Source organism: Xiphias gladius, chromosome 10 (assembly GCF_016859285.1).
Source record: "Xiphias gladius isolate SHS-SW01 ecotype Sanya breed wild chromosome 10, ASM1685928v1, whole genome shotgun sequence".
Taxonomy (NCBI): Eukaryota; Metazoa; Chordata; class Actinopteri; order Istiophoriformes; family Xiphiidae; genus Xiphias; species Xiphias gladius.
In genome coordinates, this window is record NC_053409.1 from 7,158,763 (window position 1) to 7,230,851 (window position 72,089).

General features: G+C 38.5%; 1 long non-coding RNA gene across 5 annotated transcripts; it reads left to right on the forward strand.

Annotated features, from left to right (window-relative positions):
- Positions 1-21,815: 21,815 nt before the first annotated feature.
- Positions 21,816-33,904, forward strand: LOC120795564. Of its 5 annotated transcripts, none has more exons than XR_005708251.1 (5): positions 21,816-21,856; positions 32,262-32,358; positions 32,494-32,581; positions 33,194-33,376; positions 33,742-33,904. It is a non-coding gene; the product is annotated as an uncharacterized LOC120795564 (long non-coding RNA). The 5 variants fall into 5 exon arrangements; XR_005708252.1 differs by having other exon boundaries at positions 33,218-33,376; XR_005708250.1 differs by having other exon boundaries at positions 32,494-32,572.
- Positions 33,905-72,089: the final 38,185 nt, after the last annotated feature.

The following is a 72,089-nucleotide window of genomic DNA, read 5'->3' on the forward strand; positions in this document are numbered from 1 at the left end:
AAGAAGGAAGAGTGAGTATGGAGAGTGTGAGTAAGAGAAAGAAAGAGGGAGAGACATGCAAGAGAAACCTAAACTGCAATTTAATCTGATGGGGAGTTTGTATAAAGTGGGACTGCCAGGACCCTGTTCGCTCTCTGTAACGTCTTCTTCCAGGGAACCCTGACCATAGAGATTGTCTGGAGGGAATATCGCCACTTCCTGTCCATATGGGACATCCATCCGTATTTCTTGAGCTGTTAGACAAACCCAGTCTAAATCAGTGAGAAGGAGTGAGAGAAGAGTCAGAAGGAGACCAGGACTCAAAGCTGGATGGCAATTTGAAAACTAAGATGTGTGGAATTAATGTTATGGGAAAGGTCAACTGCATTTTTAAAAATATACTTATTAAAAGTTACATGAGGAAGATTGATATCACTTTCGTATCCGTCAGCTAAATATTAAAGCTAAAGTCGTTTGTTAGCTTAGCTTAGCATAAAGACTGGAAATGGGGAAACAACTAGCCAGCTAGACAATGTTAGCAGACCTCAGGATTTCACCATTCAAAGCCAAAATCACTAATTGCCAATTGTCAATTGTTTCATTTTGGTTATTGTACTAATCCGTAAACAAATGAGATATAATTAATTATTATAATTAGTGAGCTTTAAAGGTTCTGGTAGGTGTTTGTTACCTGCAGAAAGAGCCAGGCTAGTTGTTTCCTCCTGATTCCAGTCTTTATGCTAAGCTGTGCTAATCAGCTGACTGTAGCTTCATATTTTACAACACAACCATTAGAGTGGTATCAATCTTCTTATCTAACTCTTGGCAGAAAGCAAATACACGTATTCCCAAAAATGTTGAACTATTTCTTTAACTGTGCTGGATATTGTAGAAAACCAAGCTAACAGACTAGCATCTTAAGACCAAAAGCAGTTTTGAATAGTTTCTAAAACAATACAACACAGTATATTCCTCTCAATCCTATTGTATATTAACAAAGTGTGCAAAGTTCTTTTTCTAAAACCATTGATGAGAGAAAAAGAGAAGAAGCAGGGTGAATAGGAGGAATTACATAAGGATGAAATAAAGACAAAGAGGAAGGGAGTTATGGAGACAGACATGGAGGTTGATAAGGGTCTAAAGGTCAGTGTAAAAGCCTGACCTTCAGTTTGACTGATGCTGTTGGCATTTATACTGAGTTAATACAGGTTCACACACACACACACACACACAAACACAAACACACACACACACACACACACACACACACACACACACACACACACACACACACACACACACACACACACACACACACACACACACACACACACACACTCACTGACAGACAGGACTGTAAGTGGAATATCTCTGTCAGTTATGCCTACTGCTGTACAGACTGGTACAGAGGAACAGAGAAAGTTCTCCATAATATGAGCTGCTGCTACCCCAGTTAACCCTGAGCTGAATATCTGACATTGCATACATCGTCTGTCTGTCTAACTTTGTATGTCTTTTTCAATTCTTTTCATACTCATCCACGCACAACGGTTCCTTTACATGTGTGAGGCTAACTGCTATCCACAGCCAACTAAGGAGGAATACATTTGCTTCCCAGATTGGGACATGCTGATGACAGACTTGGAAAGTATATGAGTGTTATTCAAGCTTTGTAACTACAAGAAAATGAATATGCATCGCTTATCAACTCTGTGTTCCTGCAGACTTTGTTTGACCTCCCCAAAATCAGCTGGAAGAAAAGGCAGAGCCTGGCTTCACCAAAGGCTCAGCTCCTTATATGTACAGAAAAAGTGATTTGTAAAATGCTATGTGAGAGATTACAATATCTGTGAACCACTAGCAATAAACATTAGCTTTTCCTGGACCCATTATGGTCTGAAATTACAATGGTAGCTGAGAGACAAAGTTACAAGTTCTGTTCGACAATTATCCCCAGGTAAAAATATCCAACAATAGAATGAATGTGACATCTCAAAGTAGTGTTTTGGTCAGCGTGCAGGGTAATTAGCCACAGCTTGAGTCTGTATCATCCAGCAGTAGCGTTAGTCGATGAAAACTGCACAATGAATATGTTTTTTGGATCATTTTAGTCTTGCAATTCTGAAACTTGCATACACAAACCCTTTTATCAAATTTGCTGCTTCTCTGGCATGAGCACATGTTAAATGGAAAACTATCCACAGCATTGCACATCTAAGCAAAGTGATGTGCAAACTGACCCGGATGCATTTCCCCACGCAGTTAGCCATCATGGCCATTTCACGTAGCGCCTTTTTGTGTGGTTACCTTCAGTTAGACCCAGAGAGGAATGTTCGAATAGATGCTTGTAAGTATCATGTTTATTTGGAAAGCTGTAGGAGGTGAGTGCCAAGTTAGCACGAGCCATAATAGCCACATTTATGGGAAATACTCCAGGCTGAAATAAACCAGACAGATCCTTTAACACATTCAGGTAAAATGTAAAACTAATGTGCCTTTGGTTCAGCCAATCATGTTCAGGTACCTGAGGGCCTTTCACAGCAAGGTGAAAAATGGTCTGATTTCACTGTAATGAAATTTACTAGAAATGATGCCACTTAGAGAATTCAAAAGAATGGCCGCTCTAATCAAATGTTTTGTTCTCACCGCTGTGGTATTAAGGGAAGTAATTGTATGATTCAATGGTAAATCAACAAAAAAATTGTTCCGTATTTGTCACTGTGACTAAATCATATCACATGGAGGCCCATGGTTTAATGTGCCTCTGATGGCTTGCGAAATGAAAACAATTAAGAATCCCTGTACTGTGCTATTCAGATTTGGGAGATCATTTGAGAGCATCATTATGAGAGTGTGAGGACTAGAAATGTACAGACCAGAGACACTGGAGTATTTGATCACTTGGGCATCCCTCCGACAAATGTATGCAAATACAACAAGACAATTAATGTTGCTAAAGACCAAATGTTGTAATGCCAAATGCCCCAACATGAAATTTTTGTTTTTCCCCTTAGAACTTTGCCTTTCAGCAACGAACAGTAGCTTTAGACTTTCTTCACATGGCTCTTTCACATGGCTCTTTCATTTCTCTGCATATAAATTGTCACCTTAAAAAAGGTAACATTGTTTGAACAGAATGTTATTTTACCTGAGTTAAAGTCAAATTCATATTCATCTTACATATTGTACAAACTGCATAAATGTGTCCCCTCATAAATAAAACCCTGTCTTTGTGTCTACACCTTGTACATCCACTCTCCTGCACAGACTGAACTTTCACTTTCATTTTCCCAGCAAGGCAAAGTTGCTCCCCCTGCCAAAACACATACCCACACATTAGATTTATATTTGCATATTTTGCTAAGGGCAGTAACCTTAAAACAAATAAACACATTTCAACAGCATCTAAACTACGTGCCTGCACCAGCCTCTGAAACTTTGGTGGTATTTATTATCTGGTGCCTTATAGCACAATGTGTCGAATTCAAGGAACCAGTCGGAAGAACAGATTCTTTCTTAAGTAGTATGTATGAGTGATTTAAGAGAATTCGTGGCATTCACCAATTTTCTTGTACTTAGAATTTTCTCTTAGGTATGAACGAAAAAGCAAGAGTGGTCCAGACCATTTGTAAGAGTCATGAGCAGATAGACTGCTTTTCTTCAGAGGGCTCTGGAAAACACACTGATAGGCCTCAAGAATATAGTGGTTTAATCTGAATGAAGTTGGAGTTTAAATATGATACAAACAAGTATTTAATTAAAAAATGTCTATATTTCTTCAAATTAAATTTTGGACTGGAAACTAACTCCGGGACAGACATTTTTAAACTATTTTATATTCAAAAAAGAACGTAAAGCATTAATAGCGGTGCAGATAATAGCCAAAAGAAATATGACGTATGAGGCAGGATTTTAAAATACATCACTGTTCAAATGAGACCCTGTTCCTACCTAGCATCTTTTTTACAGACGACTTGGATAAGTGCCCAATCCTTGCCTAAACTGAAATAATTTCAGTTTTGAGTGTCAGAGCTCTGAGTGCCAAAAGTGGAGTCATTGCTAAGGTCTGTCACCACTGTGTCCTTTGCATTGTTAAGCAGGAGACTGGTGGTCATGGCACAAATAGACAAACTTTGGAAGCGACTGTATAGTCCAGGCCCAGTGGTAAAGGTAGTGTTGTTTTCATCCTTCCACTGAAGTGCCCAGACAGATTTATCCCTCTTTTCTCTCCCAGATTAAGTATTTATATTCATAAGGCCATTGTTTTACTTACTAGTTTTTTTTTTCTTGCCATCCTTGTGTGCTGTAAAAGAGAGAAATGTGGTAATGTGCGTGACTTGTCTGCCTAACAAATATTTATTTTTTATTATACTTTTACAGCTTTACATTCAAATAGAACAATACATGTAAAGAAAAATTCTTGTCTTCTCTGCTCCCATCCCATCATGTAACTTCACTGCTATCAAAGGTAGAATGAAGAATGAAGAATGTACAATCATTCAAAATTACATCTTAGGAAGGGCCAAAGATCTAATGAAATGTGAGTCGGACAAGCAGAGTTCTCCTTAGCTTCTCCTATTCTGAGTATAAGCAAAGTTATGTGAGCGACACGGGGTGATAGTTCTGAACAGCAGCAGAAGCGCAGTCCTGTAGCAGAGCAGCCAAATGTCGAAAAGAGGCCGGAGCAAAAAAAGAATAGATTATTAGGAGGAATGCAGAATCAGCACGTCCTGTTCTTTCACTCTCCAACGCTCAATGAATAAAGGTATCAACCCAGAGAACCCCAGCCGCAGTAAGCAGGGATGACTGCAGATTCACTGAGCGGCACAGGAGACTAGGGCTGTCACTTTTAATTTGAATTTCGAAGTTTCATTTGAACTTTGGGAAAAAATTGAATATTCAAACTGTAACGACCTGTTTAAATTCAAAATTGACAGTCAATAATTGCAGCAGACCATCTTGAAGAGTTTGCCTTGTAATCCCGAAGAGAGCAGTTTTAAAATTCACAATCACCTCGACCTATTCCATGCCCTATTGACCTATCAGTAAACTACGGCAACGAACGTGGTGTAGCTCAGATATGTTGTTGAAGTTGTTTCTTTTAATACTGTAGCACGTTTACATTTGTTTTCATCTCCCTTTTGAACCCATCCCTTAACACCCTCCTCTTTTTCGGTTCGCAGAGACATTTACGTGAATCTTCAGAGAAGCATGATCTTTGATGGAGTTGGGGACACATCATGAAGACTACGGCTGTCACTTTTTCAAAAAATTCAAATTAACATACAATCCATTCAAATTAATCCAAGAGCATGATGCAACTTCAGGGTGTTGTGCTGATATACTAAAAATTTTGAATCGAACAGGTCATTGCAGTGAACGTTTAATTTTCCCCACGTTTTAAATAAAGTTTGGATTGCGAATAAAATGTTACAGCCCTTACGAGGACATCTCTTAAACTTCAAATAACTAATGTATCAACCTGGAATTAGTGTTGAATACTTCCATAGTCTTGTATATTTGTGTAGCCATTGTGTTAGATTTTCTTTCACTAAATTTTACACATTTGTACAAATTGGATGTTTAATCAGTGCATAATTACATGCAGCACATTGCTAAAATAAGAGACTGCACATAGAACACATATTATTCTTCCGGCTATGTGATGGCCGCAGTTATTTAAACAGCTGAGAGGCCTTCAGCCCATTAGTGCCCAGATATTTGAATGTTTTTTTTTTTTTTTTGCCTGGGTATATACTGGGTGCGGATCCCTAAATGTATTAAGTATTTAAAGTATTTCTAGTTTTCCAGTATTAGGTCTTGTGCATTTTACAAGCTATAAGAGTGCAGGGCACACTAACATGATATGCAGGTGTCAAGTTGTATTTTAACTCTAAATAATAAATGTACTCCATCATCCTCCCAAATTATGAGGCTGCAGGTGTATTTTCACTCTGAACACGGCCCAAATCATTATGTGTGTGGAATTGAAACACCTGAGGTCAATATACGTAATGCTGCTAGATTCCAGATAGGCCACAAGTTATTTGCAGGTCAATGAGTACTGAATCAGGAGTCAAGTTGCTATCAGATCTACACACTCTATGTTACCCTGAGATGTTGGAGAAACACTAGTATGGATATTTTCCAGAACTAATAAACATTATTCAACCAGCCTCTATTCTGTTGCCTTTGCTGTGTCTGTCTTTGAGAACCAAGCATCTCCCCACCACGATGTAATTAGCAAACATTAACTCCCAGCACAAACGTATTAGCATTAAACAGCAGACACATTCACTCTAATTAGCATTAAAATGCCATACATTACCCTTCTCCATCTGAGTGAGGGTTTACGTGCGTTTCTCTGGTTCTTTGGCTTTCTCTTCCCAACTGTAGCTTCATTCAATCTTACTCACCGTGTTCTCCTCTTCTGAACTGTCTTCTCCTCTGTAGGAGAATTGGTATTCTTCTCTAAGTTCCTCACCCGCTCCTACCTCTCCCTCTTTCTGTTTTGGTAGTCTGGTTCTTTTTTTAAAATCTGGTTTTAATTGCGATACCCGCCTCAAGATCACATTACCACAGCAAATCAAGAACATGACCCCTTCTTTCCTCCGTTCCCTCACCCAACCAGCAGTTTTTCTCCTTTTTTCAGCCTCTCCATCATGCTCTCATTAATAGTGTTATGACAGCTCTCCAGCAGTAATGAACTTTAGGGTACCCACAGTGTTGTGCAATTAATACTCTCATCACACCACTTGCTTCTTTCACTTTCCCACTCTCTCTCTCTGTCTATTTTCTTCTCACAACATAGCATAATCATTATTCTGATCACACCTCAGTCTATCTTTCCCTGCCACATGAAATCTCTAGGTTAAGAGGATGTACTCTGGCTGTTTGTGAAAGACACCCGTATGTACATGTGTAGTCGCATTCACTGCATACAATTCTACACTAAATGTGCAGTGAGGGATGCTTTGGCAACAAATGTTTGACAGGCATTAGCATGTACTTTCTTGGTACCACTGATGCCTTATAATTACCTTCAAAGAATAACTTAATACCAAAATGTCATTATTTATCATATTCAAGTCAGTCAAACTCTGTAGAAGAAAACCTTTTTGAGTTCCAAGGTCTTTTGTGTAAAATGGGAAAATTTCCCAATTTCCCCCACACATAGACCAAACAAGAAAATAATAGGCAGATTAGTTGTTAATGAAAATAAAGTTATGTGTAATGTGTTGCCTTATGCCAGTGGTATTATTACTCCATTTTCTATAAAATTGATTTCACTTAAAAATACAAACAAACATTTCCCTATATCTTTCTTCCTTTTCCTTTTCAGCTCATGCCAGAAATCTTCAGCTCCATTTATGCTGGAACAACAGCAGCTCTCAGATTTCCCACCAGATCTGACCCAGGTGTTCCATTTTGTTGTTTATAATCACAGTAATGTTTTAAATAAGTTTTTATATTCATGTTTAAATGCTTCACATGGGGGAAAAGGAAATGCAGTGCTTAACTTAAGCTCTTAAACTTGAAATGTTCTTAATTCAGTTGTCATTAATATTAAGTCAAATGCTTCTGTTTAACGCCGCACTTTTAACACCAGTTCAGCAAGTCCAAATGAAAGATATGCACAAGCAGGCACGTGAGCTCATACTGGTCTTGCTCATTTGGAAGAACAGTCACTGTTCTATCATTTTACTATTGTTATTACTGAATTAATCAAACACTCATGGTACATTTCCAATGCACACACATGAAAGAATTCAAGTGAATTTTATGTTGATTGATCTCAGTTGAGAAATTCACATTTACTTTTTGTTTTCATAGATGGTCCTTATGGCCTTGCTGAAGAATTTTCAGAGGCTCTTCTTCACTTTGACAGGTGCGCCTCATTTGGTGACCTATCAGGGGCCAATGTCTCCTCAGTCGGACTGTTTCTGTCTGCATTCTGGCTGACAGCTTAATCCTTACTGGTACCAGCTCCTCCTGAGTTGTCAGTTGGTATTCCCTCGAGGTCTACAGGAACAAACTGTAGATGTCATATATGTCAGACACTTCCTCCTAAATGTCTTAACCATTTAAAAGGGTTGCTGTTAAGGTTAAAATACTTTAAGCCACCATTTTAGGTTGTCCCAGTGATGGTTCACCTTGAAGAACTTTTGGGTGTAGCTGCCAGCACAGAGGAGGTTGTCAGCTGGTGGGCTCAGTATGTCAACAATGCTCCTCATTTGGAGAGAGAATATAACGAATCACATCAGACCACACCTTAAATCAAGTCTCAGGCTGGGTTTGGACATTTGTCTGGGGCAGAATGTCAGAAGCTGCGCAGTAAAATCTAGATACACCTGGTTACTTACCCGCAAGATTGACTAAACCTATGCTAGATCATCTACAGCTGAAACCCACTACTGCAAACAAGTCAAAAGATGCAAATTGAACCTACCTGTAAACCAGAGGCTGAATGATCATTCCAAGCGTAACTGATGGTTCACCAGCATGATGCTTTTTGGCTTCAGGTAAGAATGGATGACACCAATAATCGTCCAAGCCTGTCAGCAACTGCAGGGGCAGAAAAGGAAATGTAGATGATTACAGATATCAGTGACCAAGTTACAAGCTAACACAGATAAAAGAGTTCTGAATATTTTTATCTGCATGTGTTGTACCTTTGGCATTCTGTTTTGATTTATGATCTTTAAATACCTTGAAAAATCATGAACCTGTCCTTTAAATCTAACTAGAGACCAAATCTCAAGTGTAAAGCACTTTTGCACACCTGAGAGTAGGTTAATGATAGCATGGTTGAGGTTATTTGGTCAAATACAGTATGCATCCATATACCACAATCCTCCCACTGAGTTCCAATCTCTGCACCTTATATTAACTACTTTACCTACTTCTTTGATAAACACCTGACACATCTTCAAGACTCTTCAACTGATTTCCATGTTTATCACACTATTTCATTTTTGAAAGATCACGGCTTCCTTGAACCTGTGGTAACTGAATTACATTATGCAGATCAGTGCTGTAGCTCGTAATGTTGTGTCTCAAGAGCCTTTTGGTGTTAACACATTTTTTTTTCTTACGCTAGAAGCATGTAAACTGAGGAAAAGCTTTCCATACAGTGCTAAAACTAATAAATATCTTTTATTGGTATACATTTGTTATGAGTTATCACATATACACTGTCAATATTTACCCCAGCCGGAACTGTTGAAGCCACAGCCATGTTTTTTCAGGAAACTGCCCTCTCTGTGAACTGTTAAGTCTCTTATCACAGCTTGCCTTAAACTCTGAATCTACTCCTTAAGGTTTTCATTATAGCATCTTCCTATCTACTGAGCAGCTTCTGATATTGTGATTACCTGCTAAAAAGATTGCCAGGGCAAACTGGGTAACATGTCATGAACCAATTTCCTGCCAGTCCCATGCTATGAAGCATATCTCTTGGTCTTGGAAACAGGCTGTGACAAGATTTTGGACTATATCTGGTGCTCTAATAAAATGAAATGTGTGTCTATGGTGCTGAGCTGAGTATATTTTTTAACAAGTACAAGAGTGAGATCTCTCTTCTGTTCTGTGGCTGACTGAATTTGATTGCAAATCAGACTTGTGTGCTAAAGACATGGGGACAGGTTTGGAAACTTTTGAATTAGTGGGGCTAGACTGAGGTACTTATTAAATAGATTCAAAGAAGGGGGATATTTGTGAAATGAGTATAAATGTGCCTCGGACTCAAATTTGTGGTAGCATGAGACTTGAAAGCAAACCACTTCGCTCCTCTCACAAGTTCCTCTCCCTGCTCCATCACGCTCCGCGCAGCCCTTCAACTACATCGTCGTCGTGTATGTTGTCGCTGCTAATACAGGAATCAAGAGCTTGCTAGCCTGTGAATCAGCCATGGCGACGTCTTTCAGCGGCTAATCCTAGCTTGAAGCCTCGGTGCAAGAGGAGCAGTAGACCAGGAGCACATGCAGGTATTGACTGACAGCCGTGAGCTCCCACCCTGTTAGTTTGGTGACATTTAAAAGCCAAACAGGCAGGAGACGCTGAGAACATTTATCATGTCGAACTTTAGACCGCAGTATATGGCTGTTTACTGAAGGCAGTACCTACCAATGCAATGTACCTACCTACCTGATACATATCAAACTCGCTAAAGTACCTGTACCAAAAGTATCAGTAGAAAAGATTCATTTGGTCATTTTTGGCCAGCACTACTTTGATGATCTCTGTATTTATATGTAAAATTCTAGTGTTGAATATGGCCACTGGTCTTTTGGGTGACAAATTCAAATGCAAGTGTGACATTGTAATTCAGAGAAAAACTAGACCCATCCACCTCTGGCTCGCCTGCACACTGGCCACAGACTGAAATATTTAGTCTCCAATTAGTGTGTAATTTTATGTCCTGAGTGGTGCATAATTCAGAACTTCAAAGATGAGGAAATTCAAACAGTGATCACCTGCTGTTTCTCAAGGATTGTACAATGCAAGGTTGGTTTGGACATCAATTTAACTGTTGTCACAGTATAATATTCTAGTAGAACATGAAGTTAAATATCTAACTTGTACAAGGGATTTTGATCTTTCAATGTGGTTATACCATCAATGAATTTCTGTTTATTTTTTCCAAAAACACCTGACATTGATATGCTCGTACATGTTTCATGTAAATGTATCCACTATGTCTAATCGCATGGATTAGCTGAAACAACTCTCAAAATGGTCTTTGCTTACTGTAACTTCCCAATTTCTAAAACCCTGGGTTCTGTCTTCTTTACAGAGGTTTTTCATAAAATTTAGTGGGAGAAAAATAAATAGTTATGCTGAGACTCCGTCCTGACCTTTAGGCGGCACCCAGAGGTGAGAGATCTATCAGGGAACTCGACAGAGTTGAAAAAGCCTCTCGGGCTGGCACAAGGCTCATTTAGACATCATTCGTCTCCTGTCAACTGAGTCATTTTCCACCCTCACCCTACAATCCATGGTCTTCAAAATGAACAGCTCTTGTCACACGGGGGCTTGAACTTGTTACATTCATCTGTTGCTTAGAACTTAGGTCTCCCTGACCTTGCAATTTAGGCTTTTTAATACAAAGTTTCAGGATGTGGGGATCAGAACTGGGTAGATTCCTGCCTAGTGCTCAGGCTCTTGTATTTTTAATATTTTCCACCATTCTTGATTTGTGTATGGAATATTTTGACAACTCTGCAGTCACATGAAAGCACAATTATAATACATTTTAAATGGATTTAGCACCTAAGGGACACTGCTATCCCAACATCTGCAACTATGGTTCTGTACACAACACTGCACAATCACATAATTACCTGAGCCTGTATGATTATTGTCAGACTGCTAAAAATGAAGCTTTTCAAGCAGGAAAATGTTCTATATTGTCATCACATGGAGGTTCCACCTGTCAGTAACTGATTTTGCTGGGATTTGTTTGTGCCAAAGTCTTTAGCAAATTATGTTCTGATGTTCAATATGTAAATGTGTGATTCCGAATAGGGTAGTTTTAGCCTGTTATTTGGATTTGATTTGATTTTCTCCCCCTTTTTTGTGTTCATTAGGTGTGGAAACAACAAGAAAATAGCTGGTGCTGATTTTGTTTGCAATCACTTTCCATGCACCTTCGTTGTCTGCACATGTTGATGTGCTACTAACTTCTCCTTACTGTGTGATTTCTCCGATGTTTCCTCTGCCCCAATTTAGGTTTCATTTTGTTTGCACTTCAGCCACTTTCCCATTATTTAACCAGTTATATATTATATATTTATTATATTGTTGTTGTTCATAGTTACTGGAAATATTAAGGATTTCACACACAAAAAAAAGAATAACATATGACAAGGTGGAATTTCAGGAATCATTTTAAAAGGAAGAACAATATGGCAGGTGTAGGGTAAATGCTTGCCTCACTTTTATAGTCATTCTTTAAAGGTTCCCTGTCGAGTTTTTGGCCTTTTTGCTACTATGGACCTGTTATTCTATGACTGAGTCTCCATTTTGTTTATCTTTCCCACCTTTACGCCCAGGTTTCGTGGTACATGCGTGAAAATGGCATAATTTTTGTTTACATTGTGTAAGAGTATGAGCTAAATGGTGCTGCCGCATTTAAAACGTTGTTCCAGGTATCCACCAACCTAATGGTTAAGGCCCATTTGCACGTCACTGCAACGTCCACAGTTTATCTCTCCACCCTCTTTTCCTGTCTTTCTCTAGACTCTCAACTGTCAAATTAACTTTCCTCCAAAAAGAGATGGGGTCCACTTCTCCATCATTAAAGGACCTACAACCCTTGTCAGGCTGTGGACCCTGACTTTCAGGTAACATGCTGCGGAGTGTTTGTCTGGGAGGGATTATGCCAGGTAAAGGGGGGATTTAGCATAATGTGGGCCATGCCTGTTTTGGCTTCAACAGGATATGAGGTCATGTAAACATTGCTGTGGCAAACCAAACCACTGTGGGAGGAGGCGATAAGGGAATTAAGGGGGAATGAGCTGTCTAATCCCTTTAATTTGACTCTCTATGCCTCTCTCCTGCTTACTCTCTCTTTCACTCATTTTCCTTATTTTGCCTCCCCTGCTCTCCTTGTTTTCACAATTTTCACATTATCTCATCTCATTCTTCCTCTCTTTCATTGTCTGATGCTCTCTGTTTCCACATTTGACCTTAAAGGGGGCGGAAAAAAGTAAGTAAACAACACACAAAACTTTGACTTTCAAGAAGGTAAGGTCACTACTGAAATATGACTTATCAAACAAACATGATGGACAAAATCAGTACCAAATATTTAAAAATAGGAGAAAACCGCACATATATCAAATTATTTAAAGTCTGGAAGTGGTTACAGTTAAAGAGATACTCAGCCAATTTAACACATGAAGATCAGTTTAAAAAAAGTGAAACTGATCTTCACAAGTTCAAAAGTGAGTTTGCAAGCAAAAGTACACATAAACAATTCATGAATGCATTTTAGTGCATTTATCAGTCTATACACACATGCTAAACTGACCATTTTTTTTACTATGTACAATTCAATGGCTTCTGGATTAAAACCAAACTTCTTTCTATTTGTTTTACATAGAGGCAATATAAAACACATTCCTGATGGCATTAGCTCACAGCATTCTCAGAGGACATGTGTGGGATCATTGATAATCTTTATGCTGTTATGAGAATTTGGTTCTGTTTTGCCAGTTATTTTAGAAGTGAGATTAACAACACCTTGCAATCGATTCTTGACCTTTTGTAAAGCAAAATTAAAGAGAAAGTTGGAATCCTTTCAATAAAAGAGGAACAAAACGTTTTATACTCTGATCTACTCCCAAAGAGTTTAGTTTACGTAGGCAGCACGGATGCTGCTGAGCCTTTTTCACAATCACATCTGTCTTTTCACCAAATGTATATCTGTCATCAACCACAGTTATCAGGTGTTGGTAGGGCTGGACTATTTCAACACATATGTCACGAATGACGTGTTGAGATTATTAAGTCTTTGCTTTTAGGTACATTTAAATCTAAAACAGATCTGTTGCACCAGTCCACAAATTCTTGCAAATACATTGTCGCCAGCAAATTTTACAATAGGATGATTTTATATTTTCATCTACATACAAGATAAAAAATAAAGGAGAATGGACACAACCCTGCAGTGAGCCAGTGGAAGTACAACTTGGTTCGGATGGTCGACCATTTACAAATACTGTATGAGTTCTGTAAATGGAGTATCTGAATCAAGTTGTAGGAGGCACATTCTGTACTTACCCTTTGGAAACAGTTGTACATTATGTACCCTGTGACTCCAGAGGAGCCTTTTCAAGTTCTAAAGAACTAAAAGGTGACCGGACTAAAGTCTCCTGCATGAAAGTCTGACATGCTAAACACCCATCCAGCACAACGACTTCGACACACTTACTTTCAGCCTCGCTACACACAGTACACAGGACACACTGCTTTGCTGGCACTGAATGCTGGCATTGGATATAAAGGTGGTGCAGAATAATTCAGTATTTACATAATTCTGGGCTCCTATGGCTTCATATTGCTGCCACAATGACAAAAATAAAATTAGCTTTCTTTCCTGTTATAATGAGAAACTGATCCTTTTAATGTTAGACCAAGATATTTTTCTTGAAACCAATTTATATATTTTTTATAAGTACCTTTTCATAATAATCACTAATCTAATCTGACATACAATATGTATGCAGAACAGAACAGGTAAAAGCAGTCCACAGCCATAATATACATATAACCACATCTTGCCACATGTCTAGATAAGTCTTGTTATGTGATTGATCAGTCATCTGATATTGCCCCGGGCCAGTGTCTCTATGGATCATGTTACAACAACAAACCAACTACGTCTACTGTGCTATGCCCCCCCCCCCTTTTTCACTCTCTCTCTCTGTCTCTCTTTCTCTCTCAACCCAGCAAGTCGGGGCAGACGGCCGCCCACCATGAGCCGGCTTCTGTTCAAGGTTTCTACCTGTTAAAAGAGAGTTTTTCTTGCTGCTGTCGCCAAATGCTTGCTCATGGGGGAATGTTGGGTCTCTGTAAATATAACTATAAAGAGTACGGTCTAGACCTGCTCTACATGAAAAGTGCCCTGGGATAACCTCTCTTATACTTTGGCGCTATATAAATAAAATTGAAATTGAATTGAATATTACAAGATAAAGTGACATGTCGTTATAACACAAAAAGTTGAGTGTCATAATAACTCAATTAAATAAATATTAAAAATATGCTACAATATGTTTGGCCCTACTCCTTAGTTAGCTAATATGTAATTAGCTAGTATTGTGTAGTGTTGTTAGTTTGAATACATTTTATTTGACAAGAACATTTTTCATTTTCTTTTTCAAATTTTCAGCGTTCAGCAAAACACCACATGGACTGTATTTAATGATTGTAATGCAATGTTAATTTGTCTTCAGGAAGCTTTTAAGGAAATAAAACCAAATCAATATAGATAATAATAGTGTGAAAAAGAATTTAATTAAAATTACACAAATTCTACAATTTACAACTCATTTGAAGAGGAAAAAAAACATTAAATTGTAAAATTATTTACATTTCTAGTTCACTCATGTATTCTGAGTTTCTATTATTTTTCCTCTTCTTGTATTTTTTTTGTGTGGATGCAGGTGCAACATGCACAATAAGAAAGATAAAGAGAGGAGAGAATGAGAGAGAAACACAGAGCAGTGCCAGAGGTTAATTGCACAAACACACAGCTACTTGGAGGAGCAGCTGGTCTGACAGTAATGGACATAACATGCGTTAGTGCGTGTACACACACACACACACACACACACACACACACACACACACACACACACACACACACACACACACACCGCCTAATCCTTATGAGAAAACAGGTGAAATATGTACCTTTTGGATGAAACACGCTGACTTCAGCAATCCCCCTCAGGCCCTCAGCATATATGCTACGTACATAACACATACACAAAACATATGAAATCTGCCTCAGACACTTCACAAAGCATTGAATTTCTGTGCAGTACCCTTTGCCCTTTTTCTATTGTTATTTATCCCCTAATTTTACTGCCCTGACTCTGCCTCAGCTAGTGGTTTAAACCATTCATACCTTCTTTTAGGGTCAAAACTTCTAAAAAGACCACATGCTGGGTTTCTTTTTTCTTTTTTAATTTACAGTGGCCAGAATTTGGCAGCACTGTCACATTTTCCATTTCATTATTTTTACAAAATACCTTGCAGGTCATGAGTTTGTGCCAAGATGTATTGTGTGTAATATAAACTCTGGGGCCTGGAAAAATCTAAGACCATCCCTTGCTCTCCCAAAAATTTCAGACCACCTCCCCGTAATGATTTATATATAGTCCCTAATTGGAAATAAGAAAGATGTTTGGCCATGACCACTCCCTAAGTAACTCTCCACTGATTCCAAGATGGTACTGTAAATGCTAAGGAATGGCTCTGCCTTATCCCACCATGGACCCTCTCTTTAGACAGGAAGTTATAAAGACACTGCAGAGCTGGAATCTTTGTGCAACAGAAAGAAATGTAAATTATTTGTTTCTACCTCCTATTTATTCTTGCCTGTTCCTGTTAAATGAATTCCTATCACTTCTTGAAAATGATTTATTCATGACAATAAATCACACCGAATTGAAGCTGACATTGAAAGAGTGGAGGACAGCTCTTCTATAAATCTACAGGAAAGGAGGCCATGAAGCTATATTGAAAGTTCATCCAGGAAGGACGCCTCACCCAGGAACTCTTCACACACTTCTATTATTCCTCCACAGCCTCTCATCCTGCCAACAGTCATCCTATTGTTAATCACTATGCAGGGTTTCCCTCTCTCTCCATAGGTACTCCAAAGCATTGAATCTGTTTGCTAATTGCTGTCATTTATTTAAGCAGGTGACAGATAGAGACGCAGAGAGGAATACTGGATTCACATGTTCCTACAGGTGTACACAAGCAGCAAAATCACATCTCAATACGGAAACAAGTCAGAATATCTCTCATTAAGTAATGTTGTCAGACTGAGGACTGAGACTACATTAATCCTTGTTAATAATGGCAGTAATTTATGTACAGTTCAGTATCTAAACAAAACATTTCTTTCATTTTTCACAAAAATGTACCCTGCCGAACTGTAGTCACACACACAATAACTAGACTACCAGGCTTTGGAAGATTATCCCATGATGTTGTAACCTATTCTAGAAAAATATGTCGAAAATTGACATCTGTCCAGCTACCAAACTCAAAGACCTCCAAGTTGAAAGAAAAAAATAGTGACACATTTTGGCATTTGCTGATCTGAGTATTGACAGGTTGACATCAAATCACCACTGCATTAACTGTTTTCTGACCTCAAACAGCTATGTTTAAGGTTTTACTAGATTTAGGCACAAAATGAGACTATTAGAGTGAGAAAGGGTTAAAGTTACTTCTCGGTTACTGTTGGAGAAATTCTGATAACTGTTTTGAGCATTTGCTGAAACGACTGATGCTGTTTTATTCAGAGGACAGTGTCCACAGTGGTTAAAGAAGTACTGAACAAGCAAGCCAATGGGGATGTCATTATTTTTGCAGGTATTTAGTCATACACAAAAATACTGTACAAATCCAGTAAAATCAGAAGTAATTTAATCAAGTTTTAAACCCAAAAGGCTCCATCACTATTGCCAAATATTGAGTTAGAAGACCAGTTCATGACCAATGTGGCCAGGCTATGCAATCAGTTGAAACCAGCTGGATTTTTCTGCTGCAATAGGAGCCGGACTGCTCTGGCTGACTGTCAGCAGAACATACAGCAGGTGGAATGTTAAGTCTTAAGAAGGTTAATACACTTGCTTGCTGATACAGTGCAGATTCTGACCTTTAATTCCTGAAAGTGTTGATACAGGATGCTGAGGGTGTTTGAAGCCACCAGCGAGTGTCAGCCTTCTCATTGGTTTGTTACCGTTGAAATCAGTGGGGATTGTAGAAAACAGAAAGCAATGCTGACACTAAGGTCATAATTGTACATCTAAAAAAACAAAGAAAAAAAGATTACTTTTGGAGATTTGCCTTATACATGGTTTGTTCTGCAAGTTCAGAAAGGAGTCCCTGCCTCCTGGAGGTGTTGTGCGTCCACTTATCCAAACATCTGTGATGGGAGGTCCCCACTTGACAATCCCAGTTACTCATATATTTCTGTAACATTTAGGTGGTGGGGGAATGATGCTGCCGTTTTGAAGGTCATGTAGATTTATGTCAGTATAGCCTTGTGTACTGTGTCACAAATTGTGGATAAGCTCATCAATCTTCTGCCAAATGGGCTTCTATATGATTTCTTATCTTGGTTTAAGGTACACAGTATTGCAACATCAAATCCTGTATGCTGGTACATAAACACATTCAGAGTTAAGGACAGGGTACATTTATCATTTTACATGCAAAACCTTATTCTTCAAGGTAACTTTAGACAATTATAAAGCTTAAAGCTCTTCCTCAACCGAACAACATCAGCTTTGATGAAGCAACATCAGTACACGGATATTTACTAAATCAGTGCTAGCCCTCATAGTGCATATTTCTCCAACTTGTTTTTAAAACTAGGGTACACAGATTTTTTTCCGAATAAACAATCCAGTATTGAGGATATTTTCTAACTTGCAAAGTACATTGGGTGAATTTGATCAAATGTTTAGCTTCTGAAGTACATTCTTATTAAGGAAAAGCAAAACTTGATCTGAGCCACTGCTGGAGTGTTAAAACTCTCAAAACATGCCCGTGAATGATTGTTCAGTCATATCTTAGCAGTCATAACTAGGCACAGAAGGCCTGTCAAGCTTTGGATTTCTCCAAATGCAAATGGGGCTATATAAAAAGAGCTATATTCGGTATCTAAAGATTCTGGAGGCTGGTGTCCATTTTTAGCCCTTAAAAACCTCAAAACACATGATAAGAATTGCAGGAAAAACATAAAACTTATGTGTTTATCTGCTGCAACTTAATCTGCAAACGTTAGCATGCCTGGCTAACTACTTTACTACCTACAGTAACCTTGTATTATTTACGAAGGCAAGGGGCATGCCATTAGCTAAGTGCATTATTTTGTGGGGTTACAGATTATGTCAGAAAAATAACCTGTTCAGGACTAGAACATCCACCCTGACCTGTTCTTTTTTTTTTATTTGGGGAGCTTTACCCTCCAGCCACTCTAGCCGAAATTGCATTAGATATCATTATGTTTTATGCAAATCATTGATTAGTCCTCATCTTCAAATCCTTTTCTAATGCTTTTCTTTGTAAAAGTGTAGCATCCTTTTTGGAAATACAAACATTAAAGTATAAATCTAACCTTTGTGTTTAGTACATTTTTCTATACTGAGTATTCAAACCCAGTCTTAGGTTACAATTAATAATTTTAATTAGATTTTTATTTATTGTTGGCTACTGTATTATAATAGTAGGACTAAATAGCTCAAATGGTGCTTCTTTATATCCATGTATCATGAGCTGGTGAGGGTGGTTAGTTTTAGCCATTGTATTTTAGCATTTTATCATGTAGTAGTCACCATATGCATATTTAAGACCATTTTATAGGATTTTCATTTAAAACAAATCACTTACACACATTTCAAAGTGACCCAATACTAGCTAGCTTTAGCTAATATAATTTGCTAGTGACAGACATTATTTCTGACAAAATCCAAGCTTGTAGGCTAGAAATAAGGATCCTGCTTTTGTTTACTGGTGTGTAAAACTGAAGACCGATTGTCTCAAAATACAGTGTGAATTTCAAGTGGCAAATGTGCCACTGCTATCACTGTTAACTGCATATGCATAGTGTTAGTAGAGTTACCAGATTGGACTGAAAGTAGCCCAAATTTTGCATGTTTGTGTGTAGCTGAATACAAGCCAAACTAGTCAGTTCTATCGCCTTTTATTTAATCAGTATAATGAGGCAAACTAAATTATATACTGCTGAATAAAAGGGATCATAAAATAAAATAAAGTAAAAGCATCTTAAATAGTGGTACATTAAACATTAGAAGTTTTTTTTACCTCTTTTAATGCAGAGCAAAGAGGTGGAAGGCTTAGGGAACGGTCTGTGGTATTCATAATTTAAGAAATGCAGCAATGCACCTTTTAGATTTTATTCATTAATACACCTTTCTATCCCCATTCCCATCACACACTGTAACACAGTATACGTATGTGTATGCACCTCACAGCTAAGAGCAATTCCATGTTTTATTGACAGGCAGATTGATTAGCAAGCAGCCACCCTGCCCTGACCCATCTATCATAACGTGAGAGAAATCGAGACACAAAGTAGTGAGGGGATACTAATGAGTGACAGAGCAGGAGAGTAGTACCAGCACTGGTCTACTCCATCACTCATCATCAAGAAAGAGAGAGAGAGAGAGAGTGTGTGTATGTGTGAGAGAGGGAGAGGGTTTGGGGGTAGAAAAAGGGATGGAGTGAACTACCAACACTGACATACTCCATCTATCTTAACTATGTGATGTTGGTCATTAGAGACGAAGCGAAAAGAAATACAGTACTCTCAAAAAAACAGGAAGAGAAGTAAGGAAAGTGAAGTATTCTTAAAGCTAATGTCTAATAAGGTGGCATTTCTGTTCCTTGCCACTGCAGTAGCAAACTAGGAGGGGATGTGTCAGAGGGCCAGGGTTGTGTACTCAGAGGTCCTATTCATTTTTCACAAAGCTCTTGAATGGACATGAAACTTAAGGTTGTACGTAAGGCTGTATGTTCTAACATGTTCAGCTACTTGTTTTTTAAGGGGAATTCATTCCAGCTCTTGTGGACATTGGATGCCTATTCTGTGCATCCTAGTATATTTCCTCCCTTGTTAGTTAAGGTTTAGTATTTCCTATGAGCCAAGGACAAGACAGGAAGTACAGTGGATCACTAGTGACTGGCCAACAACTGTTCCAAAAAACCACTTGGGCTGAAAGTCCAATAGTAACACTTCACAGCTTCCTTCCAGTGACACCCTCCTAAACAAGTGAACTCCGGACACCACCATCTTGCTGATTACTGTTAGCCTCGAAAACAGTTGGTTAAATAAAGCCATCTGAGAAGTTTAGAGGGGGAATGTGACAAGGGGCCCCAACTACACAGGGCCAAAAAGGTTGGGAACAACTGGTTTCATCCTTAACGGTGCATTGTATTTCTAAACTTATATGTTTTTAATCTGAAAAGTAACTAGTAACTGAAGCTGTCAAATAACTGTAGTTATTTGACAATACAATATACTATATATATACAATATTTCCCCTCTTTAATGCAGTGGAGTAGAGGTATCAGGTAGCATTAAATGGAAGTGTTCAAGTAAAGTACAAGTACCTCGAAATTGTATTTAGGTGCAGTACTCAAGTAAATGTATTTAGTTCATTTCCACCACTACAGAACACTGCAGGGTTTCCAAATTTTACTGAGATCAAATAAGAAGAAAAAGCAGCAAAATGCAAAAGATGGTGCTTGGCAACATCTGTTAACTAAAACTACAATACTTGAATAAAGATATGACCAGACAGTTGATATCAGCAAGGGTAATAATGATGAGGATAATTACGTCACTGGTCTAGCCCAATAAAAGAAAACAAAATTACACAGTGCACACAAAAACATACACTGTGATCTAAGGAGACAGGTGATTATTTCTGTGTGCCAGCTGGATGAGCTAATGGAGGAATGCGTTAGGCTGTTTAACTGATGTGAAGGTGTGTTGTTAACTCAAATAACATAGTGCCTTATTGTGTGTGTATTTGTGTAGTCTACGGGTTTGTCTTGTCAGTACTGATTGTTGCAGTTCATTAGCAATCATAACCACAACAGCCAGCCTGCAGGTAACACACATACAGAAAGGGGGAGATTTACATTTGTGTGTACGTACACTGAACACCAAAAGCAAGCTTATTTACACCTGTACAAACATAACATTTTCATGTTAGTTTGCAGATCATTGTCTTTTCATCAGAAGACATGGGAAATTAATAGTGGTGACACCTAAAATATAACAGGTAGCTGCCTCCTTTGCTTTGAACTTGTGATCAGCACATGGATATACACATGCAGATAAAGCCTTTCTGCCCATTCTCCCTATTTAGCTTCAGTCTCCCTTCCTTTCTTTCATTCATTGTGAAACTTTCCAGACCTTGCTATTCCTCATCTGTGAACCAATCTCCCCTCTTTAATTTTCCTTCCCTGCTAGTCACCTGCACACCTGTCCCTCATTGGCTCATTTAACCCCTGTATATAAAACCCAATTACGGTGCACTCATGTTTACCAGATTGTCTGTTGCTTCATGACCTGAGGTTTTCAGCCATTTCTCCTGTAAGTTTCTAGTTCCTGATACATGAACCTGCCTGGTTCCTGCAAGCTGTGTTTTGAACTTGCTGCCAGTCTATGGCCTGCTTCCTGCTTTACCCTGTGGGGTTTATTTACCTGTTTGGACTGCTTTCATGTTACTGAACTGTAATCCTTTTACTTCAACACTGATTCTACAAAAAGGGCCACTAATTAAGCTTGCTCTGCCTGTTGCACCAAATCTGAATTGTGATAACTAAAAGTTCTATTTTTATATCAAACTGCTAAAAACTTGAGGACAATAGGCTTTTGACATGAACAAACTCATCATACATTTCACTATGGTTTGATAGCGCTTAAAATAATACCCCTTTTTAAACACACACAAAACAAAGATAAAACACCTCAACTACAAGACATTTAGTTTTTGAGTAACAAACTACTCAAGTTCTCATTATTCTTAACATTAGTGTGTTCTCTGCAACTGTCAGTCTTAAATACGTACAGTATATGTAGTACAGTTTGTTGTGATAAGTCTGGATCCTAGCACAAGACTGAATTCACAGTATCCCTTCTGATTTTCACTTATAGTTTGGACTTGGAGGTTCATTGTTGTTGTTATAAACTCAGCTATTAAACCTTTGTTTTCCATATGTAAGAATGTAGACTTGCTGTCACTTTTAAACACGGATTTCCACTGTTTTAAGTGTAAAATACCTGTGATTGACTGGTGCAATGCTTTACCCCTTCAGTTTATAACACCATGTCTAATTAATACTGTCAGAAATGCTTATGAGCAATTGCTCTTCAAGACAGCCAGTTAGAAGTTAAAAGAAAAAAGCTTTACCTTCTGAGCCACTTAGTGTTTTCCATAGAAATGGTGTGTTGACTTCATTTTCGGTCTCAGCAGAGCTAGTTGCACCACTGTGATTGCTGCAGGGCTGATGAACTGGGTTTCAAGATGAGCTCTTGGGACCTCTGAGACTATGAAAAGAGAAATCCACCCCAAAGTGGAATTGAACTGATATTGGTTTACTTTCTATGACCTCGATTTAACCAGTCCAGTTGAGACTAGTACTCTCTTTTGCTAGAAAGACCTGGATAACAATCTTGAGTCCACTAGTCCCATTTAACTACTGGGTTCATAAGAACAGTCTTGACAGAGAACAAGTTTAAGACGACAAGAAACAAGACGATGCAATTGGCAAAGAGAGTAGTTCTACACCTTTTTTTGAAGAAAAAGTGACGTAATTTTGAATTTTATTTTTGGGTGGATCTTCTCTGCATCACAGCACACTGTGTGCTGAGGCCATTTGGTTTGTACATTGATCCTCTGTGGCTGTAGGTGTGAAATTGGATTTTAAAGTAGACCTCCAGGGAACTCCAAACTCTGTTTTGGTGAAGGAACAAAGCAGCTCACAGGGATTAAAGTTCTCTGTTGTTACAATGGATTTCTATCAACTGGATTCCAGAGAGGCCATGTATGCGATCAGTGTAGATCTGTAGGGGATCTCTCTTAAATGACCTTCAAGCATGTTCAGTTTAGTAAAAATGCTTAGAGATGTAGCAGTTAGCAAGCATACACAGTAGCAAGGCCTGGGAACTGGGACACCTAATTGGTATGCAGCCATCTTTAAACTTACTTACACCTCTTTTCTTGCTATGACATATTAAAATCATTTCTGTCAGAAAAATGTATATAATGGCTGCATTAAATTGAGTTAACCAGTTTCTGTACCTTTATGTATTGGACAATTGACTGTTCACTACGTTCTGCCTCTTGAATGCAGACTAGCCAACATAGTGTTGCGTCGGCCAGCTTCGACCAGGGTCAGACAACTATATGCCTGTGCTCCATAGACTCTCATTTCAGATTTTCATAATTTTCAGGCTGGTTTTGTGGATTTCATGCTAGTCATGGTTAAACATTGCACCTGGGGCATGAGATGTGTAACGCATCATTGAATAGATATAAAACACCATGTCACTTTTAAAGTGTCAGGTGTGATCTACAAGGCATTTCCACAGAAATTACAGGGAAGACAGCGACAGATTCACCAGAGGATAACAATACAGAGGGCGCCATGGTCACTGAAATGGATTTGTCTTGTTTATTGTGACAGTGATCTAAGTGCACAGGGCTAGTAGGAAATACTCAAAAAAGAACCAGTCTAGTTTTGTTTTTGTTTTTCCACATTTCAGCATCAAATGAATGTGCTCAAGGTGAAAGTCATTGTTATACTTCACAAAAAAGTCAAACTATTACATCCCTTATCCCCATCTGTCCAATAATGTGGTAGTAGCACTCATGATTACTTTTGAGATTGCAGGTGCCACCACTGTTTTTACAGAAGAATTGACAACCTGTGAAGCAATTTTGCTCAGGGCACTTTATTTCTGAAAGACCATAGCTTCTGTCATCCCAGCTCTGAATGACTCTCCTGTCAGGAGATGTGCCTAAACCAGGGTGTTGGAGTTTGACGACAGTCACACATGTACTTTGTTTCCATTGGCTTCTGTAGAGACCTGTGGAGCTAACATTAGCAGAGTAAGGCACATCAATCATTAACTTGCAAGTCTATGCTATGCTAGCTACTGAAGGTATTTTGAATTTGTACACATGCTGTTTTTGCTTTTTAATGATTTAAACGGTGAATAAAGACCTACCCTGCCTTTATAGGAACAGTCTTGCTCCTTAATTTTATAGTCTGTCTCGATTGCCAGGTGATATGGTGGTTCACTTTTACGTTGGAATCTGGAGGCTTTCTATCTTTATCTTCTTAACATGTTTTTGCTGTTTAGTCATCTTGATATCCTAGATATATCCCTCAAATGCACACTGTTGACCCTTCTGTCTGCCTCTCTCTGAAATTAGATTTTCAATTGTATGTCTTCAGGGAGTGCAGTTAGTGACAGTGTGGGTGCCATAATAGCACCGACAGCTTGACGGACTAGCAGCTGCTAACAACAGAGGGGTGGGCATTAGCAAAGGATTAAGTCACAAGCTATACAAAAAAGGGTAATAATTACGGTCCATATCCTAAAAACCAACTAATTGCTACTTTTGCTCATATGATTCAGTGTTTTATAGCAGCATTTTGTTTTAACATAACATAATCTTGTTTGCTTGCTAATTGTTGTATTTCCTAGCTATTACCATCCTGTTAGTGCATTATGAGCAGCTAGCTAAAGTAGCTTACAAGTTAGATCTGTTGTGTAGGACTAGATGTTAATATTCCTTAATTGCACAAGTGAGACATGCTGCGTAGACGCTATGGCATGGTGGAGTAAATGGAATAGTACATGGACTGCATTTATAGTGCTTTCCTAGACCCCTGACTACTCAAAGCCCTTTACAACACATTCACACTGTCTTTATACACTGGTGGTGGAGGCTGCCATGGTGCAAGGTGCCAAACCGCTCAGTAGCGATTAGGGGTTCGGCATTTTGCTCAAGTCCATTTCGACATGGACTCTGGAGGAGCCGGGGATCAAATTAGGAACCATCCAATTACTAGACTACCCTGCTGCCCTACCCGCCCCATCAATTGAGTGATGGTATCTTTGGGTTATCAAGTGGGCGCCCTCTTGTCCCTGTGTTTCACCGATAGGCCCACGACCCCTCCAGAGGGTTCAAAAGTGAATTCCAGCATGCTGGGCTCACCCCCTAGATGCCAGCTACTCAATTGTGGGCCCAGGTGGCATCCTTTCTCTTCATCCAGAACCACTGGCCACGTTTTTTTTAAATTTTTTATTTTTTAAAACTTTGCTGCCTCCTCCCACCGACGTATCACCTGCATCATGAGCCTTTGTCTCTGAGACAGAATAGCCTCGTTCCAAGCTGGTGTAGTGGCCCCAAGACCAGTTCTTCCTTCCTGCAACCAGCCCACGATGTCCCTGTGCCTGAGCACCACCTTTGCCTGCTTGGTTGCTTCCACTGCTGTTCCATTTGTATTAGTCCTTATCGTTTGACAGATTTAGTACTTTAACACACCCTGAAGTTTGCCATGTCAGAGGTTTTCAGTAAAGAAGCAAGTCTGGATTAACTGTCAGCAGTCGTTGTCCCTCTACAGTAACAAGCAATTTTCACCCCACCGCTAATGCGGTCACTGTGTGTGTTGATCTTGAGGTCTATGACAGGGTTTTTGATGTTTCTTGGAGAAACCGCAGATGTGCAGCAAAGGCACATGGCTTTATATAGATATACTGCAGGAGGGCAGCAGAGATGAGTATTCTGCAAGTTAGACCACAGGGTACAGGACCTAACAAAGTCTTCATGGTGGACCAGGAGAACAGGATACAGGCATACATTAACAGTCCCAAGGAGGTCAGTGTAGTAAAAAAACAGAACAAAAAAAAATGTAGGCTAGACTACACCACCACATGAATTCATTGCTGACATCAGAAATTCACAACATTTCATAAATTCATACATGTAAAAATATAAATACAAATATATACATTTAAATACATACACCCACCCTTCAAAAGTTTTAGAATACCCCTGTTTTTCCAGTTTAAATTGAAATTTCAGCAGTTAAAAGTCCAGTGAATAACCTCCAATGGTACAAAGGTTGGCGGTACACTGCCCAAGGTGTTTAAGGGAAAAAAAAAAAAAAAAAATTTAGGTCAACATAACTGAAATCATGTAAATTTAATAGAAAATAGGCCTTTTTCAGGGATTAAGAATTTCGTTTATTTACAGCTTTCTTGCAGCATTGGATGTAAATGAAGCCTTGAAGGTTTATGCAAACAATTCCTATAGGTGCCCTAACTTATGTTGATTAATTACAAACCCTCTCTGTACAAACGCAGTGTTGGAACAAACTGTTACTACATCCTGATGCATCATTAGGACAGTATTGTACTGCAGGAAGTAGTACTGTATATTGCTATCAGAATAGTGAGATAAAGGCAAGTAACAAGGAAAACAGACTGGTTGGTCAGGGGTTAATCCTACAGTAAGATAATGACCCAAACCATTAGAAAAAAAGAACTAGACGATGGAAGAACAGCACAGTCTCCAGATTTAAAACCCAGGGAGCTGGTTTGGGATTAACTGGACAGAAGGTGAAAGCAAAGCAACATGCAAGTGCAACACATTCATGGGAACTTCTACAACAGTGTTGGGAAAAACTTGTTCTGAAGCTTTGTTTTTATAATCTCCAATTGTTCTATGGTTTAATTTCAGAAACACTGACATTGAATTATGTACATTTAAATAACTGTTAAAAATCAAGCCGTTCTAAAACTTTTGAACATTAGTGTATATCTAAAAATCATTGCTAATTAATCGAACTTCCTACAAGTTAGCCTGCTCACACATCAATTTACCACGCAGCTCACTTACAGCACTCACTCACATTAAAAACTAATGTGCTAAAACTACAAGTTTTAACTGCAAGTACCCCACTTCACGGGATACAACCCAGGTGGCAGGAAAGGATAGGCTCACCTCCTTCCCTGTCCATTTTCCTGACTTCAAGCCACCAGCCTGTCCCATTCCACCAGCTTCAATCAAACAAATCTGACCCCTTTTTTAATAAATTGCAGGCAGTCCTTGCCCACTACAAGTTTAAAGTGAAGGACATTTGCAATATGGATGAGACAGTTGAAATTTCATTAAAACTAAAACGCTACAGTAATTCAGTGGTTTTAAAAATACATTAGACAAAATCACCAGTGTACAAAATTTAAAAACAACAAAATGCAAACCTTGCATTTCATGATATACATACAGATAATGAAACGATTAAATCTATATACACTATATACTCGCATAACTACACACACATCCACACACATTCATCAAAGCTCATCAAAATTCATTACTCATTTTCAGGTACCACGACTTTACAAGTCCCCAAATAATGAATTACCACCAAGGGGCAGTGCCAGATCGGTGCAGTTACCTCTGGGGAGAGGGGGACATTAGTCACCATTGTGTTCATTGGGAATGTACAAAGCAACTGTTTTCCCCATACTTCGTTCCAGGAGGGATGGTCCTGTCGGATCTGCTGGTTCTGCCAGTGGCTCAGGGTGTATGGAGAAAGCAGACCTTGTTGCTTTTCTTCCGCACTTCATCAGACACACCCATGTGACCCTGGTGTCGAAGGTGCTGCTCCTCCTGGAGTCCAAGTCACATGCACAGTCCTCCTATCTTTCCCACCCCACTGCACCCCACCACTCGCTAGACAGTGGTGTCGAGTGCGCTGGCATCTGACCCTTAAACACAGATATTGTTAGGCAGACCGACTCTCACCTGCATTGGTCCGAGACCATCCCGCTCTCTCACCGGTACCATGTGTAGATGGTCCCGCACCAAAGTCCTTCGGACACCAACCCAGCTACAGCCTGTCTGAGGGAGGGCTCCATGCAGAGCACCTCAGTGGTTCAATCAGGGGCAGCTTTTCAGAGTCCGCCATCCCTGCCCAGCCAGCTTTCTGTTCAGGTCTGCTCAAGGTCCCAGGGGAGCCTGCAAGTGGACCCACTCCAGGCACCCAGGGGGACACAACCTGCGTAAACTCCACTTCTTTTTTCCACGAGTTCAGTCCGGAAGTCGTTTGTTCCTTTCTAAAGGCTGGCCCTAGAAAGGATATCAAGAGAAGAGGCAAAAAGAAGTGAGTAGAGTATGATTTTTGCCTTGTCTTTTTCGTTCTCATTTTTTGATTTTAATGGTGGAAAACAATGTGGAATTCAGTGCACATAAGTGTAATCATACAAAAGCAAGATAACTCTGCCTGTAAATTTAAATAAATGTTGGCAACCATTATTCTCATAATGAATGTTGTACATCAACAGCGATCCTCACCAACACTCCCGTAAAGGTTGGCTTTAGTGGAGGAGCAAGGGTAAAGGGACCAGAAGTCATCCAAAGGTCCAAAGAAAAGGCTCAACTCTCATTAAATATTGCACCTACATTTTCCCAGGATGAGGAATGTCTCATGTGTAGGGAGACATTCAGCTCATCTTTGCCATGGGGGAATGTGGGTGCAGTGTTTCTTGTCATCACTGGTCCCATGAGGAATGTAATGAGGGCGCAGAGTACTTTATCTGCCATAACTATGACAATAAATAAGATAATTTGTTAGTAATACAGCAAATGAAATGTGCTATTTTTACAATTTTATACTGTTACATTTTTTTTTTTTAACAGTTATGCTGTTCTAATGCTATAAAATCCTATGCCTTGTCACGGCTAATCTTGTGTACTTTAATCTTCCACTGTTCAATCTGTTCAGTTGTTTTTGACATTAACCATCATGTCAATAATATAATATATAATAAGACTATTTTTTTCCTGACCTTTTATTGTCTTTAGAGGCTGATGTTTTCCTCATGGAAACATATCCTATGTATTTTACACTCTGTGTATCATTTGGCTGATTAACTTAAGTTAATAAGTTATAATTATCATGATTTATTAGTGAGCGCTGTTTGGTTACTCTCAGCACTTTTTGCATTTATAGTAATATGAATGTTGATATTACAATAACTTACAAGTTAAAATAAGTTAGGCTTCTTACCTGTGGACGGGTGACAAATCTGAGCGTTAGGTTGGTGGTGATGAAAAGGAGGAAGGTTATGCAGCGCTCATGAATGTAAAGGTGAGATTGGATGTGATTGGTTGACCTCATCTTTAAATAAATTATATTTAACTGTAAATGACTCAATGTGATTTGAATCAGGAATTTAAGGAAATGCAGTGTGTTAATGGACTGATCTACATAGGTCTGAAAAATCATCCAAGTGTGCATCATTCTTAGACCCTTTGTTCTAAAAATGAAATTCGTCGTTTATCTGAAAAGTGTTACATTTGTCCTGGCTCTTCCCTCCTGTCATCTACTGAGCACCTTCAATGAAGAACATGTAAGAGTAGAAAAAATTTTCTTTACTGCTCTTTCCAGTGTTAGAGCAATAAAAGTGTAAATCCACCCACATGCTGTATTTGCCTCAGGCAGAAACTGTCAATTATTTTTTTTTTTTATATCCTTTGAACTCTGGCCCTGGCATGAACAGCGTAGTACACTAATCAGACTGTGCCTTAAAGTATTTACTATGTTAGTCTTTTTAGTCTATTGTACCTTTTTTATTTTTTTATTAGTTAGTGTATACAATACATTTCTAATTTCTCCATTTCGTCGAGATCACTGTTGTATACAGTATTTGTATCTGGCTGGATGTTAATTTTTATTTAAGAGAACTAAAGATCCTTAAAATTATAAACCTGTTGCCTTCAGCTTCCAGAAATGTTATTAATAACTGTTAATTGCTCCCATGTTGTTTTTTTCGACATCATCTTTATATCCTGGTTCAAACGTCAGCTTTTTAACTGTTGCAGGGTGTTTCATCAGACAGAAAAAGCTCCAGATATGAATACTGTTACATCCTGGGCATATTCTTTGATTCTCTGACAGAGACTGTCATCCCATAAAAAAGAACCCATAGGCCATGTGTTCACGTAGTTTATTATGACCCACGGTTAGGTTTGATTGTTTAGCAACGTCTAAACTTGTGTGAGACAGAATTAAGCTTTTCAGCAAATGCCCCAAAACGACATGTATACGTTCAAGTGACAGAGTCCTATAGGGACTCAAGCAATTCTGACAGGAGCAAAGGAAGAAGTCAGGTGATGTTGTTATATAGCAGTCTAATTGATTTGGGGACTTGTTGGATTGACAGATCATTGGTCTGATTAGCTTGTTAAGCCAGTGTTTCATCATTACAATGGATTACCATCATACATTGGATTGCAATCCCAATTTGTTGGCATTGCTGAATTATCCCTCTCTTCATAAATTTTACATGATTTTAATCCACCAGTTACATTAGAGGTGTACCAGATTCAAATAATTACAGAAGTTATATATATTCTTTGACACTTAATGGGTGGGAAATACTGGGTGCCAAATCCACACAGTGAGACAGACCTAGTTCAGGCCTGTACAGAACCTGCCATTCATGGGGTGGTTGTGTAGCTTGGTGGTGGTGGTGTTTGGATGTGATACCCAAGTCAGTCGCATTCTTAGCAAAATTGGTATTCCTTTAATGAACAGCATGAATCAAATTGAATTGAATATTGGTTAAAATAGCGGTGTTGTGCTGTGACCTATTCCTGCATGAGAAGGTTTACTAAAAGAAGAATATAAGCCGTCAAGTGCATTGAAATGTAGAACGTTTTTGCCAGTCACAAGATTAATTTGAATTTTTTTTTTTCCCTGTGGGTCCCTCTGGTGCCGATGATGTAAGATGACTGGTCACCAATTCTGTCTAATGAATGCCTTACCTCTCTTTTATTTGTAATGAGTTGTGTGAAACCAAAATGCATTAGATCTACAAAGGCAAAACTTGATTTCTAGTTTTCATACAAACTACAGTTTAAGACTTAGTCATAAATATGAGAACATTTCCACCTGATACCAAGAAATATAATAAGTAATTCTACATTCACATCACATTATGACTAGTGAAATGTTGCATAAATATCAACCATGAAGACGCAAGAGTCCACAGTGACACTGGGCAGCAACTGTATTATAACACACATTAATATTTAGTGTCCAATATTTTTTTTCTAAGGCTTTTTGGACAACTTATTTTACTGTAACACAATGCACAATAACATCTGCATTTCATGCAGCACTTTTGACCAAAAATAATATAGATTTAATAACTCTCTTCTTGGACTTTTATTGTGCACATGTCAGACTAAAACTTATAATCAGTGAGATGATGTAGTGCTTCAGTCCCAGTCTTGAAGAGTTAAGTTTAAATGGGTTGGTTGGTAAAACAATTATGAGTCAAAATGTGAATGAAAACTACCATTAAAAACCACTATCAATGGAGCATGTGCTAAAAATTTCTATTGAGTTCTACAGTATACATATTGTGTACTGTTTATAGTTTATTGATTATTGTATGGGTTATTACTGACTGTTTAATTAGAATGTTGGCAGCGCAATAAAGCACATGAAAGAACCACAGATAACTTTATAAACAAATGCCTTTGTTTGTTAATTAATCTTAAGTCAAGGATATCCTGCAGCTTTGTGCCTATAGTTTGTATTAAAAAAATTAAGAATTGATTGGATGTTAGAAGTGATGAAAATGAGGTTTTGGACTCTGATATAATTAGAAGGTTCATTTTTAATCCCCATACGCTTCTGTGTTAATAAATCCTTTAATCTCAGCATGTTTAAAAATTTGTAACAGAATGTCTTTTCATAAATAAAGGAGTAGAAAAAGAGCTGCTTTTTGTAAAAATTGTTTTCCAGAAGACAAGCAATATGAGAGGTGAGTTTTAATGTTGTTAAGAGATGTTGCTCTCTGTTCATTTTGTGCTTTCTGTGAAATGAAACATTTACATTTTTTGCATTACAGTGGTTAAAATTGCTGGTGTTTTAACAATGCTTTGCTGCCACTATCTTTTCAGCAAAGTGCTACATGTCTGTCCTTCTGTCTTTGTGAATGAAGTACAAAGAGAACACAGAAAAACAGAGTCACCATCCCCAAGGGATAAACATCAGCAGGTCAGCTCTACAGGAAGTATCTCTGCAACTCTTCTTCTCTTACTTGCTCAGTTACTCAGGTTTCTTTTCTCCTCATTCTGTCCATCCTCTCTATTCTCTCTCTTCACCCCCCTCTCTCTCTCTGGGTCTCTGCAGGATGCAAAGGTTTCTGACCTTTGACCACATGACTTTTTAGGATAAAATCGCTTCAAACTGACAGATCGCAGTGAAGGAGGTGAGCAATGTAAGCTCTGCACACCAAGTACTGTGCCACTCTGAGTGTTTTATTTTCAGCTTGTGTTTTTCACTGCTGTTCTCTTTGTACAACATGCCAACTGGACATTAGTAAAACGATATAGTTTTATGGAAGAGTTTGGGCATCCCTTTTTTTTAAAATATAAAAACAAGTAAATACAACCCTTCAGCAAATAGACATTTGAAAAATGACTCTGTTACTACTTTTGTATTCCATCAATTTTAAAAGTAGAAATAAAAAACCTAAAAAAAAAAAAACCCCAAAAAAAAAACCAATCACTCAACACTCCGAACATGATTAAGTTTTTAAGCCTTTACTGACTACAGTGTTTTTCTCTGGCAGCAAAAGCGCTGGCAGGGTGCTGGGGAGCGCGCCAACCCCGCGCTCCATCAAAAAAAAAGTGCTGCGCGTGGGCTATGACGACACTATCTTGACAATGTGTGACATTAGCTAGGTAGCTAACTTAATGTTAACATTAACAGAAGCTTGACTGCACAGCTAATATCAAGTACGGTGATAAAAGCACAACACTCGCCAGCAACATTCAGTGTCTGGCCGATCTGCTCCCAAAAACGGGCTTTTCTGTCTTTGTTGTGATAGTTTCTGTCCGCAAAAATTCTACAGCTCGCGATAGACAGAGCGGAACACGCTTCTCCATTTGCTTGGTTACCTGGGTGACGATTCCTGCCCCATCTGATTGGTTGCCTGTGAAGCGGCTACAGTGACGACACCAGCGCCTTTCTGAAAAGTTCAGAGATTTTCAACTGGAAGAGCCCGGAGCAGGTCAAGTATTAAACTTTTGAAAAGACAAGTTTATGCATTATTTTTTTTTCAAATATTTTGTTTTTTTTAAATGAGAAAGAATAGATTTAATTCTAAGAATTTATAACTATTTAACTTAACTGTTTTGTGGGTTAAAAGTATTATTGCCAATTTTTAAAAAACAACTTTTGAGTGACAGTACTGTTTTATTTACAATGGGAATACCTAATTTACTTTGGTTGCCATGTTAAAATAGCCCATTCCAAATGCGTAATAAGCTGAACTCCAGAAAAAATGTAGACTTTGTATTTTATAAAGATTTAATCATTAATTATCAGTCATTAATGTTGCCCACAATCAAATGTTTCATTTTTTTTCTATAGCAGATCACAGCACTGAACCATTAAATATAAGTCAGCACTACATGGAAGAGGGCAATAGATCCAGCCCCACAGTATATGGCAACCTGACGGGTGTGTGTGTGTGTGAGAGAGAGGGAGGATGAATTGAAAAACTGGACATGTAATTGAAATAAATGGTTGCTCTTGAAAGGTGAGATGCTTACCTTGTGTTTGTGTGTCCAGATATATATTATGTGGGTGAAAGGTTTTGGCCCTTTGGCACTGCAGCGACACAATGAAGACAGAGCGTTTAGCATGTCTGTTGGCCCCTTTGGCCATGAATTGGAATTTCACAATCCCACACACTGATCTGTGGCTCTCAGCACATATGGAGTCATCAGTCATGTGGCTGGTGATCAGAGCTCTTTATGAAGAGTGATGCCAGTAGATTTTCCATCTTTACAGAGCTGACTCTGATTTTCTTTCACATTTTCTTTACCCATGTATATTTATAAATGTAAAGTCCACTATCCACAGCTTTACACAGGTTCTTAGGAATTTTAACACCTGGCCAGCATTCACCCAAACATCTGTTTTCTGCTGTCATCGAATAAAGAGACTCACCCGGTGAATATATGGCTGCACTTTCATTGCTGAAGGTACATTTACTGAAACACTCCTAATATAAATCCCAGGCTTATTGTACAGTATACCTGTCATTTTACTAACTTAAAATATTAGTTTACTCCATTATTGAAATAAGGATTTAAAAACATTTTACAACTTTCCAACTAACAATTATTTGTCACTCTGCATAATTTTATGTCAGGTGTCACAGGTGATACAGTTGGAGGATTATCGTCATCTTTCTCTCTAGGCACAGACAGTGCTACATAAACACTTGCAGACATGGAAAAAGACGACACACACACACACACACACTTGCTCACCGACATTTATTCCCCGTGGCCTGTTGTGTGTGGACTGATGTTCTATAGAAGATAAAATGGGCTCCGTGGGCTAGAAACTGCTTCACTTAATTTCTCCGTCCCCTTTGTGTGACGTGAGAACGTGTGTGTGTGTGTGTGTGTGTGTGTGAAGGAAGACGAGTGAAAGAGTGTGTAGGTGTTGAAGCTATGGATGGGATCCATCAGCTTTAAATCAGCTCAGTATTTCACCTCTACTTTTTTAACTGTCTAATCCACCTCATCTCCCCACATATTTCCTTATTCTTTTTTTCTTCCATTATATCCTCCTTCGTACCGCATCATCCTGTCATCCACTCTTCCTCCAAATTTATTCTTCATTCATCTATTTCTTCTTCAGTGCTTGATATTCCCATTTTCTCCTCTGCCCAACCCTCTTCTTGTTCATGCTCTCTATCTCTCTCTTTCTCTCACCTTATCTTTTTCAACTCAGTTTCTGGCTTTCACTTTTTTTCCTTCTGTCCCTTTTTTGTCTCTTCTTATCTGTCGAATATCCATAATTATATCTGTTATCTTTAATCGTCATATATTCTCCCTTCCCTTATCACACATCTCCTTGTCCTCTTCATTCACCATCTTTTCCTTCCAACACTTGACTGCACTTTTCTGCTGCCTGCCAGTAAAATGTTTTCTCACCATTAGCCACCAGCTTTCCCACTCGTTCCCTCCCTCTCTCGCATTTCCTCGACTCACTCGCATTTACCCTGAATCCGTTGCATCAATCTATCATGTTTCTCCATCCATCTTTCTCTCCTCTCCAGCCTCCTATCCACCTGCTGCTAACATGCATCTCTTATACAATATGACTGAGCTAGAGCTCATCTACAATTGACATTAAAGCTACACTAAGCTAGATTTATATGTTAAAACACAGCTGGTATAACAGCCTAAATCACAATGTAGAGCTATGACAGGAAATTGCACCTCCTCTGCCTTAACTGAGACACAGATTCTTAGTCTTTGCAGGAATTAAAGTATTTTGATGCCCGGTATGTTTGATGGTGGCAGTTTACTTTTAATTTTAGGGATCAGACTGGGGAAACGTACTATTGAATCTACAATGCAGCTTGGGTGCATTTATATCTGCATGGCTTTTTTGTTCTAACCAATTACACCCCAGTCATCTATGGTGCAGGTTAATGTGTGGTGTAAAGGAGGTCTATCATTGCTTTACTCACCATTGTCACCTCTTACCTCATTTCCCACAACCACTCCTCCCTTCTCATCTTACCTCATGTCAAACAGTGGTTTTAGTGATGAGAGAGACATCTAGCAGGATATGATAGAGCATGCAAGATAGAGCCAGCTGATTGATCATCTGACTTTGATCTGAGGGCATTTGGAGGTGTATAGTATGATGGGATATGCTTCATACAATGGGTCTGTGGTGGCCTATATAATGTTTCAGCTATTAGTAAACCACCTAAACAAAAGAGATAACATGTTGACTAGTTTTGTTGGTAGGTGGATTTTGTTACTTTTGGACATAGTTGGGCTGGCTGTTTCCCCTTGTTGCCAGTCTTTATGGTATGCTAAGATAACTTGCTGCCGGCTCCAGCTTCACAAACCATTTAAAGTTTTCCGTTGCTCTTGTAGTGTTGGAGCGTTGAGAATTGATATTGTACCTTATGAAGTGTCACTGAGGTGTTTGATTCAGAATAACCAAGATGCTGTACAGTGTAGTGTCTCATGCACTCAATGAACACTTTATTAGGAACACCTCTACATCTGCAAAAAGTCATGCATTTACAGGACATGTTAGGGTCAGAATTTGGTGCCAATAGCATGAATCCATGGACCCAACCTGCCCTGTGTTAACAGTCCAGGCTGGTGGTGGTGGTATAATGGTGTAGGGAATGTTTTCTTGCCACACTCTGGGCCCCTTAGAACCAATAAATCAGGGTTTGGATGCTTCAAGTATTGAGTATTGTTGCTGACCATGTGCATCCCTTTATGTCCACAATTTCCCATCTTCTAATGGCAAAAGACAACTCAAACTGGTTTCTTGAAGATGACAGTGAGTTCAGTGGACTTCAGCACCCTCCCCAGTCTCCAGATCTGGATCAGATTAAAACATCTTTGGGATTTGTTAGAACGAGAGATTGGCAGCACAAATGTGCAGCTGACAAATCTGCAGATATGATGTGGTGCAATCATGTCAACATGGACCAGAATCTCAAAGGAATTTTTCCAACACCTTGTGGAATCCAGGTCACGAAGAACTGAGACTATTTTGAGAGCAAAGTGAGGTTCTATGCAGTATTTGTATGGTGTTCCTAATAAATTACTCAGTGAGTGTATATCATATTTTTCAATGTAGAAGGGAAGACTTAAGTGTGCAGTTAGCCATGTAATAACTGACAATTACAGGCACTGCCCAGCTACAATTTCAGCTAATTAGACCTCTAGTCAGGTTAAAATTAGATGGAGTTATGAAGGAAATTACTTGATGATTAAATGTATGAACCAATAACACTGATAACAAATTGTTCTGCACCAACAGGTGCAAACTAACAAGCACACTCAGTGCATGCCCACTGAGTCTTGAGTAGAGGTCTACTTAGGCAACATAAATGAAATTACCTGTGTCAGTGGATTATGGGAACTTTAACAAGATGGAATCCACCATTAACAGTCAAAGAGCTACTGACGCTGTGTGTTTAATACAACAAACATAAAAGTGACTTTTGTGTTATACTACCCTGAAGGTAATCTGCGTTAACGACATGGTTAATTGAGAGAGCTACTAAAATGACAAGGCAGCTCTATGGACTGCATAATTTACTCCAAATTGTGCCAAAATACATTTGCAAGAGAAAATCTGTGGTTGTGCGTGTGCTCTTTCATCTCACACACACACACACACACACACACACACACACACACACACACACACACACACACACACACACACACACACACACACACACACACACACACACACACACTATAGATACACAAAAACATCTGATATCATCTAAAAATTATCCTCCCTAATGCACCTACATAGTTGTTAATTATTAAATCCTAGAGAGTAGTCTTATCATCTATTGTATGAATGTCCCTTTTCTCTCTGCCTTTAGAACAAATTGGACTTAATGATGTGAGTCCCATTAAAGCTGCTTAAAGGTTGCAGAACATTGGATGATACTTGACGTATGTTCTCCTTTATATCACATTGCATCTAGGAACTGAATTGTCCTTATAAGGATGGCAAGAAAAGGTTTTGTGTATTTGTGTGTTTAGAAAGTTAATTTTTCATTACAGTGTACAGCAGCTGGGACCGATGAAACCCTCACCCACTTACATCATCAAAATGTTCATTGTTTAACCACAGATAATAAAACCATGACAGTGTTAAAGGCACTGCCAATATCTGACAGCTTGGTGTTGCTGTGCCTCTGGGATGAAAATTTAAAACCCATTTTTTTTTTTTTTTGTACAAATGCAGTGGAATGTTTGGAAAAAAACCCAAAAACTACCGATTCCCTCCGAGGGTAACTTTCGGGTGTGTATTTAGAGTGTTTAGAATGTGTCACTCATGACGATTTTAAACTTAGTGCATAGCACTGAATTTAGAGCCACACAGAATGAGCCTTTCATACAGTACCATACAGTAGTGGTTTAACTCATATCCTGTTCAAGCTTTTAAATATTTTTTTTAACCAAGGACACATATTCCAACTGCAAAAGAACTGTCATGGTTCACATTCACAAAAGTGGCAACAGTGTAAAAAGCTAGAAAATATGACAAATTACACCAACTACTTCATAACCCTAAGGTACATTGACCCACTGCTTCGATTCAAAAGCTAGCCAGCACACTTTATAGCATTTACAAGTGGCTTGACATTACTAATTGCTCTGAATTTACTGAGTAATCTTGTAGATGGCCACTTTATGCTCATGGCTGGTAAGCTACAAGGTAATGCTTTTTGGATCTCCAATCCCATACTGAATTCCTCAGTATATAAATGTATATGTTAACGTAACTGGCTTACACTATTGTTTGCAGATGGAAAAATACACATTTACTGTAGGGACCCTGGCATATTCTGACTCAGAAACCCTCACGCAAGGGAAGGTAAAACTGAAATGTAACTTTATATCAAACATTGAGACTGTCCTCCTGTGTAAAAAAAGGAGAATGTCAGTAGACGCAGTATAAAGAGCAACAAAGTCTGCATCGGGAGGAAGTTGGGGTGGATGGATGGGTCTTTTTGTGGACCCATCCATCCACAGGACTTTGACACGAGACTGCTGTTTGTTTCCCATTTGAATCATCATTGTTTGATTTAACCCAACTCTTGCATAACCTTAACTGTGTGTTAAGGAGCGCTATTTCAGTAGACAGTTTATATATATATATATATATATATATATATATACATACACATAAAGTTATAGCAGAAAGGCACACATGTAGATATTAATGATTGGTATTGTGCATAATGGCTCCCCGTGACATTCCAATATGTTAATATGGCACTGAGCCATATTAACTATTGGTATTAGCAAGAACTGTGCTTTTCCTCCTACAGTATGACAAGTCAAAATGTCTGCTGTGAAACATTTCCTTGAACATATTCAGCAGCCAGAGTTCACTTTGTTGTTTTTAGAATGTTAAAAATGATTCTGACCTAATCAACCTGGCTTTGGCCTGTAGATACACATTTCTTTGTTAGGTTGTTTTTTGGTTGTTTTTGTACAGGTATTAAGGTACAGTCACACCAGAAAGTGACACTGTGAAATTCATCCACTCGTCTTACCGAAGAAGCTAGGTGACATAGATTACTGTGAGTTTGCAAACTTGATGGTTCGGTTGTTAACGCACCAAGAATTTTTCTTTCATCAATTTTTTTTGAGAAATAATTTTTTCTGTGTTCAAAAAGTAATAATTTAAATTTGTTATAAATTGCATAGCTTTCAATATGGCAAAAGCTGTAGTGGATGTTGAATGTTTTAGAATAGCCTATGGAATAAACAGAACCTATAGCCCAGATGTGATGTAATGACTTTGACTCTCTAAGTGGTGCTAAAGGTTTGGTGACACATAGACTACTTCCAGATTTAGTTAGTAAACTACAGTAACTGACAGTTAAGAGGGTAACAGTCTGGGAACATGCTAGCGCTAGTTAGCCGTGATAAGTTTTCTCTTCACTGGGCTGTTCTACCCCTGGCATTTTGTTCTCAGAACTGTACATCATTTTACTGAACAAATAGTTAGTGAACGGGGAAAAAGCTTTCTGACTAGTGAGCTTGCTGTGAGTTAGTAAGCACATGAGCTTTGTTACTAATGGTACAGTAAGTTCACAGGTTTATTCAAAACATGTACAGTCCTGGTTGAAATTATTGGTATCCCTGAATTTTAAGCGTAGCATTTAGGATATTCTTAGAAATAAATGCAAATTAACCAAGTTTGTATAATCAAAATAACAACAAACTTGCATAACAGTAAAATAATACAAACAAAAAGCACAATCATTGGCACCCTTTACTAGTATTTGGTTGCAGAACCTTTGGCAACAATGGCAGCCTCTAAATGTTTCTTGTAGCAATCTAGAACCTTTTGCAACTGTCTGCTGGTAGTTTCTGCGACTCTTCCATTGCTATGTGTTCAGGCTCTTTTAAGTTTGCAGTAGTCCTTATTGCAATGGCAGATTTTCAGATTTCTCCAAAGGTTTTCAATGGGATTTAGGTCAGGACTCATTGCTGGCCAGTTTAAAACAGTCCATGTTTTCCTTTTCAACCGTTCTTTTGTGCTGCTGGATGTGTGATTTGTGCCGTTCTCCTGCTGAAAGACCCAAGACCCTTGCCTCAAACCTGGTTTTCTTACACTGGGTAACACATTTCGCTCCAAATGCCCTGGTAATCTTCTGATTTCATCATTCCTTTGATACTTCCAGAGCTACAGACAGCAAAGCAGCCCCATAGCATGATAGAACCTCCACCATATTTTACTGATGGTAGGGTGTTCTGTTCCTTATGGGCTTCATTTTGTTGCCTATAAACAAACTGATGCACTGCATTCCCAAAGAGCTCAACTGTGGTTTCATCTGTCCAGAGAGCATTATCCCAGAAAGACTGTGGCTTGTATCTATAAAAGTTTTTGCAAACATTAGTCTTGCCTTTTTGCGCCTTTCTTTCAACAGTGTTGTCCTCCTTGGCCTTGGCCTTCCACTCCAGATTGCTTCATGTCAGCCTGAAGCTCTTTGATTTTTTTCAGTGTTTTTTCCAAAATCTGCATTAACCTTCGCAGACCTCTCTCATTGAGTTTCTTCTTAGCATCATGTCCTGGAAGCATCTTTACAGTTTTATGACTGTGAAACTTCTTGATGACGTAACTAACTGTTGAAACAGGGATTTCAAGATCTTTGTCGATTGCCTTGTAGCGTTTGGAATTATGTTTTTTGATAATAGCATATCTTTGCTCTCAGACAGCTCTCTTGTCTTGGCCATTGTGGAAAAGTAACTGGAAACAATCAGCCCCTTTGTATGCAGTATGACCATCATTCATTGGTTAATTCAGATCATGTGCACACTAAAAAAAAGCAAAGGTTAGTCTTTTTTTTTAAATTTTTTTATTTTGTTTCAGGAACTCATCTAAATTCATCAAAAGGATTAACTTTGGACATTTTATTAAATATTCTGATTATACAGAATTGGTTAATTTGCATTTATTTCTGAAGATGTTCTAAATTCTGTATTTAAAATTGTATTTAAAATGGAGGGAAAAGGAGGAAGACCTGGATAAGTCATTTCATAATCTGTGTTCCAGAGTAACATGCCCACTTCAGTACTCTTGGGCACTAAGCACTGTATGCTTTAGAAGATGGTTTGGTAAACAAATCCACTTTTATATTTTTCCGAGAGACACTGTATTTTACTGTCAGCAACTTCATGCTGGGATCTCACTTACAGAAGATGTGATGAATGTTGTACTATCTGATGGAATCTTCTAAGTGAGAGAGGCTTCACCTCTATATCACATTCAGTTATCACTGAATGTGGATGGTGTCGCATAGTTTTGTTTTGCTCTACTCTTATCAATAATGAATTTGCAGACCGTTTGGGACAGCACGACAAGCTGTAAACACAACACTGACAAATTGTAACCTTAAAGAGTAGCTTGACAGCCCATGAAAATCAGATGTTTGTTGACCTCCACTACTTCAACTTTTCTCCTTCCTGCAGTGATGTACAGGTATACTTCATACTTCAGGACACAACTTCACATCACTGGTGGGGTGTAGTTACAGGTTCAACAGTACAGACTTCTGACATCAACCAAACACACCTATCAGTGCACAAGGTTTGGTCAGAGGTGAAACTTTCAACCAGAGAGGAGAGCAAAACACTGCTTTTCAGCCTGGTGTAAGGTTACTCTTTAAAGGTGATACAGCAAACTTGTTAGAAAATAAACACAACCAGCAGACACAGAACAACACTGGCTTTCATTTGGAGTTGTTTCTGGCTACCTGGCAAATGTAGCTACTTTTAGTCGGGCACTAATTCTCCTTTTAGTTCTGTTTTGGTCTTTACCAATTCCTGAGAAAAATCATGGTGCAGGGTAGTGTACTATGGATTATGGAGCTTTTTCTGAAAACAACTGCTTGATGAGAGCAGTGAGACTGAACCAAACACTAAAGTTGTGGGCCGTAAAACCAAAAACAATGAGCTCTGACAGGCAATGAAACCTTATGTAGAGCTAAGGGAGATGGCAGAGTCAAGTAATAATGTGAGTCCATCACTACGAGCAACCCCTCTGACGTACAAAAAGTCGTGTGACCAATTCTTAATAGAAAATTACGGATTAAAGAAGCTTTTAACACTCCTGTCTCATGGTTGTTCCTTACTTTTGCTATTCTTAAAAGCCATGGAAACAAAGACAGAAAAGTAGTTTTTAACCATTCATATATTATATTACATAATTATTCAGTTGTACTTTTAACTAGATAACATATTAGTGACTTTTGCTGCTTCTGGACTTGCATACTTTACAGGAGCGTAGTAGGTTTACTGAGATTTGGGATGCTTTCTAATTCATGGCTGACACAATTTATCTGCATCGGAAATCTTACACTGAAACCACATTGAAAGTTTTGTTCTAAATGACATGAATATTAGTGTTTTTAACATTGTTACATGCGATGCAACAGATCTAACATGTAGTGGGGCATCTAGATGAAGCTAATTTGCAGCCTCTGTCCTTTAAGATTTTAAATTCAAGTTCAAACAACTAAACACATGGATAAAACAAACTCCAGATGAAAACACACACAGAGGAGATAAAACTTAATTTGTGTCTTTGTGTATATGTGTTTCTGTGTTTTGCATGGTGGGTAATAATTTGACATATATAGTAAGAAGGTTACAAGAGTGCCATTGTGAGGCATCATTGTTTGAATGAGTTGTTTTGATGACTTACAAGTCCCTTCAGTCCCTTCTGGCATTCACATCCAATAGTATAGTGCACACACACATATGCAAAAAGTAAAACAAACACACAGACATGTTTATCCAGACCAAAACACACATACATATAAAAAAACACTGAACTTCTCTTGAACCAGAAGAAGATGATAAAACATTGAAGTATTCCAATCTCAAATTAAATATGAGTGTTTAACTGATTAAAGCGTTAGTGACAACAAAGGGGAATATACCCTGAGGATAGCTGAGTAATGAGGAACATTTCCTCCATTGCTCTGTACCTCCTCTTCTGATGCTTATGCAAAGTATCAGTTCTGTGAAATGAGTTGGCTAATTGCTGTCAGTCGTACCGTTTTTCCCTCAGTGAACCACTGCAGTGGAGGCATTAGGAAACTGACTGACAGATTCAATCCTCAGGTCTTCAGTTACAGTCTTTCTCATCATTCTTCCCGTCTTCGATTACTATCGCTCTCGTCCTCGATCCCTGCTCATTCTCCTACTGCTGCTGTTTTACACCTCTTTTATCACTTTTACCTCTTACTTTTCCAGTCTAATTTCTTCCTTCCCTTAAAGTGGAACTGAAATATGAATTCTCACTTTTTTTGTAAAGGAAGTACAAACGGTGACGATACTGGGTCTATTGTGAATACTTTTCCATTTTTCGAAGGAGGAAAAAATGGTTTTTGGACATTCATGGCAAAAGTGTCTAAACTTTAAGCTTCTGGATGGGCATTTCCTATGATTGATTGTTTGAGTGTTGTTGAGTGTTTTTCGCATTTCAGCAAGCAACGGTTATGTCCCATTAATAATTGAAGCTGCCTGTCTCTTTAGCACATTCAACATTTTGGGAGGAATCTATACGTTCAGTGTTGTGTTTGTGAAGTCTCTTTGTCATCTCTGGTTTATAAAAACATCTACAGTTTTCAGTCTTCTCCTTTCTGCTTCATGGACTGGCTGAGCAGTGACATTTAGCCGATGAAAGTCTACGGTTTATGGGAAAAGGTGTTCTTTCAAGGTCGCCAAAAAATGATAGGCCTTTTTTTTCCGTATCTAAACATATGAAGCGAGCAACACAACAGACTGTTGGGTTGGATTTTTAGTTATTACTGTAGGCCTACTTACAAATGTAAATGGGATTTTTGAAGTTTTCTTATCTCTGGAACAAAATCCATAATTTCTGGTTTCACTTTAGGTCTCTATTGAAAGATGGGTGTCTAGCTAGCGTTAGCTGTCTCTTTTTAATGTTTGCTATAACAGCAGAATAATAAATGAACATCTCTTCTTATAGGAGATTGTGTGATCACCCATGTCTGTTTGTTTGTTGGTTTGTTTGTTTGTCAGCAGGATTACAAAAAGATTACTGAACTGATTTGCACCAAACTTGGTGGAGGGATGGGGCACAGGACATGGAAGAAGCCATTTAATTTTGGGGATACAGATCATTTACTATGAATTTGAATTTTTTTCCTCTGATGTTTGGTTTATGTTGTTTGACATTGGCCTTAGCGGAGGTCTGCACTCTACTGAGCACATTTTCTAGCTTCAAGTCAAAACTCTGAATATACAGTATATAATGATTTCTTACCAAAAATCTTCTCTCTGACATCATTATATTGTCTTGTTCTCTGTGAACTAAGGCTACAGCTAGCAATTGTTTTAACTATTGATTCATTTCATGTATAAAATGCCAGAAAATAATTACAGTAGAAATGCCAGTCACAATTTCCCAAACTTTTTTTGGTCTTTCGTCTGACTGACTATTCAGAACCTAGAGATGTTCAATTAACTAACACATGAGCGCATAAATCCAATTTGTGAAGCAAATCTTCGCCAAACAGAAGTTAGAACCAGCAAATATGTGGCCTTTCTGCTTAAAAAAATATTGAAAGAATTGCTGGACTATTAAAATAATTGTTGCTCAATCCTGTCAATTGACTAATTGCTTAGGCGACTCATCAGGTGAGCTCAACTTTGAACAAAATTCTGATTCTTGAGTATGACAGTGTATGTGTGCAGCAGATGTATGTATTGAGTTTGATGTTTACAATATGTGTCTGTGCATTTCCATATTCTCTCTGTATTTGCATGGCAGTGTTGTGTTGTGTTACTTTACGATAGACAGGGAATATTTGGTTGATCATAAATCAAGGTTGCAAACTCCCCAATTACAACAAAGGAGAATAGAGATCTATTGGGTCTAGCAGAAGATTATAACTCTATAAGGATGCAGTTGTATAAATCAATCAGACTCTTATAATTTTGCTGACTCATGCTTTGGCCTGCGTTAAAAGCAGCGCAGAAAACAATTCAACCTGTCCTGCTCTGCAAAAAGACCATCTCAAACAATTTACTGTAGCCTGGTATTTAGATTTGATATCTTAGCTTTTATTTCGCATGTGAGAAAATTCAGTATGATGCACAAAATGTCAGAAAGAAACAGAATCATACTGTATACTGCCTAAAAATCAACTTTACATCTAGAATCGAGTTTCAAACTTTTACTTTGTTTAAAACACCTGATGAAATCAACAACTGGAAGCACATTACATTTAAAGACATACAATGACTTGGTGCTGTTGTGTACAAATGCTGGTGTGTCAATCTGAAACGGCACAGAAACATGAGCAGCAACATACATGCTGAAGTCCTTACTGAACACACAGTGCAATTTGGGTGTGCGTGCTTTTGTGATTCCTTAGTCAGTGTGCTTCAGTTAATCAGCTCTTTCTCTCTCTCCTACTTTTCTTTCTCCATCTCTTCCTGGCTCTGATGACATCATCACTAGGTGTATATGCGAAAGGTGTTTGTGCTATGTATGTGTGTTTTGGGTATCTTTGTGTTTAGTAATGTTAACACTGCAACAGACAGATAAACCCTCTGACTCTCTAGTTCATTATAATGACAAATGGCTGTGTACAGAGTGTGTGTGTGTGTGTGTGTGTGTGTGTGTGTGTGTGTGTGTGTGTGTGTGTGTGTGTGTGTGTGTGTGTGTGTGTGTGTGAGAGAGAGAGAGTGAACTAATGAATACACAAATGCACAAATGCAGACAGCACACACTGCCACATCTATCACGGTACATTTGTAACTACAGTGATCATGATAAAAAAACATTTATTTCTGTGTGTCTGCAATTACTGTAACACTGACACACTAATAGCAACACACATTTGTATAACAAGATACTCAAATACATACATCACACACCTATGCATATAAGGAGACGTAATGGATGAACAAATGAATTTGGTAATAATACTGTTCTATTCTGTTCAACCAATAATACTAACCAAAGAAACTATTGGTTAGAGTGCAATTTTAATAATCTTCAATACTGAAATAAAACCTAGAAAAAAGAAACAGTAAAAACAAATTCTTCTTAACCACAAGAATGTCGTAATGGTCCAAGCAGATCAGCCCAGACATCCCTTTGCCTAACACCTTCCTCAAGCATTTCTAAGGATAATCCTCAGTATGCTGGGAAATGTAGTCAGATCCCAACAGGTGCCGTCTGCCAACCCTACGTGGAGGTTGATTTCCCAATCCTTACCATCCCTCGTGACTGAGACAGAGATACAGTTCCCGGAGCCTTTAATAATTAAAAGCACAATGTGTATTTTATAATACATGAAACCTTATATGATAACATCAGATGTTATTTTTTGCCTAAAAATACAACTATTCAAAGAGAATGTAAAGAACATTTATTTTATGAGAACTGTAGCCGTATATTATGCAGTAAATAGATTTTGTGTCAGGGAATGAAAATCTTTCACAGTTTGATCCATGAGGCTCTAAATGAAGGATGGGTGGATTCCTGCTGTTATTGCTGCTGCTCTTCCTGAAGCTTAACATCTTTATTGCTGCAGATAATTGTTCAGACCTGGAAGAAGAAATATTCAGATGAACTGTTTTGAAAAAATAAAAAAGAAATAAAAGAAATAAAGGCCCCACACCCCTTGATTCAACAAAAGCATCAGCATTTAAACTACAGAATATTGCAGCGTATTTTAGAGGAATTGCTGCTCAGTGGATTTTCTTGTGGGCGCTAAGTAATTCTGCAGATTTTTTTTGTGCGAATGGTTTGAGAGAGTTATGGGACAGGAGTCAACAGACTAGACGTTTTCTCTGTACAGCCCTGTAAAGAGAAAACTAGTGCTACTGACTAGTGCGATCATGTTCCCTGCTTGCTGGCATTTTATCTGTTAGCTCACCAGCTACAGTAGTTCACTAACTCTGTAAGTAGCCCCCATGTCACCAAGCCTCTAATGCCGCATTCACGCAATGTCGGTAGACTGGGAAGAACAAGAACAACACCAACGTATTCCAACATGGGAGTGTTCATACATTCTTCCAAGGTAGTTAGCCCTAGTGCCAACCTTGCAGCCACAACAGATGAACAGCATCAATTAGCTGCTTTTGTTGTGTTATGTATTTGTAGCAGTCTGTTAACAAGGGCAGCCAAATGCAAACTGTGCCCCTGCTAGCTAAATGTAAGTAGCTAAATCCAATTGTTGGCATGTCGCCAAGTGGGAGATATCCACTCTGAATTAAAAGTTAAAAGTTAAAAGTTGAATGTTTTTCCCCACTTGGCTGCTTTTAATTATGGTTTAAACAGTATGAAGAGAACATGACAGAGTGTCACCTATTTTGCAGGAATGTGACGGTTTTTCATTGTGCCACTTTGTAGCGGGACTAGGCATATACTCTCAGGTCGGTTTGTGTAGCTTCACCCACCTCCAACCTGACTACAGGTCCAAACAGCAGGACCGGAAAAAAACCTGTGTGGGTCGACACAGCCTTAGGGAACTGCTGGTAGCCAGTTTTGAAATAAATTAATAAAACAGTCAAGTATTTAATTTATCTGTCAAACTGTGTCAAAATCAAACAAAAGAACATAAAAAGAATGGATGGAGGGATCACAGAAGGTGGGAAAAGCATGATGAAGAGAGAATAATTAATTTCCCTCAATGACAGCATGTAAAGTATTTTTCCTTTAATCAGTTGATATCATAATTGAGGGGAAAAGGCGATTGTTGACTCAAAATACCCTGCCATTACAGCCACTTCATTTCTGGTCATTGAATGTAATATAAATGTTGAAACTAAGGTGTAGAGACGGACAAAAATAAAACGAGGCTGAGAGGGAAAACAAGCCTAATGTAGCACAGGACTTTTTTGTTAGGGGAAAGAGCCTGATGGTTGTGTGTGTATCAGTGGGCGCGTGATATATTATTGATCAACCCTAGTTAGGAAACTGTGGGAAACACAATCACATCATTGTCATATTACATCTTTTATCAGGGCATGTATGTAGTGTTTTTAATCAGTGTCAGAGGGGGTCTATGATTGTGTACTTTTTTTGCAGTTACACATTACTGTGCCTGATCTTCATCTCCTGACAGTTGACGACACTTTTGCCTTGAATATACAGTACAGTTCTATTATATGTTAATGGTTAGGCTTCATCTAAACTCTCTAAAAGCCTGGTATGATTCATTCTTGTTGTTTTATCTGTTTTCGTCATTTATGTAGCTTTATTTTCATTTTTTTATATACTTGTATTCTTTATATAAACTACTATTTTAGCAATAACTCACCTCGTACATGATCACTGGGTGGAGTAATTAATGTTACACAACAGTGTTTGGTCTGCAATGTGTTTGAAGGGTAAAACATGAGACGTTACTTTGCTAAATAGAAAGTTGGAAAACAGCCTCTGATGAGCCTTCATAAGTGGACGTCTCTTTAATAAAAAGGCAGAATATTGAGTTACAACCAACCAGTCTTGTGTGTGTAGAGGTCTGTATGGTTATACCACAGCCTTGTGTCGTATTCAGGCAATTTAATGAAGGTAAACACAGTAGACAGCCGTACATAGTGGCACTGCGCTCTGGCGCAGCACTTCTCAGAGGACATAATAGCAACATATCAGTCCTGCTGCCTTCAGATGCTGCAGGGATTTAATCAACCGAAGGAGAAACTCCTCAGCATACAGTATAAAGCAACTGTGGACAGCAGATACTTGAAGGATCATCCATATTCAGTCATCGATCAATGAATCCTGATTTACTGATTTTCCTGCTTTAAAACCCATTAAATGTTATTTTTCTGTGCTGATTTCGGTTGGAGAGTGTTTAATTGCAATAAATTACTTATATATTAAGCATTAATCCGTTGTTGCAGCATGTCCGCAGCAAGTATTTAGTTTCAAACACAGGCGCCTGATAACCTAGCCTACTGTATCAGTAGCCTATGTGAAGCTCCCAAAAACAAAGGGATTTTAAGATTTAAATAAAAAATCCATATTCAAATAAGTTTTTTTTCTGTTTGTCTTAAAAGGATAACAAAAACCAATTTGGGACCACCAAGCCATGATTCGGGTGCCATTGTGACTTGTAAAGCAAACTGTTGCTGAAAATGATGATGATACTGATAATCTGTTCATTGGGGACCACGTTCGGGACCTGTACCACCTACACTATTTTTCACGCTCACCATCAACAGCACCACAGTTGCAGCCATGAAATCATTTAAGTACCTTGGCACCACCATCTCCAGGGATAGTAAATGGGACATCAACATAAGCTACATAACCAAGGAGGCCCAAATGAGGATTTGCTTCCTCAAGCAGCTGAAGAAAATCAACCTGCCACAGGCAGTGTTGATCCAGTTCTACACTGCTGTCATCGAGTCCATCCTCACATCATCCATCACTGTCTGGTACAGTGCAGCAAACAAACAGGACATTCAGAGGCTGCAGCGCATCATTCGCTCAGCCGAGAAGATGGGCTGCAAACTGCCCCCCATTGATCACCATTGAGCACTCCACAAGGGCCAAACAGCAAGGACTGAGACTCATAAAAACCTCCACGAGCAGACACAGGAACAGCTTCTTTCCAGAAGTGTTTTTTTCTGCTATATAGATGAACTGTACTGTTAACGAACTGGACTACACTGTACATTACATTCCATCTCTGCTGTTATATTAATGACTTACTGGTCGCACATCCCTCATTTAATCATTGCACTTTTCATTTTCACATATGTCATCCAGCTGGTTTTTTCAACTTAATTGTTGGTTGCACGTGTCATCTAATTTTTGCACTCTTCACCTATATATGTTATTCATCTCTCTTCTTTTTTCCATAGCACATTCCACATTTTATTTCAAACATGTATATCCCCTTTCAAAACCATTATAACTGTCTGTAAATTGATTTTGTCATGTCTATTTTTCCAGGCATTCAATCAATGAAACTAGGATTATAATATAATTATAAATAATTATAAGATAATAATATTAGTCTATTATTGTTTTTTGTGATAGCTGTATTGTCATTTGCGTAGTTGAATTTTCGTTTATCTTTTTTAATCCATTCAGGCACTCCTCTCTGTTATAGGATGCAAATTATGACAGATGTCGCCATCAGGTTATGATAGCTTACTGGGTAAAGTAGTAGACTGACAATGATAATGTTGGCGATTTGAAAGGTCTGTCAAGCATCTTTCATCCATAGAAAATGCCCATTATATTTGTCTGGTTAGATTTTTCCATCATGCTATATGCAGAATGGGGATGATTATCATCATCTCCGTCAAGTGGGCTAAGTGAGAGGGATTTTTTTTAATCTATCCAGGTAGCATACTGTTAGATAAAGGATTATTCAAACCCTTTTCAGCATTAATGTCCATATATAATAAATAAAATATTCATCTCAGAAAGAAAATGCAAATACTATACTTTAAAGGGACTGGCTACACATAATTTCAATTCAAATTCCTACAGGTAAAAGCAGTGAAAATGATTAATTAAAATACCTTAACCTGAGTCATCATCATGGTTTCAAAGTTTTCAAATTATTGTCACTGCATTCAACACGTGACCTCACTTTCCAAAAGCAACTGTTTATCGAAATACAGAACTTTGTTGTGTTGTTGAAACACACTTGACTACATTGTGAAAGAGTAATCACATAATCCCTGATGTGGTCCACACTGCAAAAAAAAAAAAAAACTTTCGGTCCATGTTGTCCATAAGATTTTTAACATGTATTATACAACCTATGTAGCCTATTATATCATCCAGATGTCCATACCTTATCCACACCTCAGATGAGATATGGACATCCTCACTTGTGAGGTTTGGATCAATTTGATTTTGGATCAATTTGATTTTTTTTTTTTTTTCAAATTTTTTTCTTTCAAAGACTCGCTGTAAACCTGGGGAAGCTGCAGGGACTGCAATTATCTCCAGGCTAACTCTGAAACAAAAAGCTGGGGTAATGGTCTCCTAACATACTAATCTTGCTTTGTGAAACAGGCCCTTTCTAGATGTCCTGGTACCATCAGGTTTCAGCTTTCCGAATGTGTTTATCGCACTGATATAAAGCTCCTCCTCAAGCTGTTCAGAAGGCTTGACTTAAGTTGACACCTTCAGTTATTTCATTTACAAACTTAATTTATAACTTGCTCCTGTAAACCTATAGCCCTTTATTGACATGTATAATACAGTATTCGTACAAGACATGTGTGGATGCACATGCAGATGCCAGTTCAGCCTGGGCAACATGACAAAGTGAAGGCAGATAAGGTGCAGCTCATCCCCCAGATCTAATGCTCCAGTGTCTTCCAGATGTCTGAATAATTAATAGTTGTTCCTCACTACAAGTTGCAACAAGTACGCCAAAGATGCTGAATGTGCTGATTCTGCACAGACCCGCTGATGATGACCCTTCATTGATCTGAATTCAGCAAAAAGGCAAGAAGCATACAATTATACCAGTACATCTCTCTCTATCACTCTCTCTCCCTCTCTCTCTCACACACACACACACACACACACACACACACATTTTTATAATATATTATATATGAATATATATATTCACATATCGTTGTGCAGGACTCGTCAGCGTATTTAAAAAAAACCTTTCGGTTGATGCAAAAATGCTCTCAAGTTGCAGAGAAGTATACAACATTAGTAAGGCATCTGCTTTATGTGTTAGTTGATTTGTTTTTTTCAATTTATTTTAAGCGTTGTAGGGCTTGAGCCAGTCCAACCAACTTCCTAATGAATCATGACATTAAAGGAATTCAAGCTACAAAAAATCTGAAAAAGGAAAGAAAACAAAGGTACAAGCCTGTGTTTTTAACGACTTCTTACAAGGAATGAACTACACATAATGCAATGTTTTCAGTTTCCCCGTTTAGACTATTAGGGGACTGTCGGGTGTGTATCTACATAAAAACATTATTTAACTAGATAAACAGCTGGTTTTCTTGGTTTGTCTTAGTTGGAGTAATTAGATGAAGCCACACGTGTGTGGGCACATGCAGTCGCAGGATGCGTGCACACATACATATGGATTGCTGAAATCAGAGGTGTAGTGCTATTTGTACCGGAGCACACCTATGATATATGCGCATGTGTGCACGCACACGGTTAAGTTGTGGCTCGTTTCAAGGTTATGTAACCACTGTTCCTATGGCGGCAGGTTTACATAACTTAGGAAAATATAACTGACAACTAGATGAAATGTTACACCGATTTTATGAATAATTTCATTTCATTGTGAGATAGTACGCCAAAAAAATAGCTAAGTAGTGTTAGACAATACCATGGATGTAGTAGGTTGTAATTAGCGTGGCATTAAGCGATGAAGGCGATTGACCACAATTAGTTTGTGTTGCGAATGATTTCATCCATGTACTTTTGATGAGCAAATGAAGCCGCATTCGAAACACCCATTCTGGGGAAAAGCTGCAGTACAGGCAGAGGTCAAGCTCATCTAACAGTCTAGGCTATGAAAACGGAGCGAAGCAAGCTTTCATTTCCTGCAGGCGTTGGGGATACAGCACAAGCTGTCTGAGTAGAGCTCCCGGCAACTTTTAAGGTGGAATGTTTTCTTGCATGTAACTCCCTGTTAGAGTTGACGTTGGGAATCAGCCAATATCTTAAGTGCCAATAGGATAACTTTGACTTTTTATTGGCTCTCTTGCATGACATACAGTACATACACACATGGGGGACTTTTAGTAAACAATCACACATGTATGTGTAGTAATCACACGTACTTGCGTCTCATCCTCCATAACCCGCCCCATCTCCCACACACACACACACACACACACACACACACACACACACACACACACACACACAGTAAATACAGGTTTTGCTTCAAGTGATTTATCAGTGATGACAACATGGCTTCCAGTAGCTTCTCAAATGTCCCTTTGTGTCACTGGAACATTGTGAAGTGTAGCATGAACTCTGTGTACATACAGTATGTGTGTGTATCTAACAGCATGTATGTTCTGCAGCAGGTTGGCATGCATGTTTAAGTCTAAAGGTTTCATTTTATGTATAAATATCATGATGTTGGCACACATGCAACTGTTTTATGTTACAGCATCAGTTGAGTGTTTTGCGTGCGTGTGTGCAATCTACTGTTTTTAGCTTCTGAAAACATATGAAATGTGACAACTGTGAAGTTACCATATTCCCATGCAAAGACACTGAGAGGATTCTCTCAGCTTTAACAACATTTTAACAACATTTCTCCAAATGTTTTACTTTCACCTCTTTTTCTCTCTCAATAAGAGTTGTCCCTCCTCACTTCTGGCCCCCATGAGAGTGTATTCTTCACTGGCATTTTCCAGTGTATACTGTACGTGTTAGATGTGGGATTTTCAGACTATCAGGAAAGACAGGAGAGTGTGCAGTGGCAACACATCTGATTACTGTGAGGGCTGATGTTGGTTGATGGCTTATGGGCTCCTGCAAGGATGTTGATACTGAGATTTACAGTTGTATTTCCGAACTGCAAACTCTTCTTCAATACAGTACCTTCAAAGTTCACGACCTACTGTATACAACAAAATTAACTACACCTCTGTGCAATATCACTGAAATGACAAATGATTCAAAATTGTACCACCTTACCTCCATATGGTAAGGAATTGTCTAAACAAGTAAGAAACCAGGTTGTGAGACTTCACATAGATGGGAGAGGGTACAACAGTATCAGTAGGCTACTGAACACAAGTCAAAACACAGTTGCAGCAGTGGTTAGGAGGTACAGGAAGAGCCATGCAACCAATACAACCAATATTTTAAACTATTTATATATATTATTATCAGTGGAAAATTGTGTTTCAGTGACTGGTCAGACAGTGCAAAGGAGTTGCATGAAGTCAACTTCTACAGATGACACGACAGCACAAAACTGCAAGATTAACATTTTCCAAAGAACAGGTAAAGAAGCCTGATGAATACTGGCAGCACATTCTTTGGCCAGACGAAACTATAATAAATATGTGTGGATCACATGGGGTCCAGTTTAGTGTTAACCTGGCCAGGACTGCAACAGTGACTGCACAGTGCCAACCGTGAAACATTGAAGTGGGAGTTTGCTGATATGAGGCCACCTGGTTGCAAAAGGTGTGGGTGAGATGACATTTATAGATGGAACTGTGAAAGATTTCTGAATCCCTGCTATGTGAAACAGACTCGACAGAGTACAATAGGTGAGTGGTGGACTATTAAAGATAGAGTATAAATTACACTTAATGAAATCCCTTAGTGGGGTTTAACAGATTACATAGTGAAAATGTACTATGCAAATTTACAATTCTATCACAGTTGGAGCCTTGTATGTGGTATCATTTATGATACATTGGTTTTGGAATACACATACCATAATATACTGGGTTTTCATGATATAATGTGCCTTTACTTTGCCAAACTGACCTCATTCAGAGAGGTACACATGCAGTGCATCTGGGTGAAACTGTAGACACACATTGACTATAAAACATTCGACAAGTGTATAATCACTAGTAATAGCCAAATTGCAATTAGATCTCTTCCCATTATTCGTCTGAAGCAAACTTAGTTAGCAAAATAAACTTAAATAAGATTTGCCATTGCACAACTTATTATACTGATACCTTAGAGGAAAAATGTCATAAATTGTCTGAATAGCTACAACCTGAAATGTTTCTAAATGATATGATAATTTAAAAAAAAGGATAAAGTCCTTAAAATGATCTGTTATTTGTCATACAGCTGCTGTGAATGAAAACATGTATATGATCCAGCAACAGTGAGTCTACAGTCATGCTAGTTGCTCTGAAACTGTACAACTACTATGACATGCTCACAGTGATAATGCTAGCATGTTGATGTTTAGCAGGTATAATGTTTACCATGTTTAGCATGTTTAGCATTTTGGCATGCTAAAAATTGGTCATCTGTCTGTCTAAATATTAGACAAATTAAAGTTTGACCAGATGATAGCACTAGATGAAAAGTCAGGGGACCTAAATTACAACTTAAAATTCATCTTCTGGGGACCACCATTGTGTGTACTAAATTTCACTTTAATCCATCCAAGGTTTTGAGATATTTCACTCTGGGCTAATGTGTTGGACCAGCTGACCAAGCTACAGACCTAGAATTAAGCCTTGTGTTGAATTAATTAACCAGCTTCTTAAAAGACTTGCTATTTTCCATGTGCCCACCAGACGTCCCCAGACTTTTTTTCCTGTCTCCTCACCTACCTGCTCACCTGTTTCTTATCTGCAATCACCTGAGCTTCCCCGCCTGCCCACACACCTGTTCCTAGTTTTCTCATCAACCCAGTCAGTATTTAAACCTGCCTTTGTCGCCTGCTCCTTGTCGGATCATCTGTTTTTGTTCGGTTGTGTTTGCCGATTTGAATGTGTTTTGTAGACTGCCTGTGCCTGTGCCTGTGCCTGTGCCTGTGCCTGTGCCTGTGCCTGTGCCTGTGCCTGTGCCTGTGCCTGTGCCTGTCCCTGTGCCTGTAAACCTGTCTGCCTGTAAGCTTTATTTCAACTATTAAAAATACTTAACTGCATCGTCCTGTCTTTGTGTCTGCGTATGGGTCCTTCCTGCCTGTGATGATATCAGCTCCACTGACAGTCAAGTCGGTTTAGTGTGTGTGCAACAGCCTTACGAGCAACAAACAAATGCGAGACAGATGAGCAGGTGGGTGTGGTGTATCAGGTTATCGAGAAAGCTCAGGGTTACGCACGGCAGGTGGGAGTGGCAGGATCTGAAAAGACAGTTGGCAGAATGGCAAAGGCAGGCAGAAAATGACTGATTAACTGAATATGAATGAACTTTAAAAGATTCTGTTCATTTGGTTCTTTTATCAAATTTTAGACTCAAGCATGACTCAAGTCGAGGCAATGTGACCAAGACAAAACCTGGCATTTTTACACGTTGTTTTAATAAAGTACAAATCGAGTGTGTGTGTGTGTGTGTGTGTGTGTGTGTGTAATGGGATTCTATTAATAGCTTATTCAAACAGCTGCGTGAATGTCTGTGCTATTGAATTAACAGGCCAAATGGATTAGTAAACTCAAACCCTGATGAATTATCTGCCTCGGTTAACATGGATCCTCATTAGTGTGATTGGTGCACGTGTGTCTTTTAACCTTGTGAGTACCTCCTTTATGAATCAGTCTCTCTTTCTCACTTTCCATTTGTCTACCTCTCCTTTTTTTTCTGTTCTCTCTCTTTACCTGTCACTAACACACTTTCTTCTAATTACTGTTTTTACAGTTCTTTCTTTACCGAGTGTGTGTGTTTTGTGTTACCAAGTGGTTTAATGTTTGACATTGAATTTCATTGTAAAGAAATTCCTGGAACTTTGGCTTTCTGTCTTGAAAAACCTTTCATCTATAAAAGTTGTGATAATAGTAGAAGTGATCCTGCTTTTAGTCTTAACAACCACATAACTTCTGCATGAGGGTAAAACTTTTTGCACTTTGCATTACTTTGCTTTTCATTAGCACTTATTTAAATGGCTCCAGGTTTTTTGCTACCTTAAAAGAAGTGTTATTAGACTGCAGCTATTTGGCAGCCTTTAGATCAAACACTAATCTGACAGTTGCTAACTGGATCATAAGTTGTTTTACCACAACTCAGTGAAAATACATGGCTAAAGAAGTGCTGCTACAAATATTTTATTGTAAGGAATTATTTAGGGGCGAAATTATAAATATGACAGAGACGTTTGGGAAAAGGGGTCCAGGCCAAGATAGTCTTGGCTGTTAGGGAAACAGCATGGTCTTTGGGGAACTACAACACCAGCAGTGAAGCATCAACAAAGTTGGTTATTTGCTCTGGCAGTGCGTTGGCCCAGAGATGACACATCTGCTCAACTGAGCGAACTCATGAAATTGAGTTAGTAACCTAACAGAATATACAGAGTGCAATGTAATAAGAAAATCCCTCAGAGCACAACAAACATGATGTGTTTAATTTTAACTCAGTAATTAACAAATTGCTTTTTACAAACTGGCTGCATCATATCCATTATCCTTCGAATGTAGTTTTATTAAATCCCATCAGTAACATGATAATATAATCTTGTGTGTGTGTGTGTGTCTGTGTATTGTACTTGCTTAATGACTTGCAATCCACAGCGTCTGTATGTCGCTCATCAATATTTGGATGAGTGTATTTAAGTAACTGTCTGCTTGTGTCTATGCGTGTGTGTTGTGTGTTTATCACTGAGCAGAGCGGATTGACTACTCTCGACTTAAAGGTAGTCATGGTCCTAAGAATGTTTTTCACTGGATATCTACTAAGTTTTCTTTAGTCTAAAGCCGCATTTGGGTGGGATGAAAATTGCAGGCCGGCAGAGGTTGAGAATGAAACGTTCACTCTGCTGCTCTGTACGCTAACTCGTTGTTCCATGCATTTTAACCATTGGGAAATTACAGAATATAGTTGGCAATAGATATGGAAGTTCAGCAGGACCAAGCCAAAAAACAAAGCCAAAAGCCTCCACTACGAGTTTGCTGAAAAACAGTAGATAATTGTGGGTGTAATTATTACTGGGATGGGGGGTGAAAAATTACCCACATACACGGTCTGGAGGGGATGAAAAATCACTGACCAACACAGGTACTGTTAAAATCACCTGACCTCCCGTAGAGAAATGAATCTAGTCCAAATGAGGTTTAATACTATGAACCATTAGGAGATAAGAGAGGGGAGGAGGGAGGAGATTGTTCATTTCTCCATTAAAAAGATAGGCTTTTTAAATCTTTATTTTTCCAGGATGGTTTAGCTGAGAATCAATGCTATTTCTAAGCAAAACCGGCTCCACCGTTCTGTGGATGTAATGGAAAAGTAACATAAACTAAAACACATTTTAGTCGGGGGTACTTTTATTTTGTTTGGGCATTTCTTATTTCTTTGAGCTCTGTTTATGGTGTCAAATCTTTCAATCACTTGCTCTGACGGTCACTATTTTTCTGACTGCTGAGCTCCTGAGAGTTGTCATGCCACTAGTTGCAGCATAACTGCATATTAAACAGTTTTCAATAAACTGTTTTTAATATGGCGATTTTGATATTTATTATTTTTTCCGAATTGATTTGTTTAAATATGTAGTTAATTTAAATGTCGCCAATTTTTTTTATTTGGTGAAATGTCGGTAAAAACACACGATAAATGAAAAATGATGTGATAAATCATGTGGCACCCTTAACCGTTCCTCAAGCCACACCACTTTGGAAACCACTGCTCTGTATCAGAAAGGGAATGAAAGAACGGAAACACTTTTTACTTTGAGGAATATAATTCAAGCATGACGCCTGACTATGTAAGATACATCTATGGTGGTGCTATCAATGGGTAAAATTTGACTGTCAGCTGAGTAAAACCTACACCGTAGGTACCTCTGGAAGGACTGAAATCCTGCATTTTGTTAGATTTTTAAAGAGGTGCATATCAGCAACAACTTGGCATGTGGTGTAGCAATTGTTGCTATGTGCACAAACTCTGTAGCTCCACCATATCCTAATAAAGCAGAAATATAATTCCAATTCAAGTATTAAGTTTGCTTTGCTTTTTTGCTTTTCAATTTGCCAAGGCTGCTACAAAACTCTTGTTTGATAACATTTTGTTCAAGGATTCACACACCACTACCAGACTCAACAGCAGTGAAGCTGAAAGTTTGCAATGTTATTGACAAGGCCGTCTCACAGATAGCACTGACACAATAGCACTTCAGATTCTGTCTGCATTTCTAAGATGCTTTGATCAAAGTGTTAACACAAATAAATCACCAGACGTTACAACACCTGTTTAATAGAGCCCACTGATCTGCAATTATCTGTTGAATACATCACATTTCCTTTAGTGTACAATTCCCTTGTGTTATATTCATCCTGTGGCAAGCTGCTGGTTTGCCTGTTATAAACACGCTCTTTCTCGCTCTCTCTCACACAGACACACAAATACATACGTTTGTTCCACTGTCTCCATGGGGACAACTAATTGCAATAATGCATTCCCTAGCCCCTTACCCTAACCTTAACCTGAACCTAATTCCAACCCTAATCCTGAAACCAAATCTTAACAGCCATATAAACTTGTGGGTTCCAGCATTTTAGAGCCCCACAAAGCTGTCAGATGAATATGGTATAGCTTATTACCTAAAGATGCATGAATTATGACAACCTGAGTCAGGTTTTCTTTCTAACTGTTTTTATTCCTCTTGTGGCATGAAAAATATTTGAGCCTCATTTTTTTTTAATGTTTTTCACATGTCCCATCAGGTGAAAGAAGGTGACAGAAGAAATATGTATTTAAAGAAAACCAATGACTGAAATTTCATGTGAAAATTTTGATGTGAAAACTATAAAATAATTTGGATTTTTAATGCTGTTAAACTAATGTGATCACATATTTTAACATATTCTAATGCTGTTCAATGCAATGCAAAAACGTTAAACCTCACTCCTGACTCCTGAAACCCTCTCCTCTCTTTCTAATCCTCCTCCTCCCTCCCTCATTCTCGCTCTTGATTCCTCAGCCCCTCCCTACCACCCCTTGTTGAACTGTATTTCTTCCAATGAACATTTTCTACAAAAGTAAAAGAAAAATATTGTCCATGGCTCTCCAAACACTCTCAGATATAATTTAGCAATATAGTCTCTTCAGTTTTGCGGACTTGTACATCAGTTCGCCAGGTCTATCTTCTATGAAAACTGGCAAAGTACCCAGGGCACAAAGCCACAAGACACTCAATGCAAATGTACTTGATTTTTCATGTGCATGCAGCATCATGGCATCTGTTTGCATTTTTTGCTTCGGTGAGCTGGGGCCAGTGGTTTCCAGGGCCAAACCTGATTTCAGGGGGTGCTGTGGACACTGCTCTGCACTTCAAAGGAGGTGGGGTGGCATTGGGTCTTCCTCTTGCTTGTGGTTGGATGAAACGTACACTTATTAGCGCACAAGCTACAGATGCCTTGAAATCCAGAAGATCCTTCTTTTCCAAACCAGACAGGAGGTGCCAGACATTCGCAGTGTGCACATCCATGAAGTGAAATAACACACCAGCGTTTGTTTTTGCGTCTGTTGGGATACATTGTGACACATTGGCCCATGAGCTCTACTCATCCCATATGCTGATTAAATAGCTTCATGGAAAATGGCCTTTGGATATTGAGCATTTTTTTTCTTTCTTGCTCCATCTTTGGGCTAAATCTGGTGGGGACTGGCCAGTGCAGGAAGAGGCCATGTGGATCGCTGAACTATCAAACCAACGTGTGACAGTGATGTTTTCACCATTGCTGACAACAGATTTTTTTTTTGAGTTGCTTTTCACTCTCCAGTTTCAGTTGTGCTCCTTGGAGCCTGTCGATTCTGCATGTGCGATTGCCATAGATGCCCCTTTGTTGCAATGCCTGAATGAGTGGAATGGTGCAAAAGAAACACACTTGTGATTCTTTTGCTGTATGTCATTACAAAGGCGCATGACTACGTCTGTCGAATGACCTGACCAGTCCCAGCTAAACCCTGATACACCTCAAGTCTGTACGTGTATACAGAGGTCCCAGCTCTCACCCACACTTCAGACCACGGGGTCTGGGTTTTTTTTGGGATGTACTGCTTGAGAGGCAGGTGAAATTCTTCACGTTCAACTGCTGAAGGGAAGGTTTTCTTAAGTGCATCTAACACTTTTCTGATTTTGAAGAGCTTATCAGCATTTCCTGGCCCCTGTGTAATTATCAATGAAATATATGTACCTCAGACTCTGCTCAAATCTTTTCACTGGCATGAGTATTTGAGGTATGACATAACCATATTAATTCCTAAAAAATGTCTTAATTTCATCTTCTATCACAGCCAGATTTTCTTTTCCTTTTTGGAGTGCATATATGTTTGTATTGTGCACTATTTCATTTATCAGATCTTCTGGAAAGTGATACATAAGGAAATGTATTGGTTCTTTTCCCTCAACATTCGCTTTCTACTTTCCTGAAAAAGGAGGCAAGTCTCCCCAAGACTGGTTGTCTTTGGTTTTCCAGACATTATTGCTTTTTTTCTGTTTTTCAGGTGGCACATCCTCAGCTCCCCTGTCACTACTGGTAGCATTTGCTAATCCTGCTTTTTCTGGCAGCCATTCACCATCACTGCCACTAGCATCCTCCTCACTCGACTCAGGTGGTATTTGCTCTACTATCCTTTAGGCCTTTTTATCAAGCACTGCACTTCAGCTCTAAAAAATATTAAGACACTAACTGTTACTCCCATAATGAAACTAATCCACACAAAATATTGTTATATTCTAATAACATATATCAATTTATTTACCGCCCAAACAGTTACTGCAGATGAAGTATTTCCAAGAACAACAAAGTCACAGTAATACTATGAACTGTAGTTGAAATATAGCCAGCAATGCATGATGTCCAATTGAGTGGACAGATGGTTAACTGTAATTTCCTCCCAACATAAAACCAATACTTGGAATTTTGAACAATTATATTACTCCTTTGTTGTTACTTGAGGTTACCAAATTTCATTTACCTCCCAGGCTCTCCTTCTGTAAAAGGATTTCCAAGATATTTTTGAGCTGCTCAGCATTTCTGGCTGTCTGTCGGCCATCTTGTTTTTCAAGAAATTTATGATGCACTTACAGTGGCCAGTGGGTCACAGTGTATGGGATGAAATACCGGTGTCACCTGTGGTGGTTAATGTGCAACTATACCATCAAAACCCATGCATATACAAGAAAATGGCTTTTGAAAAGCTGACCACTGTAGTACCCACTATGCATGAAAGGGTTAATAAAGCATATAGAGATCTCCCAGTCTGTTCTCCAGTAACTCAACATTATCTGCTTTATTGTCCTGGAGTCATTAAGGAACTATTTGTTATATTGACAACCCATCAACAATCAGGTTGTTCCTTAATCAGTCCTCACTCGTTTCTTAGTAACTACGCTCAGTTTCGTGTACCTTATTGCAAAGTCTTAACACATCACTCTTATATCACAAGTGGGTTCAACAAGTACAACAAAGTGGTGAGTCCTCTCTAGTGACTAGTTCTGGCTGCGTCAAGTTCATTTGTCAGATCCTCCCAGTTAAACTTTTAATCGTATCAACATTTCGGTAATTGCGTCTGATACATATTTAATTGTTGTTTCAGATCTTCTTCTGCTCAGTTTATTTTTAGGTTTTATTTGTGGTGTGACCAAAGATTATGCTGCAACTCTAAACTGTTTCCACCTTCTTAGTCAACAAAAAGATATGGATCTAAATTTACTCTTTGTTTAGTTTTAACTTTTGTTACAAATGTTAAAAGTTAAGGACAATTGGATTCGATAAGACATTCAAGACTACATTCAGATTTGATAAATACTATTGAATCTCACTTGATCATTTTGCTTCAAAATATTTTCCGATTTTGGAAACGAATGAATACAATTCTTAAGAAGCATTTGTTATTTCTGCAAATGTACTATACTGTTAATCTTTTAATTTGACAAATTTAGCTAATGACATTAAGTTTGAGGACTCATAATGACTTTTTTAGGACTCGAAACAGTTTAAGACTTGGACTTGACTCTGGACCTTAGAGCCAAGACTTGAAGCTTGCCCGTTGACATACTGTTCAGATTCTCGACCCTCTACATATCATATTTTATGATGGTGTTAAAACATTTGGACTCTTCCAGATTATACCTAACACGTTGTTGGGTTGATCATGTATGTATGTTTACCACATTTGAAGATCAAGGCCTCCGATCTTCAGAGAGGCAAAGAACAGAGACTAAGTGATTAAATTTATAAAATGATTCATTTGTGATTGCTGGGCATGTGTGTGTACAGAGAGGGGAAAGGAAATAGATTGATGCAGAGCTGTGGATAAAGTCTGACATGTGAGAGATTGTTGAGGCTTCATGTTATCTGCCTGGCACCGAGCTCACAGCAAACCACTGACTGCCTGCAAAGTGTCTATGAATTACACCAGAGGCACACAACACTACTGACACAGACTGTGTGAAAAGATTGGACATCTTTTCCAATTCAAAAGATTTCCATACCAAATGAATGACTGGCATTCACACCTATTTTCAGGTATGGTAGCAGTAGAAGCAACACACAGAATGTGTGGTTGGTTTTTTTTGGAACTACCTTATCCTGGATTACCTCTTCAAATCTGCTGAGACAGAGGTGATGATTCATGGATGTATGACAACACTCTGTAGACGAAAAGGAGTCACACAAACTTTGTGGTAACTTGGGCAACACTGTCAGCTACAATGATCAAGGATTTTTTTTTGCTATCCCCTCTAATCCATTGGAACCTTGGCTTAAAACCACACTCTTGAATCTAATCACAATCACAATCTAAAACCAAAAACTGAAAATAAATTACAGTATTTCAGGCAAAGATGGAGACATAAAGACACACTGACAGATACTGGGTGAGATCATAAATTGCACTTAAAGCAGCAATGATCTAATGGAATTAACACTTCTGTTAGCAAACAGCTGGCTATTTACACATCCAGCTGACACAAAGAAACATTAACATTCATTTGGAGTTGTATTTCTTTCCATCTGATGAATTAAAGTCATATTCACTCTCCTTTCAGCTCTGTTTTGGTTTCCACAAATGTTAAGAGAAATATTTGGCTGTTTAGCTGCTATATGCTCCACTATGTTCAATCGCTAGTTGCTAGCTTTTTCTGCCATGTCACTTGGTGCCGGTCAGGTAGTGAACAATGGGTTTATCAAAACTCATTTTGGCTTAAAACAGCTGCTTGCTGCAGCTAGAAACTTCTGCTAATCAGAGCAATGAGAATGAACCAAAAACATTAAAGTTGCAGTCCGTAAAACCCAAACTATGAGCAGAAAGATGCTAAAAAGCTACGTACAGCTGAAGGGAACTGCAGAGTCAGGTGATGAGTTCTTTGGGGTTGTTACTATGAGCAGCACTTTCACATTACACAGTCATTTGATCTGTACAGCCTTAAAGTGATCAGTCATACAACTGCTTTAAATCAGAACTTAAATCTTAACCTAAAATCAAAGGACAAAAGACGGAACCCACAGTGCCCCAGTAAAAGCCCATTGCTGCCAAAGTACAGTATTCCATACTGTATTATCAAGAATCTTCTATGGGCAGCTGAAATGTCAGCACAGTCTTATTCATCTGTGTCAAAAAGTCCCTGAATGGTAATCCTGCCCACCTTCCGACACTTACAGAGTACTATATAAAGGGCAGATAACACATTATGTTGCCTAAATGGATGTTGTAAAATGATTTGGTCAGTTTTATTGTTGTAGTTAGGCCTGAAATGATCATACAGTCCAGGTTGAAATTATTACTGCAGCTTGGACACAATTATTGACACCCTTTACTAATATTTGGTTGCAGAACCTTTGACAATAATGGCAGCCTCTAAATGTTTCTTGTAGCCATCTAGAAGCTTCTTGCACCTGTCTGCTGGTAGTTTCTACCATTCTTCCATTGCTATGCATTTAAGCTCTTCTAGGTTTGTAGGAGTCCTTTTTGCAATGCCAGATTTTAGCTCTCTCCAAAGGTTTTCAGTGGGATTTAGGTCAGGATTCATTGCCGACTCATTGTGTGCTGCTGGATCGTTGTCCTGCTGAAAGACCCAAGACCTTCATCTCAAACCTGGTTTTCTGACACTGGGTAACACATTTCGCTCTAAAGTGCCTTGGTAATCTTCTGATTTCATCAGTCCTTTGATAAATTTGTTGCCTCCTGTACTAGTCACAGCAAAGCAGCCCCAAAGCATGATGGAACTTCCACTGTGTTTTACTTTTACTTCTTTTCCTTATGGGTTTAATCTTGTCACCTATAAAAGAACTGATAATCTGCATTCCCAAGAGCTCTACTTTGATTTTATCTGTCCGTAGAGCATTATCCCAGATAGAATGTGGCTCATCTAAGAGAGTTTTTGGAAACATTACTCTTGCATTTTTGTGCCTTTCTTTCAATAGAGATGTTCTCCTTGGTCTTCACCCATGATGCCCTACTTGGTTTAATCTGCGGTGTATGGTATGGACTGAAACAACCACTCAAGATTGCTCCAGGTAAGGTTGAAGCTCTCTAGATGTCTTGCCTAGTGTTTTTTCCACAATCCATACCAACCTTTGCTTATCTCATTGAGTTTCTTCTTAACTTTGTTTTAGGAACTAACTAAAATTCAGCATAAGGGTGCTAATAATTGTGAAAAGCATACGTTTTATTTCTGTATTTTTATTTCACTATATGAAAGCATTTGTTTTGTTCTTGTTGTTAATTAACTCTGGATATTTTATGAAATATTCTAATTATACAAAATTGGTTAATTTACATTTATTTCTGAAAATATTCTAAATTCTGTACTTAAAATTCAGGGGGGCCAATAATTTCAACCAGGACTGTACCTGATACCTGATAATTAAGGTAAAATCTGATCCCAAACTGCACTTAACCTCCTTGGCTCAAGCTGCACAAGAACAAGCTCAGACAGAGATTAAAAACACTGCTATCAATATCACTTCTACTGTACACAGATGTACTCACAATGTATAAAGTTTGTTGTGGCTTGAGTAAAACTACTCTTTCTAGGGTACTGTATCGACATACAATTCACACAAGCACAAACAAAGACTAATTGACTGTAATGGTGATATGGGCAGGTTTTGTGTCTCTAAGGAACCATACACATACCAGACTATTTGTCACACATGAAGACTTGATTATAGCCTTTAAACTGGATGGATAGAAATCCATCCTCCCTCAGTGCTTTCCTTTATCGCTTTCCTTCCTTTATTCAGAACTGTTGATCTCTTATTGAGGCTGACTGAGGTGGGGAAACAAAGATTGGGTTTGAAATAGTCCACTGTTTGAAATCATCTTAGATTTTAGCTGCTGTGAAATGATCCTCTTCATTTAGTCATCTTCTCTCTGTGCCTCCTTACTGTACGAGGAATAAACAAAACTAAAGGAGTTTAAAGAACCATACAAACACATATGTTCTCTCTTGACTAACTAGATAGATACTTATCAGATAAACAATTTCAAAGTGAAGTGCATGGACTTTACTCTGCATTAACAAAATCAACTGAATCAATTTTCATTATATATCTTTTATGTGATTTACTAGTGGTTAGGCTTATAAAAATCCCACATACTGTATTCCAAGTTAAATTTGAAATAAAGACAAATTAGCTGATGACAGTTTTAAAAGTTAATGGACACTCTTCTGACAGGTTCACACAGCCCGATAACAGACAGACGTTGGGTGACTGGAACAAATATAGGTAATGGGCATGACAGTTGATTTGTTTCATCTCATGTCGTGTATCATAGTTGACGACAACCAGTGCCGCATCTGGGATACCTTATGATGTCCCGACAAAATGACTAGCATTTCCGAATTTTTGTGCCACCTCTCGACGTTTTCCACAATGTGTTCCATGACATTTGTAAGTATGCATTTCATGGACACGGCAAAGCAAAAGAAGAATGATGTTGTTAGCGCTGCTAGCTGGAACTGTTCAACAGAGGAAAGGTTCGCAGAGATATGGCAACAATACTTCTGCCTTTATGATGTTTCTTTCTTCTTTTTAGGATTTTCCAAACACAACACGACCAGTGTTACACGGCTTCAGGCGACATTTTTGTTTACATTGTTGTTCCCTGGAGTTGCTCCTTGGCATCTACTTCCTGATGACATCATGCAGGTTGTGGAAGACAGCAAGCTGTGATTGGTCAGGGACCAATGTGTGGTCTGTCACATCTCACGACCAACAAGAATTTCATAACTCTACAATCGCCTGTTCTGACGAAATGACTATCTAGCTACGTATGTCAGGCTCTCCAATCTTGTATGGAACAATGTGTTTAAAAAGATAATGGCGGCAGATTTACCACTTGAAATTTTTAGTAATTTATAGACAATGTGTCTTCAGGTTTACACAAATAAAAGCAGACTTCTAGTTTTAAACTGATGACTGTTGATGTTACTAGTTGAAATGAAAAGCGTTACTAGCAGATTTTATCAGCTGTAGCTAGGTAGCTAATTAATGTTACCTATGGGAGTTAGTTAAAAATGTTGTCTTGAGCTGACTCGTTAATGTTTCCAGCTGACATGTTTCAAAAGGCAAACTCTGTAAAAGTGTATAATATAGGCATTAGATGACTTCGCACAGGATATTGCACTAAAATACTGAGGCTAAAGCTAACAAGTGGGGGTTGTATTATATTCGAGGAACAGACATTTGCATATTATTCGTAACATCAGATATTCAGTTTGAATGGAAAAAGTGTATTGGTTGCATTATGGATTGTTTGTAGCCTTAATGTTGCTAGGCTATCAGGTTTTTTCAAGTCTGTTCATAGTGTGTCTCAGCCCTAAAAAGGTTTCATTGGCTCATTTTAACCTATTGGAGTTCCTGAGGGCTTGTGTAACATGTTTTGCTGCCACAAAGGAAATAAATTCTCGACGACTGAAAACAAGTCTTTACTGCAGAAACAGACCGGGGACTGAATCATCTGTCAAGCAGCCAAGATTTACAACTATAATAGATGAGGAGTTCAATCTCGAACTGTCATAGACAATCAATCTAACTGTTTATACCTCAAGAGCCTGAAAGGACAGAGTGTGAGTATGTGACAAGCTACACAAATGTGGGATTTACATTAGACTTTAATGGAATTATTTCATGTTTTACTTCTAATAATCAAGGTTGTCTAATATGGTAATGTGGTAGACTTCTCTGTGCGATTCCTCGATCTGGAATCAAAGAGATTACGTAACTATTCGATCTGTAAAAAATGTCAGAACCCACATTCATAGCTACATGGAAACTACAAAGAACAAAGGCAGCAGCTTTACCAGTCCATGTACATGACATAGACAAAGGAGCACCAGTCTTCTTGTAGTTCACTGTTGGACTAATTAACCCTAATATTACAGTAAAGTTTTATAACGTGTGTACATTTTGTTTGTTATAACATACTTTTTGCCTGCGTGCTATAAAATATGTACTTGGACAAGCAACATAGAGGTTAGATTTATGCTCTTTTTGTAGTTTCACACAGTATTTTTAACAAATAACTTTAACAAAGAAAAAACGCTTTGAGGACGATGATTAAGCAATGTGTTTTCGCAACCGTAACACTATTTTGGGTTAGCATCACTCTAAACACTGATGTAGTAGCGTGTTGGCTTGGCATGTTCCAGTCTTGAATAGGGTTTCTCCTAATGTAACCTGTTATTCTACATTATAACGTAGTTAGCTCGCTAATGATATGTTTCCTGGCTTTCTAAGTAATGCTAGGTTAATACCGAATGTGCTGTGGCTAATTATGGTTGGTAGGCTATGACTCACTGTATGGTGGAGGGGTTAAGCAAACAATGTGCAATTCACAGACAAACTGGCCGTGTTTCTTTTTAAAAGTAAATTGAATTGCTGAGTATGGTTCGCTACTGGACATAATACAGGCTAATTAAAATTCATGCAACTTGCTAAATTTACAAGGCTTGTTTTTGTTTTACTTTAAAATGACTCCTTTAAACTTTGTATTGCCAATTGTTTTTTGTCACCAACTTCCAAACACACCCACATTAAGCTGCAGACCCCATTTCATTTTGTCCCAGAGATACCATATGGGAGGTTTGTGTTGTTTATTAATGAATTATGTGCATGGTGTAACATGAGAACAAGTGATAAATTCTACTGAATGAAATTACCATTACATCAAAACATTCCTCATTATGGGGTTGACCCCCTGGAACTCGCTAATAGACAACGGATGTTTTTTGAACCATATTCTCAATTACACCACTAGACTATCACATATTCTAGTTTCTTAGAGAGCGACCCTGCTCTTCCTAAACTTAGACTTCCTGAAGGAAAAGAAGATGTATCACATGCAGAGGCCAACTTGTTGGCAGATAACTGCTGGTGTTCAGAAGGTTTTTAAAAAAAGAAATACTCTTCTTGTAGGTGTATGTACAGGGCAACTCACATAAGCTCAAAACAAGTGAATTACTGGAAGAAGTAGCTCGTGATTGGGAAAACATGAAAAAAATGCTATCCATTTTCATGCAGAGAGTTAGATGAGAAGATCAATACCAATCTCGTCTGAGAGCTACAGTAAGGAGGCAGGTAGCTGATTTAGCTTTACAGCTGTTGGCAGGCATTTTTTAGAGAGAGGAATACTCAGTAAAAATAGTAAACAGAACTAAGTCTACAGCCATACTAGAAGCACAGTGGTGCTCTGAGCTAAATGCAACATCAGCACGCTAACAAGTGACATTTTTAACATACTAAAGCTAAGCAGGTGTAATGTTTGTCTTTATAACTATCTTAGTTTAGTATTTTATCACTAAACAAATTACAGCTGAGGCCTATGGGAACATCTCTATATTTGCAGGTATTTGGTGATAAATGACTTTGAAAATAAATCTTTGCTCCCAGTTTTCGCCTATTTGATACCGGAATTTCCACACCTAACTCCATTTTACTACACTGGGTGACTGGTACAGAATGGACCTAAAGCTGCTTGCTCTTTGTTATTTGCTGCAGTATGTGGTGGTTTCACTGGACTTCTGTTTGACAGCTCAGTAAGAGAGAAGCTTGGACTTATGTCCACTTGTCCCAGACAGGACCTTTCTTAGATTCATGCTCATGGAGACATCATCAATAGAGTGACGTCCCATTGCCCAGCAGAGGACTGGAGTTCCTCTGGGTAGAGGCCATATGTGATAAAAGATATATAATAGCAGAAGAAATATTAGAAAATGTACACCTACACACATAACCCTTTAATCACTTGCCTTAATTCCTCTGTAGTGATTCGGCAATATTTCATATTTTTACTGGTTATACACACAAAAATTTAGCACTAGTTCTGCAGGCTGCACTCACTAATAAGATTTCATCTCATAAAGACTTGAGGAAGGATGATTCATCCCGACATCAACAAATTTAGTGCTGGTTTTAAAAATAATTTTTGGTGCCAAATATTCAGTGTCTGAATTCTTTTCATGTCAGAACATTACTTTTTATTACTACTAAAACCTTTCCTTGGATCACAGGGTAATGATCATAAAACTTACTCGTGAACTTTGAATGAACTTTCTATGTTGATCAGTTGCAGCCTACCATACTTTATATCGTGTCATATACGGTATATCATTTGTTGAGCAGATGTTTCGATACAAGGTTTTCATAAGAAAATCATCTGTCCCTATTTTGACTTTTGTTTAAACTCATGCATGAGCTAAACTTTACCCAGTTTATGACACAAAAGGAAGACAAAGTAAGAGAGACAGAGATAGAAAGTTAAAGTGAGAGTGACAGGGAGGAGGAGATTTATGTAGAGATATCTTTAGCTTGGACAGACTGCACTCAGTTTTGTCTCCTACATCCTGAATCTGATCCTCTCTGGTTTTCTCCCAAGTGCTGACAAGTGGAAACAAAGGAGACCAACACTGACAGCAAAACAGCAGGGGGCCCAGACTGTAACTGTATGGGGATCTATCATTCACTAAGAGCCTCTAGCTTGTCACACTGTAACTCAATAGAAGTTAGATTTGTGCCATTCCAAATATGAGATAGTAGTTGTCTATGGAAGGTTTTTATTGGGCTGAATTCAAGTGTGCAGTAAATTCAAGAGCCTCTGTAAAATTGGGCCGTTTATGGCCCTAAACACTCATCTAGAATATCTTAACATAAAAAAAAAAAAGCCCCGCAACTGTTCACACATGAGAGGGACTGATTGAGAGGAAGAGAGACAGACGGAGACATTTCAAAATGGATTCAGTAGAGTTGGTAAATTGATGGATTTTGTCTCATTGGGACCAATAGGACTGCAGCAGCAGAGGTCCGTGTTGTACTGAAGTCAGACTAAAGCAGAACTGAAATTAATTGGACATATTGGGTGTGCCAGGATACACAACTGGGGCCTGTGTGTGTGTGTGTGTGTGTGTGTGTGTGTCTCACTGTGTTTTTGTCTATGATTGTTCATATTGGGACAGCAGCTTATAGCCTTTTTCATTTATTGATATGGAATAAAAATAAAAATACAATTGATTCCATGCCATGGTCTTACTGTGTGTGTGTGTGTGTGTGCGTGTGTGTGTCAGAGAGAGAAAGAAGAAGAGATTTATGAAATGAAGTGGCTTAGTGTTTGAGACAAGTTGAGTAATTCTGAACCTCTGAGTCCCGTGTGTGATTAACGCTTGACATCAGCCTCTTAGCTGTTTGCTTTCAAAAGTAGAGGAACTTTCTATCTCCCCAATGATTATGTTAGTGGCCTTTCTACATAGTATGGCAATTAAAAATAGTTAGTAATGAGAGGAAAGATGAAAGAAGGAAAGACGAGGATACTTTGTCACAAAGGCTCTGAGCAATAATTGAAGCCTTGATCTTGTATGTAGCGTCTGTGTAATGCAGCCTTCATGGCATGTTCAGAAGATGGCTGACACTAGTCTTTTTAGAAGTTACTGTTCAGCTTGGCTTCCTTGTGGCGAAAGGTGCTAGCGTAAACTGTTTTCCTTAGTGTTCAAATGGTTACCCTGTAGATATGTACACATAGATGCCATATCCGGCCTGTGAGATGTGTCTCTGCTGCCGCCATATTGTAACAGGTCTCTGTATGTTCAGCAA